The sequence below is a fragment of the Oxyura jamaicensis genome, chromosome 1 (assembly GCF_011077185.1).
Source record: "Oxyura jamaicensis isolate SHBP4307 breed ruddy duck chromosome 1, BPBGC_Ojam_1.0, whole genome shotgun sequence".
In the NCBI taxonomy this organism is placed as follows: domain Eukaryota; kingdom Metazoa; phylum Chordata; class Aves; order Anseriformes; family Anatidae; genus Oxyura; species Oxyura jamaicensis.
In genome coordinates, this window is record NC_048893.1 from 33,231,614 (window position 1) to 33,303,702 (window position 72,089).

General features: G+C 38.6%; 1 protein-coding gene across 1 annotated transcript; it reads right to left on the reverse strand.

Moving 5' to 3' along the window:
* Positions 1-11,774: 11,774 nt before the first annotated feature.
* Positions 11,775-56,209, reverse strand: LRIG3 (leucine rich repeats and immunoglobulin like domains 3). The gene is made up of 19 exons (XM_035344338.1): positions 55,381-56,209; positions 47,916-47,987; positions 47,612-47,686; positions 32,222-32,356; positions 31,440-31,583; positions 28,984-29,127; positions 28,531-28,674; positions 27,966-28,109; positions 26,519-26,599; positions 25,772-25,843; positions 25,329-25,400; positions 22,874-23,037; positions 19,236-19,556; positions 18,390-18,671; positions 17,324-17,776; positions 16,944-17,102; positions 15,739-15,882; positions 15,386-15,661; positions 11,775-12,509 (listed from the first exon to the last, which is right to left on the reverse strand). The coding sequence occupies exons 1-19, from the start codon at positions 55,581-55,583 to the stop codon at positions 12,265-12,267; spliced, it is 3,330 nt and encodes a 1,109-aa protein (XP_035200229.1). The 5' UTR covers positions 55,584-56,209; the 3' UTR covers positions 11,775-12,264.
* Positions 56,210-72,089: the final 15,880 nt, after the last annotated feature.

The window sequence follows — 72,089 nt, forward strand, 5'->3', positions numbered from 1 at the left end:
CAAATTTCCAGTCTCCTTCCCACCACCCCAACTTCAACCTACAGGGACAGCTGCAGGGAGGAGCCAGCCAGATTCCTCTTGTTGTTTTGCTTGGACTTTCTTGGGATTTTTTGGTAGCTGATCATCCTCATTCCTCCCAGCCCATGAACAATTATACTGCCCAGTTTTTTTATTCCTCCCACACACAGTCCTCCCTGGATATTTTCTTTCTCTTTTCATATATTTCCTCTTGACAGTTATTGAGTCTTCCCACCATAACCTCCGCACAAAAATGAGCCATCACACAGGACCACTCCCATATTTTAGTCCTTGCCATCTCTGTGCAAGCTGGAGGTCTGCTCAAGGAGGAACCTTGCCAAGTGGGAGCTAGCCTGGTGTGGCTTCTTGGCACTGACCAGGAACAGCAACAGTAACAAGCAGCTACTGCTTAAGGGGAAAATCTACTCTTTTGGGTCACCTTTTGGACCAGTTCTTTTTCAGTTGTGCAGGACATACATTTAGGTATGCTATTTTGCAAAATGCAGGGTAATTACAATTTTTGCGCATAGACTGATTTTGAAGTGTGCTGAGAATAAAATCATGAATAATCCCTTCAATCAAACATTTTGCTGGCTGAGAGGACTTTAGGTTTAAGTATGCTGTGTTTGGGAAATTCTGGTATAAATACTGATAACTGTAGAAGAGTAGATAACCAAAAAAAAAAACCTTACCGTTCAGTTTTCCAACTAAGTTAGTTGATTTATTCTGAAAACTTTAAGGTTTAATAATCCTTCTCAGTTCACAATCCTATTACACATTAGTAGGTAGATTATATCTGAAATAAATTTAAGAATTTAAGTAGTGAAAATACAGTATTCATACATCACCATATCTAAGAAATTGCGTGTTTCCAGGCAGCTGAAGACAGAAAGCACATGAAGATATTGAAAAGGTTAAATACTCTTGTTTAACTTTAGTAATACCATCTGATTTTAAAGTCTACAAATTTGAAAACAAAAACAAAACATTCTTTTAACACCAGTTTTGCATGCAAAGATCTGTTAGTCACGGTATCTGTGGACTGTAGATGTCATTGTGTACTGTAACTTGGTGTTTTGTTCTAAATCATGTTTCTCTAGTGATGATTGAAATAATAGCTAAGAAAGAGGTTCTTAGGCTGAGCTTATTATTTGATTGTTAAGCAATAATATTTTCTAGCAGCGATTGTAAGAGAGGTGATATTCATAAAATCAATGTTCTTAAAGCACAGCAGAAACAGCTCATCAAATTCTAAGATATCTCAATGTTTCACCCTCAGCTATTGTGTAACAACTCTGGAGTAGTCCTGCACTCGTGAATTCAAATGGAACAGCCAGAAACTACTTATTTGGGGCAGAAGGATGGTCTGACTCCTTGACAGGCTCAGCACATGTTCAAGCCATGGCCAGTTCCTGCAGGGAAGGCAAAAGAAAGGGTATGCTCAGGGAGCCCTGATGGGGCCACCTCCTCAGCACAGGCCACTCAAGCAGATGAGCCATATTCCTAAATACAACCATACCTTGAAGTGGCCTAAAAAGATGTGGGATTAGAAGCTGATTAACTTGGACAAGGAGGAAACTACCAAACATCTTGCTTCTGGGACTTGATCCTGCAAGGAAACAGGAAAGAAAAAGCTCTTTGGATAAGTCATATCCCAACCCTTGTGGGGCACTGCAGACCATCGGCACAGAGCTCCAGCTCACCGCTGGTTGCTCTTGAAGATAATCAGGGGTGGCTTGGCTCAGCCCTTGGAGAAGTAGCTGCTCTCAGTGTGTTACTGGAAAGGCTCTTTTGTCGCTACTTGAATCAATGCCATGAAGCCTGGCATGGCTCACCAGGGCTGGCTCCTACCATGGCTGCAGCAGCCTGCTTGCTTCAATTTGCACATAATTCTCACTGAAACTTAGTTAGCAAGATTTTGATTTTAATGAAGGGATTTCTGTTCTAATTTGGTTCAAGTAGCTGAATTAAATCATGGATGTGGTGAAACACCCAGAGAACTCTTTAGGAAGAATGAGTATGTGAGAACCTCCACTGTCCACCCTCCCCACATACATGTGTGTACACACACACACACACACTTTATTTATGACTTTGTTTCCACCTGCGCTGACACGGCTGGGAATTTACAACAACATTGAAAATGTTACAAGCAGTAACCTCATGAATTCCACATTTTACTGAGCTGCATTATTATGGAACATTTGACACCCAGCCAAATGCTATGTCAGCCCCATAATTGATTCACAGCAACATCTGTAAGAACATTTGAAGAAGAGGAGGCAACTAATGTGCACACTTGAATTCAGTCTTTCAATGAAACTAATGATGGTAGGAGATTCACAAACAAACAGAAAACACTAGAAATAAACATGTTTAAAAATGTATATGCAAAACATTATAAGAAATAAAAAAAAAAAAAATGCATTATTTTTCGGACAGTAGAATAACCACAGCTGTTCTAGGCATGTGTTAACTTAGCTATATAAAACACCTGGCCCTAAAAGTGCAGATTTTTTTTTTTTTTTTACCCTGAGGAAAATTTGAAGTTTAAACAGGAAGCCCACATTGGCTCAAAACTCCTTTGTGACAGACCTTATTAAAAGAAAATATAAAAAATAAAAATAAAAAATCCACCAAATTTATATAATAGTTACTTTGTAATTGCTATGAACTATATGAACAAATCTCTGCTTTTCCATTTAAGAATGTTTTGTGAAGAGGAAAGAGGTCCAACACTACTGGAGGGATGGAAAGGTTGGGTTGGAGGGAGGAGTGCCTTTCCCAGATCACTCTTCCCAGCCTCTGTGCCTAAAATAATTTTTCTGTTTGCTTATCAAACATTTGTTCTGTGAGATAGTAAAAAAAAAAAAAAAAAAAAAAAAAAAAAAAACAGGGAAGACAACTGATGATATTTAGGAAAGCTGGATATGATTTCCATCATCCTGCAATACAATGATACTTAAGTTAAGAAAAAAAAATGTTGATCAAAAGTCATAGACTTTAGAAAGCTTCCTCAGAATCGTTGTAGGAGTGAGACCTGTGTGATGCAGACTCTTGTTTGCACTTCACTTTAATGGGAGTGCTGATGTGGGCAGTGCTCATGCAGCTCCTGAATGCTGCTAAATGCTGCTTGGGGTTTGCTGCAGCAAGACATGCCCAGAGCAGGGGTGATGATGTGTCCCGAAAGGCCACTTGGTGCTCAGAGTAAAACCATGCTGGGTTACACAGGAAGATCAGGGACTACCTTTCTGCAATTCTCCAGACATGTGGAGACTGAAAAAAAATTCTGATCGCACAGAAAAATATTAAGCCTGACTCTACGGCCATAAAAACTTGTTGAGTCAGAACTGCTAGGAAGAAATCAGGACAAGAAACATGCTCTGGCAGCAGAGAATCAATCTGCAGGGACCTGCTGAAGACAGATCGAATGGATTTGGAAAGAAGGACATGTAGTGGGGAGAAAACAAGTGACAGCTCTGCCCACAGGAGCACTGCACCTGCGCTGTGCTGTGCCGATAACCTGCAGGGTTCTGTGTTCTGTATTCTAGTTCTGCATGGAAAGGTGAGAGCTTCTTAGGAATTTAAAAATAAAAAATATTTCGCAACAGCAAGTAATTTCAAAATGAAAAGTTAAAGCATTTCCATTTTCCATAACTTTTTTCATACTCTGATGTAAGCAATTTAGCAAAAACAGTTCTGTGGCTCAGTGTCACAGTTTCTCTTTTCAATTTCATCCCTTTTTTTAAATAAAAAAGAAAACACTTTTTTTTTGAGTGAAAATGTTATTTCTTATGAAATTGCTAAAGTGTGCTGGTAGGTGAGAGAAGCAGAGTTGTTACAAGCTACAGAGCAATAAACAAACAGTTTTAAAATGAGGCACTTCAGAACCTTCATTCACATTAAGGCATGATTTTATTCATTAAGTTAATACAGCTTTCTGATTAGTCATACTTTCCATCATTGCCATCATTTTACTACTCTACCTACTGTGTGGTCACAGTTATGTGAAATTTAATTCATCCTAAGTACTATTTTACACATAGGTTTTGTCCTTGTGCCAAAATCCACGAGCAGATTAACTTTTCCCTGCTTACAGCAAATACCTGCAAAGCCGCTGTGAGTGCCCCTGACACTTTCCATTCTTCAGCTTACACAGAGGGCTGTGTGAGCTAATTATGATGAGGGCCATGTTTCCCCTTTCCTGAGGGAAGGTTAATAGCAGAAAGAAGTTTACGCTAATAAAGAATACGATCAGTGCATGGCAGAAGCCAGGCTCTGGGCAGTTGGCTGCCATAGCACTGATGCTCTCTAAATGCTGCTGGCATACAAAACCACAGCAGGTAGCAGTACAAGTACAGCTTGTTTTAAGCCAGCAGAGGAACTAGCTTCAGTTAGGTGGCTTGTTTATATTTCTTCTACCACTTACTCAAGCAGTAGCTTCTTCACAGATGCACTAGTGACTCCCAGCTGTACAATGCTACTGAACAAAAGCTCCTTGGGAGATGTGTTACAATTATTATGCGGTACCATTGGACCAAGTTCTTTTTTGTGCTAGCTGTCTGGTTTTCAGTTTTGTCAGTCAATAGTCCACAATATCTTTCTGCTTGTAGTCAGGTAAGCCATGAGCAGAGCGAGGGAACTCTTGATACAAAATTAAGGAATAAGTCTTCCCAGTTATTTGTGAGAGTGTGAAATCAAAATGACTTTGAAAAGCAGTATCAAAAACTCCTAACCTGTCTGGAAAAAGTGTGCATCTCTCTTCAGATGCAGTTCTCCCAGCCATCTGGAGGGCTCTTTGTCACCAGCAATTCTGCCGTATGTGGACTGAGCATCGGAAAATTTTCTCACCAAGTATCTCCGGCTCAAACATATTTGGTGTCCTGCAGAAAATGATATAGTTGCCCTGTTCAATAGCTGAAAGAGCAGCTCTAACTTCTCAATAAACATATTGAACTCTGTTACAAGGGAGTTAATGGTAAAATCAGCACAAATTATTCCCTTGGAATAAAAGGATTATTCAAAACCACTTCATGATACAACAGGAACATCAGTCTTCCTCTCCTACATTCACTTTAGGGTATCTCTGTAGATCTGTGTAGATCTCTGTAGGGTATCTCTGTAGCACTGTGGCATGCCAACACATTGGCAGCAGGGCAGAATTAGATACTACTGTCACATGTGAGCACTTCTACAAAAATGAGAATGAAATCCCGCCACTGTTGATGAACAGAGGATGGGACCCCGAATTCTCCATGTTACAGTAATGCAAACTGGAAGACAGACGCTAAACCTGAACATCAATGTCCATTCTTCCATTAGTCTTTTTCAGTAGTGTCTAAAATAAGCAGACTGGACACCAGGATTGGAGCCAAAGGTAGTTTCTTTAACTATATAGGAACTTATGTTTTTGTATGCTTTTGCTTCAAATGAAGCCAAAGCTTCACTGTTTGAGGAGACGTTCAGTTGGACTCAATGATGTTTCTAGGTCCCTTCCAAATGAAACCATTCTTTCTATTCTATATTGCTTCAAATGGATGTATAATCAACACTTAAATTTTGATTATCCAGCAGTGGACCCAGAACATAAATCATGCATATCAACAAAGGAAGAGCTGACAATATTTAAGGTGGATTATACATTGTTATGGCAAACAAGGAGGGCCAGGCGTCATGGAAAGAATACAGGGATGCTGTTCGTGTTTGTAGGGAGAAAGTTCGAGTGGCCAAAGCACAGCTAGAGTTGAAGCTGGCTGTGTCTGTGAGAGAAAATAAAAAGGGTTTTTTTAGATATGTAAATGGAAAAAGGAGAACTAAAGAAAACATAGGGCCGCTCCTTGATAGGGAAGGTCTTCTCACAGACGATGACGTAGGCAAAGCAGAGACGCTTAACGCCTTCTTTGCCTCTGTCTTCAATGCCGATGATGGGCTTTGGGACCCAGGGTGCCCTGAGCTGGAGGACCGGGACGGTGGGGATGACAAACTCCCAACCGACCCTGAACGTGTGCGGGATTTGCTACTCCACCTGGATCCCTACAAGTCCATGGGTCCGGATGAGATTCATCCCCGGGTGCTGAAAGAGCTGGCGGATGTCATCGCGGAACCTCTATCAATTATTTTTCAACGATCCTGGGAATTTGGAGAGGTCCCAGTAGACTGGAAGCTGGCAAATGTTGTGCCAATTTTCAAGAAGGGTCAGAAAGAAGACCCTAGCAATTACAGGCCTGTCAGTCTCACGTCAGTGCCTGGTAAAATCATGGAGAAGTTGGTTCTCGGACTTATTGAGGCGCACCTGGGGGACAAAGCAGTCATTGGTCCCAGCCAGCATGGGTTTGTGAAGGGTAGGTCCTGCCTAACTAACCTGATTTCCTTTTATGATAAGATCACCCGTATGGTGGACCAAGGGAAACCAGCTGATGTGATTTTTTTGGACTTCAGCAAGGCTTTTGACACGGTTTCCCATAGGATCCTACTGGACAAAATGTCCACCATACAGCTAAATAAAAACATCATACGATGGGTGAGCAATTGGCTAACGGGCAGGGCCCAAAGGGTTATGGTAAATGGAGCTGCGTCAGGCTGGCGGGCGGTCACCAGTGGGGTCCCTCAAGGCTCCATTTTAGGGCCGGTACTTTTCAATATTTTTATAAATGATCTGGATGTAGGAATAGAGGGTATTTTGAGCAAGTTTGCTGATGACACCAAACTTGGAGGAGTTGTGGACTCAAATGAGGGCGTAAAGGCCTTGCAGAGGGATCTGGACAGGTTGGAGAGCTGGGCGATCACCAACCGCATGAAGTTCAATAAGAGCAAGTGCCGGGTCCTGCACCTGGGACGGGGAAACCCTGGCTGCATGTACAGACTGGGCGATGAGACGCTGGAGAGCAGCCTAGAAGAGAGGGATCTGGGGGTCGTGGTAGACAGCAAGTTGAATATGAGCCAGCAGTGTGCCCTGGCAGCCAGGAGGGCCAATCGTATCCTGGGGTGCATCAAGAACGGCATCGCTAGTAGGTCAAGGGAGGTGATTGTCCCGCTCTACTCTGCGCTGGTGCGGCCTCACCTCGAGTACTGTGTGCAGTTCTGGGCACCACAGTATAAAAAGGACATGAAACTGTTGGAGAGTGTCCAGAGGAGGGCTACGAAGATGGTGAAAGGCCTGGAGGGGAAGACGTACGAGGAACGGCTGAGGTCACTGGGCCTGTTCAGCCTGGAGAAGAGGAGGCTGAGGGGAGACCTCATCGCAGTCTACAACTTCCTCGTAAGGGGTTGTCAAGAGGCAGGAGACCTTTTCTCCATTAACACTAGTGACAGGACCCGCGGGAACGGGGTTAAGCTGAGGCAGGGGAAATTTAGGCTGGACGTCAGGAGGGGGTTCTTCACAGAGAGGGTGGTTGCACACTGGAACAGGCTCCCCAGGGAAGTGGTCACTGCACCGAGCCTGTCTGAATTTAAGAAGAGATTGGACTGTGCACTTAGTCACATGGTCTGAACTTTTGGGTAGACCTGTGCGGTGTCAAGAGTTGGACTTGATGATCCTTAAGGGTCCCTTCCAACTCAGGATATTCTATGATTCTATGATTCTATGATTCTAACAAGGGGCTCTTCAGACCATGCTGCATACAAGAAAGGGCATTATAGCCTACGTAATCTCAAAGCCTGATTTATATTCAGGTGATCTGATTACCTTGGTCAAGCAAAATCCTAATTTCCAGTGTAAAAATTTCACATTTGAAATTTGCAGGGCTTAAAGTTATTCACCATCCATTTCAGAACACAGTTTATACCGGTGTTCAGACCGCAAACTCCTGCATTGGATTTGTTGGTGAAGAGCCCACAGTTAACAATCAAGCTGAAAGGATAAAACAAGCAAGGACTTCGAAGTGACTGTACCATTGTCTGAGGAAAACTGAAGTACCATAACTGAAGTCCATAACCTAGAATAATTTGTGTTTCTGTTTTCTGTTGTGTGGGAAATAAAATCCTGGAGTCGAGTCACAATGCCTAAATTTGTTTTACAAGCAGTGAAGTTAAATTACTACCAATTTTACTTTCAGGTCCTGTTATCCCATGACATTCTTTAGTCACATTGACCATCAGTCAGTGGACCCCATGGAGCACATGACTCTGGGAAACTATGCATTGCACCAGCAATATTTAGTCTTGAACACACACACACACACACACAGAGGGAATAACAAATGGATCGTGTTTCTTGCAGACCAGAAAAGGAGAATTTAGATGCAGTAAGACATAACTCTCCAGATGACACGCCCTTTGGTACATAGCTGCCTTTGGCATTTTAGAGCATAGAGAATGAGTAGAACTAAATACACAAAAAGTAGTGTAAAGAATAAGGAAATGCATGCATTATATTATAAATATTTTATATTCTGTCTCTTCAATTATGCATTTACTGCATATTCAGACAAAAAGCTTTCTAAAGCTGTGACTAGCCTGCCTCCCCATGCTTCCTCTCCTCTCTTCAGCACTGCTGACTTCTTGCCTTGAACTACACTGTGCTCTGCAAACCAAATACATTTGTCCTAGCTTGCAACCACAGTGACAGGGCAAGACAAGAAAATGGAAAGAGAGTAGTGTGGGTTATCAAAAAGGATCCCTAAAGGACAAGGGAGCAGTACTGAACTGCAGAAGAAAAGGCAGCCTGGGAAATTGGAGACATCCTATATCTTTCAGTAAGGTAGGATAGGGCCATATCCTGTGTCAGTAGAACAACCGAGTCCTAATCCTGAGGCACAACCACCCTCAAAAGCACTTTTTTCCACACATAACTGCACAAAGACACTGTATGGCTTTAGTTCCCAGGTGTAACACTTCCACAAAATATAATAAAGGAAGGTATCTGGTAAGCTCCTCTCCTAAGTAAAACTGTATGAACAAGAAGTGTACCTCGTAATACACTGATTTCCTCTCTTCACTAAAGAGACTGAGGCTCTCCCCACCACTTTTCTGATAAAGAATAGTCATACAGCTACTAAAGAAAAATACTAAATTAGTCAGACACACTCTCTGCAATGAGAGTCTGTATAGCTTCTGAACCAAAGGCTGGATGCTACACTTTTGAACACACAAAATCTTTAAGAAACCCTACAGTAATTCAGGACACAATGCCCTGGCTTGGATTTTTTTTTTTTTTTTTTTTTTTTTTTTTTTGTAGCCAACTCTAAATGCATCATGACAGTGCCACAATGAAAATTAGTTAGGCCCCAACTTTCTGCTGAACAATATGGCTGCTTTTCTAATTGTGGACTCGTTAGACTTGTTTAGTTAGTAAATGCTTGCTCCAGAGAGGTTCCAGCAAACAGATATTCCAGTTCTCTCTTTAAGGCGATTATTCAGAGCTTGCAGAAATCTATACCTCATCAATTCTTTGTATGAGTTTATTGGGTAGAACAATTTGTTGTGTAATGAATTAAGAGCATACTACCTCTAAAGAGCATTTTACAAGTATTATGTGTGCCTACGACAAAATTTCAATTGCTGCTGGTCAAAAGGCTGCAAAATGTCTGTTCTGTCATTCAGCAACACTTGTTTCTCATTCTAAGGCTCCTCTAAGATTCAGTATAAGCTTTATTCAGTGTTGGCTGCAATTTATTTTCCCATCACATCAGCTTATGATTTAGCTTTCAGCTGTGTAAACAAACATCAATCTACCAGCTCCCTAACCTCTGGATCTTCAGAGGAAAGAGAATGAAGGTAACACTTGCAAGCTTTTAAAAACAGATGTTTGGTTATATGAACAGGTTTTAAAAGAACTAGTAAGTCATCAGAGCTATCTTGCAGTTTACAATTACCATTGTATTTAAGCACAATAAACATGAAAACTCAAACTAGCAAAAGGACTTATGAGCATTAATTCCTGAGTATTTAAGGCATCAAATAAAATTGCAGTCATTTGTATTTTTAGGCTGCTAAAAGAAACCTGATGGGAAGGGTCTAAAATTCAGGCATTGACCCTGAACCTTTACTTAAGTACAGGGATCCATGTCCCTGGAAGATTAGGATCTTTATACTCTCCAACAGTAAGTCCAAAAATAAAACATTTAAGGGGGAAGACGAAAGAGGGATAAATAACTGACACTGTCTCCGTTCCCAACCTTACCCTGGCTACAGAAAACAAACTTAAAGCTTGTTTTTCATGATGGGCCTTTAACATGGAGTCATAAGTATAAATATTAATTCTGGAATGAAAGATGTACTTACTTTTTAAAACTTTTTTTCTTTTTTTAGATATGTCAAAAAGCAAAGCAACCATGCACCCCTCCATCTCTCCCCCCCTTAAAGAAAAAAAAAAAAAAAAAAAAGCTGGGATCAGTGGTGGAAAGAAATGATCTTGAGTTACTGACTGAATCAAATTTAAGATTTCTTGCCTTATTGACTTATAGCTTTGTGCTTAACTCAGGAAAAATTAATCTCTTTCAAAATGCACTTAATTATAATCAAATACCCATATCAACGTCTGTCACCACATCAGCACATCTGGCAGCAATGAAGACAAATTAACAATAAGAGTCAGAAAATCTGGCAATATGATAAACTAAGGCACGCAAAATCCATTCTCTCCACTTAGACCACCAGTGACTAAGGATGGATTAACTTCCTGTCTCTAATACTGGCGCCTAAATTAAAGGAAAATTGCATTGCAATCTGGGTACCAGGTTTCTGGCTGCAAACAACAAAAAGCCCTTAGCTCAGCTACACTAAGCAGTGAAACCTTTGCTCTAGCTTTAGCCATGTCTGTGATGGCCTCCTCTAACAGCTGCTTTTAATTTAGTTTAAAAGAAGTGATTTGGCAACCATGTAAGTTTGCACCTTCAAAGTAGACAGATTTAAAAAGCCAGTGTCCTGTAATATTAACCATTCTGGAGTCTCGCTGTTTTAATGCAGTGATGACAACAGGATTCACAGCTTTTTTAAAATAGTAGGCATCTGTAAATAGAAATCCAAAATAGAGTGTTTTCACTTAGTTTTAATTACCATCTTAGAGTAAGCAAGCTCTTTCTCTGACTTCATATAGTTAAAGGCATTGGGTTCATTACTGCAAATTTAATCCAGCAACAATTTACAATTGCTCAACTTGACTGAGCAATTGTATGAAGCACAGATCTCATCTATAACCTGAAAAGGGCTGCTGGAAAAGGAACAGAAGCATGAGTTAAACCAAAGAAAACATTATCTTGTACTTGGATTACCTTCTTGTGTAGGGCATAGAAGTGGTTGCAGAAGCAAAAAATAGGGAGAAAAGGTATGGGAAAGCAAAGACTCAGACATGCACGGCATATTTGGCAAACATTTAACGGTATGCCACTTAGAAAATGGTGATGGTACCAAGCAGATTTCCAGTACCTTTTCTTTTTTTTCTTTTTTTTTTCCTACGTCGCTTGATATGGATATCCTTTTGCATATCCTCCACCAGATGCATGCACACTAGTTGCAGGCACAGGCAGTGTTACAGTCTTGTGTGCATGAAAACTGAGAATGTGTGCATACATAGTTGATTGTGGGAATGCAGAAAGTGGAAGATTTGCATATTTATTTTGGCACAAATAGATTGAAGTTATCTTACCAACCACCAGTAGTTGTGGCAGGACCACACCCACTCTTAGAAGCTGAACACATTTAACACAGTAAATCCAGAAACACAAGTTTCAGGCAAATTAAGGTGAAAACATGCAACAGAATGCACCTACAGATGCAATACTCCTTTTCTCTACAAACACAATTCACACTTCTCATTCTTCATACAGTAATGTGGGTCAGAGACCACATGGCAGCATAGTTTATTAAAAGTAATGTGCAAATAAGATGCATGATACCTGCAAACAGCATGGAGTTTCCATTTATAAAAAAGGTACAAGTAACAGTACAAAATTAGAATGTTTACTACTCATTTCAGTAAAATGAAGTCTGGCATAGAAATACATATGCTGTATTATTTACACCATTAATTTACAAGATATTATTTGCATAAAACAAAGCTATAAAATAATTAGAAATATAGTATTTTTATAAAGAATGCTTTCCCTGTATAAAAACTTAGAGCATTTTGGCAATTTTGTTTTATTTGAATAAAAATGCATGTATTTGTTCTGAGTTCATAGCATCATGTGGTTTCTTTCTTCCCTTCTTCCTTTTCTTATTCCCCTTTTAAATAACGTTCCACACTGAGGTAGTAGTATGTCAAAGTATTACTTTGGTTCCAGAAATCAATGGCAGGTCCAAAAGGAGCTATGTATCCAAATCACAGGATTGAAAAGTAGAAGTCCTGAAGTTTTCAAAGGATTGTTTGTAAGTATAAATGCTATTTTCTCCTCTAGAAACTGTCCTTTGCTTTCCATCTTCATCTGCCTCTGAATCAAAGTCCAATGAGGCATGAGGATTATTATGGGAGGTTTTTGGTTGGCAACTTGCTGGCTGTCTATGACTTGAAAGAGAGTCCAGCTGAGGCCTCCATAAAGGCTTTCCAAATGTTCCTGAAAGATAGCAAATATGTAAGTACAGAAATACTGATGCAGACAGATTTGTGTTTCACTGAGGGCTTCACATTAGAATGAAAGCCAAGGACTGACACAAGCAAAAGTTCACAAAGGTGAGATTTTATGTAACTATTATTCTTCCTGTTAAAAGAAAACCTAAGTGTGATCACAGCTATATGGTAAGATTCTGCCACCTGAGACATTATAAACATTTCTAACATAAATGACTTGACAGCCACACACGTGACATAACTTCATTACCTTTGTTTTCATGACTACTTCCATGCGTGTTTTCTTTGGGGAAGGGCAGAGACCAAACAATAAACAAATCACAAGACCTGTTCTAATGCAGAACTGTTCTAAGTCAGAACAGTCGCTCTGTCCTGTTCTTCAGTGAACCAATGACACATGAAATCTGCAATGCAGTTCAGCACAAATTAAAAGAATAATTAGAATATGGTTATACAACACCCACCACCATGCAATCAGAATGCTAAAACAGTATTTCTTCTGGCTAACATTTCCTATTAGTAATGAAGGTCCTGTCAGCCAAACTATGCTTTCATTTCTCTGCCTGCAACTGGCTAGAACAGATATAAACCACAGGAGAATATGGCATTTCAGTTGAATGTCTATTTATAAATATCTGTATTCACTATCCAGAAAATACTGGTAAGGTGCTAGTGTTAACACCTCCACAAGAAGGGCTTTCTCTGATGCCCTGATACAGCTGACACAAAGCATAGTATCTGTGATACTTAAAATATTATGTCACAGGCTCATTTTTGAAGCCATACTTCTGGTTTTGCCTTTTTGCTAAAAGCAAAAGTTTAAAATTGTAATTTGAGATGTTACTAAAAAAGGATTTGGACAAAATCCATACTTGTATCAATGATTTGCAAAGCTGTTTTGCTCCTAACATAATATAAAAGGCTGTGCCTCAGCACCAAAGCTACAAATGAACTGGCTGTCTTAAAAAAAAAAAAAAATCCAAGCTGTGAACTTTCTGCCTCACACATCAGCAGTGATGTTGAAGCCAAGTGCCTTTCCTCATTGTGACTGTAGGGGCAAAAAGGGGGCTGGATTTGAAGACATTGATGATGAAGAAGCAACTCCAAAACTAAAGGCAAGAAAAGTATCAAGACCTCTTCCACACCCATCTCCAAGATCTAACCACAGGCTCTTTTGAGTGAAGAGTTTTAATGATAATGAATGTCCAACACAGCGATAATGCAACTTGGGTTGGTATTAGCTCAGAAAACTGACAAGTAACTCTGCATAGGTTTTTAGGGCAGAAAGGGGAGTATGAACCCTCAAAGCTGTATCCTCACACAGCAGAGCCACTTTCTTTCTGCAAGAGATGTGTTGTAAAGCCCTATCTGCACAGTCCTACCACTGCAATAGTGGCAGGCAGCCAGGAGGCTGTGTGCAGTCCCAGGGCCCCTGCCAGATGTTGTGGCATCTGCAGTGTTTTATGTTCTGAACATCTGGCTTTTGAAGGGGTAACGCTTCAGAACTTCTACCTCCCTCCCTCCCCCTGGAGAACAAAGAGCCCAGTGATACACATTCCCACAGGTTCCCTCGCCTCAGCAGGCAGATCCAGGCCCTGAACAAGTCTGCTGACACACAAGCCAGGAAAGAGTCGACAGTATCTGAGTGCACTTGGCACTCAGATATCACAGGCATGAAAGCAGTACGTGTGTTTATATGCATTTTAAATAAACCAACCAAACCAACCCAAAAAAATAGTGAGCTTCAAAATTAAAGCAACCATTTTCCCCTTCAGGAATTCTTCTGTCATTCACACGAAGAAAAAAGAAGAGACAGGAGGGGTGGACAGAGCATTTTTCTACAGTGCCTTACTTTGAAGAGTAAATTGTTGTGGCTGACAGCGTTACAATATATCCTCATACAGCAGAGTCAGTCTCCTCACCTGCCCCAGCCCTCCTGTGCACCTTTTGCCTGGTAGGCAAAACTTCTGGTATGCCTGAAGTTTGAGAAGATGTACTTAAGAACCCTAGCATTTATGGAAATCTGCCAGCTACGTTGAGATAAAAATCACACTGCTGAAGAGATGTGTAAATGTGAGCTATTAAGATCTTCTGGTAATCTAAAATCTGCTCATTACGCAGTTTTACTGCAATCACTTTTCTCTTCCCAAGCTTCAAACGTTCACTTTGCTGTACCTCACGCTCCTTAGAAGAGGGCTCGCAGTTACAACCAGGGGGCAATCACCTCACTGGGCTAGCACATCTATGGTACAAGTCCATGTATCTGAGGACTTCTTTGATGCAGGTCAATTCTGCTTCTGAATAAGCTCCAAGGGGCCCTCTCTGTAACACAGGAGAGGGCCCCTATCCTGCCTAACTCCCAGTCCGATCCAGAGGGCACACCCAGCTCGGGAACATCCAACTGTCCTGGTGCACTGCCATGGAGATACAGCTTATATGAGATACAGTTCTATATCTCATCGTGTTGGGCATGCCTTAAAAATAGACACTGCCGTATTGTAAATTACTTGGAGAGGAAGGGGGGAGGACACAAGAACATATGCAAAACGTTAAGTACAACTCTCCAACTGCCTTTCCTCAGCTACTTCCCATCTCTCCTCTCCTCCTTTCAATAGTACTTGTATTCCACATGCTGTATTATCTTACTGAATTCGCTGACACCTGCTGAAAGAAACCCACACAACATTGAACAAAACCATTTTTTCACAACACTAGCTATATGAGCAAAGCACTATTAAAGAGTTACTTATTGTAGGAGGGGGAAACAAAAAGCTGAGAAATCAGATTTGCTTAGTGTTGCAAATAGGGAACAGCAGACAATAAGGACGCCAACAGCTTGAGTAAAAACAGCAAGAAACATACCCATGAAAGTGCTGTTACTGATAATAGATGAGGGTTCCAAACTTCTGTTTAAATCAAATTTGTCTGAGTTAAGACTTCTGCTTTTTAGTCCAGTTCCTTCATTTTGAGTATAAATGGAGGTAATTAATTTGCTACTTGTAGCCTGCATTCCAACAATGCCAACACATTGGTCAAAGGGATCTTCCAGTGGAGGTGAGTATTGATAACATTCCTTTTTCTTTAAATATCCAGACTCATATTGGTCCAGGCTTACTGTTCTTTGGTCAGGACTGCAACCTAAAGATGACAAATTATTTTTATATAGATTTATCATAGAGTAAAATTGAATTAGAATTATTTTTTTTCCAACTTACTTGTGCTGCAGGCTTCAAAGGCCTCAGAACCATATGTGTTTCCTTTTAAATACAAAGTCCCTGAAGTCCCCAGATAGTGGCATAGGAATGGATCTGCAACACCCTCCATGTCTGTTTCACTGCTGTTATCTAGGTGGCAAATACCTTAAAAATATAATCAACACGTCAGCGTATAGTCTTTTATTAAGCCTCAATGTATGCTTTTTTGAGTAAATTCTGCTAAAAGCCTCATCTTTTCAATTAAATTTCACAGTATATTTAGAGCTTGCTTAAGCTTAACCTAACCTTTTGATGAAAAGGTTAATTCTAGAAAGCATTCAATTAATTAGCTTGACTGGGAACGTGTCACACTTTGCTTCATTATATGATCAGAACCAAGGACTTGCTTCCTCTAAAGCACTGGAAGCCAGGCTCATTTTCTGTTGTATATAACAGAGCGCACTGCTCCTTTTGGAGCAGAGAGAGGTAATGAGAAATTTATGGGTGGAAGAGTCAGAGGGAGTCACTGGCTGCTCGAACAGGTCTTCTTTCAGCTCAGTAGCACCTGAAAGCTATGGACTTGCTCCATGGTCCTAGCTTTGCAAAGAGGCAGCTCCTCTCACTACCTCACAACTGCAGGACTTTCTCACCACTGGTCCATTGACATCAGCCCCAGCTGCTGACAGCATCTCCATTCCTAACTCCTTCCCAGTAAGATGTATTTTCCTCCCAAACTGAGGTATGTTTTGGATTCTTAGGGGCCAAATATGTAAAAATACTGCAGCTTTAAACAATTTAAGGTGAGTGCAGATTTATTGACTTTGAACCTAACAACTTTTCTAACAGGAAACTTTTTAAGTTATATTATACTAAAGTTATGCCGCTACTAGCACCCATCTCTACATTGCATTGCAAGCATCCTTTTCAAGATACAACAGAGGAAGACACAATTGTTTTGGGCACTCTTGTTTTGGAAATGTAATCATCAGTTTAAAGTTATCCTTAAGACTAGAGAAAAGGATTTAAGCAAAGCCATAGTGTCATTTGGATGAACAGAACCAAGTTTCTGTTATTAGCTTGTTGATGCAATCACATGCAATACATTTTATGCCCTATCTTCAACTTTAGTGAAGATGTTTCACTAGTGCTATTTCAATAAGTTAGACAACAGCCAAACTGTAGCTACTCAAGTGAACTGGAAAATCTGCTTAACATTTCATACCTACCATTACTGTCCCTCTGCTGTAAGAAATACCCTCCCACAGAAGATGTGAGAAATTGATGGTGACTGCCATTTTCAGATGAACCATATCCATCTTGCCTTTCAGCCAGCGTGCCCTGGGATGACAGGTAACTTGGAATGTCAGCAGGCAAATTTGTTTCATCTGTGGTGAAGCAAAACATGCACAAAAGCCATAAGCAAACTTCAGGGTTTGTAGAGCATTTTTAAATTTGTCAGCACAGTGCTGAAAGTAACAAGCTATTCACTCTTCTGAACAAGTAAAAGCACATAAGTGTTCCTACAAAAAAAGTCACTGGAAAGTAACCACAAACTTTTTTTTTTTTTTTTTTTTTTCCTACCAAGGCTAACCTTCAGTTTACACACCTGTATTTGTGATGCTGCAATCTTCATTTCTCCTTCTGGTGTGGTAGATGATGACCACCCACACCAAGGAAGTGCCCACCACGCAGCAAACCACAGCTATGATCACAATGCCAACTGTGGCCCATCCATCATCATCAAGTGATGGAGCAATGTTTTGAGGAGAATCACAGGTGGGAGTAGGAATTACATTAAGACGAATGTTGCCTCGTTCTGTTCCAAGTGTATTAGACATTTCACAAGTATACTTCCCAGCATCTTCTACATCTGTATCTACAATAATCAGTAACTGATTGCTTGCAGCAAAGAAATGTCTCTCTGTTACCACGAGAGGGCTGTCATCCTTAGTCCAGTTCAGTCGGGGTGGAGGGCTACCACCAGCAATACACTGCAAGACTGCAGTTTCACCTTTTGTTACAGTTCGATCCAGCAAAGGCCGCAAAAATGATGGTGTTTCTGAAAAGAAAGAATAGGCTTTATATGACCTTGAAAGAATGGGAATATGCCCCTTTCCTTCACAGCTCAAGAGGAAAAGCTAAATTAAATGCATCAGTAAGGCCTAATGAAGCTTACTGTTGTTCTCAGAGAAAACACTTTCAAGGAATTTGAACTAAGAGCCTGTGGTTTGCTTGTTAGTTGATCAGATTTAGATGCTTGCTTTCCTTATAAAGATAAAAGGCTGAATCACACACACTTAAGAGTGTAAAGAAATAGGTTAAAGATGGTTAACAAAACATCAGGAAATTAAAAGTTAAAAAAAATCTCCTATCTCTAAAACAAGACATCAGCCCATTTTTCTTTTCTATATATTAGAAGTTGTTTCATTTACACCTGAGAAATGAAGCATAACTATTCTTTATTACTGTGCATTATAATAGTGATTGTTTACTGGAATACACATTTCTAATCTATAATTATGTGTCAATACATAGTATTTCAGAAGATTAAAATTACTATTCAGCACTTTAAAAATAATGTTATTTTTAGTCAGCATATGATTTTAAAACTGCTCAGCAATAGTTCTGATCTTCAAGAAGATTTATGTCATTAAGGATTGCCAATTTTTTACCTAGTACTGTTAACGTTGCATTAGCTGAAATGCTTCCAGCAGTGTTTTGAGCTGTACAGCTATAAACACCTGTATCCTCGATTTTCACATCAACAATAAAGAATACGTCATCTTCAGGCATGACATGCATACGCCTCTTGCGTGCTGCAGGAAAATCTGTTCCACCATCTTTCTGCCAAGCAATCTGGGGGACAGGATGCCCAACTGCAGCACATTCCAAACGTGCCATTGCCCCAGCACGAATGGTTAAGTCCATGGGAATCTTCGTAAACGAAGGCAGCACTAAAGGAAAATTAGTGATACCAAAATGAATAATAAATCGTATATGAAAGACAGATTTATTTTTTAGCACAGCGTATTCATTATTTTAACACTCTTCTTAGGCTTAAAAATGCACTAAACCCATACAACCTGAATTTATCAATAGACGGCTAACAGAAAAGGAGGGAGATGTGAAGTCTGCAAGACTACCAAGATCAAAATCTAATTTCTGCTAACAGCTTCCTTCATGATCTTGACACAGAATCTGTCTTTAAACAGTATAGACTTACTCCCTGTGAAGAAAAGATTAGTATTTAGATTAGTGTTTTCCCATTGTGTTGCACAGACTTTGTCACATTTACTAAAAATTCGGTTTATTTGTTTTTTCGCTGTACTAGTTCAGCACAGTGGGGCCAGATGTAAAACTGGATTGTGATCTTGGAACCAGATATTTCAAGAAGAAATCTCAGCTTATTAAGGGATCTTCTAAAAGAAGCAGATGATGAGAATGGAAAGAAATATGTTTACGTATCTTGATTAAAATGATTATACTTCAAATCCACAAGTAAAAAGTAACATACTTACTGTTTACTGTAAGTTTGGCTTTAACAGAGTAGGATGAACCAAAGTGATTTGAAATAACACACTGGTATTTCCCTTCATTGCTGAATTCAACGTTGCGTAGCCGAAGGATGGTAGTATACTCCATCACTTCACCACCCTGTGCCCGGAGGTGTGCATAATTCTCCATTTCAGCATCATGTAGTAATTCATTGTCTTTCTTCCATGCAAAAGTCATTGGGGAATCACTGCTGCTGGCTGCCGAACATACAAAACTCAAATTGGAGCCTTTAATTGCTGACTGGGTTTCTGGCTGGACAGTTATCTGTGGCTTAGGAAAATCATCTGCAGAGAGGGGAGAAGGGAGAAAAACAAAAAGTAATACTGAGAAAGAGAAAAATATATGTGGGCCCTGAGGACTCTTTTTAGAAAGAGTTTGTAAGACTTGTTTTTATATGTTTGAGAGAAGAGTCAAATAAGCATTTATAAAATGGATACACAATGCTTTCATTTTAAGTTTTGTCAGCCTTAGGGCATTTAAAGATGCCATATTTATGATTTTTTTTGTGCCAAGTCATCTCTTATTGAAGAGAAAGCACATTTAAAAGCAGACTGCATGTACAGTTTTTTCAACAGAAGCACTGAAAAGAACTACCCCTTGACATCCGTAAGAACTATTCCAAATGTCAGTCATGAAGCCTACCCTTCATCTTTACAACACCTGAAGTTGCTATGATTTTTTCTTTATTGAAAGCATAGTTCTGCTATCAGAAACAGAAAGTTAAAGTCCAGGGTTTTCCCAAAACCCATACACAAAAAAAAAATCATGTACAAATCAATTTTTCAAATTATTTGCAGCTGTTTGGTACACCTTGCAAATGCAGCAATGCCGAATCCCTTAAGAAGACACCACACAAAAATATCACGTGGTTATTTTCTGGAGGTCCTTTCACTCTAAGTTACCCTAACAAGACTGTTACTTCACATGGTTAGTTGCCGTCTGAACTAGTTATTTTGTCAAATGCATGTAGACTGCGTGTACAAAAGGCATAGGCAATTAAATGCTTGGTCTCCCAGAAGCAGAAGGCTTAGAGTATTCCCAGCTCTCATGATGTCTCCTACCTACCGACAAAGGCTCAAGCCCAAACTTTGCATGTACTGAAGGAAAAGCCTTCCTGAATCCAAACTCAGGCCGCTTAGTTTTACCTCCTTCGTATCTGTGTATTAAGTCCTCCAAGACTGATTATAGCGTTTGCAAAAACAGTTGACACTTGCATTGACTTTGCTCAAAGATAACTAAGAAAACATAGTATATATCTATATATATCTATATATATATATAGATATATATATATATCTATAGATATATATATATATCTAATATATATCATAGTATATATCTAAATGAGCCACGTGAAACAACAGCAGGACATATTTCACTCTGTTTCAGTTGTATTATCAACGTAGTAACAACATTTTTTAATGTGGCAATCATTTGGAGGAAGTGGTGGGAAAGTCACTCAAATAAGCAGATGTTACAGAATACAAAAGAACATCTCAGGATAAAACCAGCAAACCTGTCTTTTTCAGGATAGTGTTTATTTGAGTACATGTATCACACAAACACATAGAGACACAGATGTATCCCAAACATACATACGCACACATACACACACACTCTTTCACTTTTGAGGAATATATTTCTTACTTTATAGAAGCCACTTTATTCCTCACCTAGGTTATACTCTTTTAGCAACATTATGTTAAACTGAAGTAATTAATTCAAGTCACTAAAGCATCTCTTCTGCTTTCCTTCCACAGGTATCTCTGGTACAGAAATGTTTCATGATTTGTTTCAGCTTGAAATAAATGCTTTTAGAAAACATACGTTATATGGACTTCTTAATTTTTAGCTTCACAGAATCTTGTCTAACATGTGCCTTCCTTTAACAAATACATGATGACTCCCTCCTGTCTCCTGTTTTCAAAAGTGTAACTTTTGATTTGAAGGATTTATACACTTACACAAATAATATGTAATAGATTATTTATTTTAGTTTCAGATAAGGCAAAATCTATTCCTCCTGAAAATTCTATAAAAGCAAAGGTGGTCATTTTAAACTTATAAGTCAATATATGCATGTACATTCAAAGGTCTAATGATAGCACATTTTTAAAGATTTAATAAAATAAGCAGTGAAACACCACTGATTTCATGAAGAGATTCTAGTTACTTCTGCATCACAGTTACTTTGTGTGTTAAATGTATATACTTACTCTTAATACATCCCTTTTTGTCAACACATTTTAAATGTTTTAAAATTAATTTATTACAAATGGCATTCAGCAGCTAAAATTAAGATCGCTGTCCCCTGTGGTTTAACAAATAAGAGATATATATTTAAATCCCCCAACTGAATATATTGCCTGAGTTTCTCATAAATAATGATATATTATTCATATATATTTCATTAGCTATCGAACAATCAGTAATTTCCTGCACTATGTCAACTTCTACTTTTCAGCACTAGCTAAATTATGCACCATCTACTCATTATTTAACATTAATATATTAAAACATTTGACTGCTAACATGAAGGGATAATTTTTTTATGTATTATTTTATATTCTGTGCCTGCTTTGCCACTGAAAACAGGATATGATTAGAAATAGTAAAAATTAAGCAATCCGGTTTGCAACAAAATGAAAGTTATTGAGAAGACAAAAACGATAATTGTTGTCTCCAAAGAATATAAAGTTTGAATTGTTTTATTAAGAGAAAAATCAAATGTGCACAACAACAAAAAAAAATATGACATCCTGTTAGCTTTCAATTTCCCGTGATTTTCCAAGTTCTCACTTAATGTATCAGAGTACTGAAATACACTTGCATCTTTGCTCTGAACTCCTACTGTATGTTCACTATTCTCCTGCACGTACATCAAGGTGATAATGAATGCTACTAAACACATGAAGAGAAATGTTATTTTAAGGCAAATGCTATCACCTCAAATTCTCACGCTGTAAAGTAAGAATATGTTATTAGCATTCACTATCTGGCATACTGAGATACAAAACATTAATAACACAACTGTGGAAATTGGATATTTCAAAATACAGTTGAAATACAAGCAACAACTTGGTGATCCCAAACATTTCTAAAGTAGACTTCAAGCACACACACAAAAAACGTCAGAATATGGCTATTTTAACTTCAAACTTTCTCAGCTTTTAAATAACATAAAATCTGACAAAGTATGAAAGTAATTTACAAATAAACAAAACCACAAACGGCATCTTAAGTTTGCCAAAATATGTCTCACTTAAAAATGATAGTTATTTAAACAATATCAATCTTTTAAATCTAGAAGCATATACGTTTACCACCACAAACTGTTGAGCTTTCGCTTGCACGCTATGCTATGTACTATATAAGCTGTACATGGAACGAAAGTCAGAAAAATGTCAGTTCCCATCTTGTAGAAAGCCACAAACTTTTTTTGTACATCAGAGTTTGGGAACAGAGACGAAAATGTTAAAAAATATTAAACGCTTTCCATTTTACTAGTGAAATAAAAACATATCAGAGAAACCACAACAAAAAAAACAATTCATTCAGCAAAATTTTTTTCTATGAAATGAGGAGTAGAGAATACACTCACCACAGACAAATCCGTCAAGGCTGACAGCAAAAATACTTCTCCCTTTTAGCAGCTGAGGATGGGCACAACTGGCATTTACAAAGCTCTGAAAGTTGTTCTCTGATAACCACTGTGGTAGCCATTTTAACTGGCAGTCACACAAGAGACTCGATGTGTTTAAGTGCCTAAGAAAAAGCAATTACATTCAAAGACAGTTTGCTTTTTTTTCTTTTAAACAGATCCTTATGAACACAAGGCAGTAACAAAGCTAAGCTTCAACCTAAATACATACATTATAAAAGAAAGACACCAATGCTATTTAGTTTAAATCTGATGACAGTATTGTCAGGACTTCTATATTTTACAAAGCTGACATGTTATCCTCAACTCCTTGTTTCTGCTACATACATGATTCCAGGCAATTAGGCATATTTCTAGTGTCTCGGGTACAAAACTACCATCAGCAGTGGAAGACACAGAATGGGCACTTAGGACAACAGTCCAGAAGGCTCTCTGAAAGCTAACATCAAAAAAAAATCTGTGACAATTCCCTCATTTTCCATTTTAGTCAAAATTTACCTTGGGGAAGGATGGTTAAAAAGAAGAGTGGTGTGATGAAGAATAGTCAGTGGTGCAATAACAAGTGTAAGAATCAGCTTACCTAACTTACATGAATAGCTACATTCACACAGGAAAAAATAAAATAAAAGAATAAGCCAAAGGTATATTCTGTGTATATATATAATCAATAGGTGAAGTAGGAAGAGTTTCAGTTTTGGCTGAAAACTTGAATCACCTTTTAAAAAATTAATTAAAGAACAGTCAGTAACGAAACTCTTATCAAAGTTTGTAATATTACCTACCCTTGGAGAAAAAGGAAAAGTAATTTATGGATACAATGAGAAAAACAGCTTTAAAGGTAAATGGAGACATACTAATTAGCATAAAAAATATTGAATTTTTATTGAAAAGGAAGAAGCCCTGTGCTATCTTTTCACCCTAACAATGCAGAGATAAAAATCCAGGGATGCCAGCTGACCATTTCACATCTAAACAGGTCATCTTTCATTGAAGTTCTAAGGACATTCTTGTTATTCTTAGGGGGCAGCAAAAGCACAGCAGTTTTAGCTACCCTGATGCACAGGATACGTGTCATATTGTTTTCAGATTCACACTCCAGGGGCCTTAGAATAAAACAACTAGATGGGAATTTTTATTAAATAATTTTACTTCTGGGAAAGCAAACAGACACCTGTAGACATCATGTAGACACCTGTCTACATCTTGTTCAACATAATGGAGGTGTACTACGTATTTCAGGAGAAATAGAGAAAAAACAGCAACTTCTGAGTAGTTACTTCACTGAGGTGTTCACGGACCGTTATCTTGTAGCATCTTACATCTCCTGAAGCAGTGTTTTAGCCTGTCATTCCATCACAGCTGATCACTCTTCAAATCATCTCTATCAAAACCTGTCAGTCCTGGGCTCCCATAGCTTCTTTTTTGCCAGATCTAGCAATTGCCCTGCATCTGGCTGGCTGAGTTCAGCAAACTAATCAAGTAATACAACCAGATCCAAACCTTGGAAGTGAAAAGGCAGAAAATGGCTGGCTATGGGTAGGAACATGGCTGCTGCTTTCTACAGCTATGCCAGAATATGGGTCAAACTGAACTTTAAATGAACCAAATACGTAAGGTTGCTTGATACCCTCTCTACTGCACCCAACACGGTAATACTGGAGAACAGAAGTGAGAAACTCCAAGTACTCATAATAAGAGCTACATCTTTTTGCTATTCTTCAATTTGTTGCTGTACTACACAATAGAGAAACTCAGAAAAACAGATCTGACTACAGAAGACTGATATGAATAGAGGAGAAATAAGGAAGTATTATTAACTGTGCTCAAAACACCAGGAACAATGACTAAATTTTTCTCTTCAGCAAAATGCAGCTATAAAGTCTAATGCCTCAATGAAGAGAAAAAGAGAGGAAAAAAAAAAGCTCACTAAAAAAAAATACATTCTTCCCATTGACCGCTTCACAACTTTTGTGAAGATCTGTCCCTTTGCTACTACAGGATAGAAGGACCCAATTATAAGCACTGACAACCAGGCCTTTACAAAAGAATTACGTTACTTCATTTCACTGGTCCAGTAAGCTTTAGCTCAGCGACAGCATTGCTGATGTTATAGCACATTACATCAAAGTCTCCCTTACCTAATATCTATTAGAGATCAGCCAATTTAAAACCAGGACCCCAGACACCAAATGTAGCAGAAAATGAACATTTCCTACCCTACGCTATCTTACTTAAATACACTCATCACTTAAAGAGTAAGAAAACTTTGACACCTTCAGAGAAGTTAAAATTAGAGTTTATCCCTGCATCAGGCAACAGCTCACAAGGCTTTTATTTATATATTTATATGGATATACACATTTAATAGAGGTGATATTTTTAGACAGAAACTTACAGTTCTTTGAGTTTCTTCATTTGTGAGAATGCATTTCCTTGAACTGACATAATTGCATTGTTACTTAGATCTCTACAAAAAAAAAAAAAATATTAGGGGAGGAAAGAGTAATTTATGAAATTGAATGTATTTAGCATGAAGACTCCAGGAATAGTTTGCTACATTACTGATATACAAATGATTCCCAAGCTCAAAAACCAAAGCAATAATATTGAAGAGTTTTATAGCATGCTTAATACACTTAACACTTTCTGCATTAATACCAAAGCTCATATTCAGCAGATTTCCAAACCAGAAGAACGCTCTTAAGAATACTCCATCATCCAGGGTAAGAGTGTTCCGTTCAAAGTCATGAGTAAAGCTTGTCAGTCCTATTTTTGTTTCAATTAGTATCAAAATTCATTTTTCCAATGTTGGCTTAAATATGAATTTCTACTACTTACAGGTGTTCAAGTGCATCCAAGCCAGAAAATGCTTTCTTTGTAATGGACCTAATCCTGTTTCCTTGCAGTATCCTGAAAAATATTAAGAATATAATGTAAAAAAGATGGGAGCATTTTTGGAGCTAAACAATTGCATTTGTGGCATTTGTCTCTAAACTTGGACTAATAATCACGATTCAATCTTCCCCAATGCAGGTAAATGTCTCACCTTTAAAACATACCCATTTATTATACTTGAGTCAACATCTCAATCTTACAATGATTTTAAAAGATGTAAGAAGTATAGAATTCAGTGATGTGGATTACTTAGGTGTATACACATAAGCATCTTTTTTTTTTTATTATTTGTATATGTGCATTTGCAAATAGTATCTTTTCTGCATAGAAGCCTTTTCCATTGGATGCTGCATTACTTTATCAAAGACTATTCCTGTCACTATGACTCTATAATATTTGATAATACACTTATTACTTCCTATATTATAAGAAGCCCTCATTCTTTCTAAAAGGTTTCTCTATATTTAACATTTAAATCTGAATGTATATTTCAGATTAATTTGACTTGAAAAGTCTGAAAGTTCTGTTTATAGAAAGGAACATTTTATAGCAAACAAAGTGGTAAGGGAGAAAAATCATCTCAGCTATGGGAAATATGTTGGACTGGCCCCTTGAAACAGGCATAATATAAGCTAATATAAGCTAATATTTTTTTTAAGGAATCAGACAAAATATTGTAGCAGTACTCACAGTTTCGTAAGTTTATCCAGACCAGAGAAGGCACCATTCATATCTTCAATAGTCCATGATATTTCATTGTTTTTCAGATCCCTATTTAAAGGGAAAGGGTGTAGGGAGAGAAAACAAACCATAAGAGCCATTAGGAAGAACAAGGTATGCTCTGAAGTGTATTATTTAAAACTGTTTCTAAAAAAAGCTGTCTGGTAGCGCACCCCCCCCCCATTAGCTACTTCATAACTACTTCATTTTATTTTTTATTTTTTTTCCACTGGGAGACTTTGAGAACTATCAGTTATGACTTTTTCCACTGAGAATTAGAAAGATCACAAAACCAAAGTTTTGAGAACTGTCAGAAAACAAACCCACATTCCCCTGCAAGGTTTTTCAGGTACAGGACTATCACAGAAGGAACATCAGAGGGAGGGATCAACTGTTGCCTCTTTGAATGAAAACACGTTTGTCGCCTTTATAAATTCTTAACATTAACACACAGAGAACACATATAGATTTATTAATAAGTCAATTTTTACATCCTGTAATGTCCACAGTAGTAGTTAAATTATCTATGAAGCACGAAGATTAGAGAGATCTGTGAAAAGATGGTGTCTGAACAAAGAATCAACAGGGTAGGGCTAGAGGAGAACAAGTCTAGGAGAAGTCTACTACCTAATTCCTACCATGTCAGGCAACTGACACGGTAGGCAACTGACAGATCTCTGGACTTACTCTTTTTATGACCTTTATCTCTCCACATACTTTAAAAACAAACAAACAAACAAAAAAAAAAAACATAGTGTACACCAAATGTCTAAGGAATTAATATACCTTTGAATGTTAACAACTATTTCAAAGCCTAGAGGGAAAGGTAACTATTTTATTCATCTAGGTAACAGATGATTTGGTGATACAGAATTGGAAGAACCTAATGAAACAGAATATTTTTAGATTAATTTACTTATTTATTCTCCTTCCTTAAAAAATGCTATTTCAAAAAGAAAAAAAAAAGATCACATGCTTAAAACAATTGCTTGATCAGTATAAGCACCAACATAAGCAGTGTTGTGTCATCCTAATTCTACCACGATGGAAAACTTTGATCCAATTAAGACACAACTGTGACCCAGATCCCAAACACTGTGGGTAGCAGTGCTGCCTGCTGCCTTTGAATTTGCCTTTACCCTAATAATGCCACAGGAAGTTTGTCTTATAATTACCAGCATCCATTGTGCACAACCTTAAAGAAAGAAGTCTTCCCTTTCACAACTATTCTGAAAAGAGTAACTTACTGAAAGAAAAATATATGCTTATCTAGGAAAATTAAGAAAAAGTTTGTGCATATTTTCATTAAAACACACACACACACACAAAAAACTTCTGTGCAGTGGGTTTTTTGTTTGTTTCCTTTTCATTTTTTTTTTTGTTTGTTTTACATCAAAAATCAAGTCTGTCAACTTACAAAGTCTGTAGACTGGAAAGTCCCCGGAAGGCACAATCAGCAATGTAGTTTACTTTGTTGTTTCCAATATATAGTCCAACCAGCACGCTTAAGCCAGCAAAGCTTGAATCATCTAACCTTGCTAAGTGATTGAACGTCAAATCTCTGGAAGTTCAAGGAAAAATGGACTTTAATGTTTATATTGCAGTACTTATTACTCAGTTCAACCCAGGTGATTTTTTCAGGCAGGGAAAACGTTCTTTCCCTTACAACTATCACAAAATCCACTACACTATTTTTGACCATACAGCTTATGTAGCATTTCTGATTATTCACAAATTACTGCAGGATGAATTTCTTTTATTTGAAAATGACTATGTTACAGCTTTTATACAACTACCACGGTGAAATGAAGCAGTCATGGTTGGCTTCAATTTCTTCCAACAAAATGTAACTGTCTTACACACAAAAAAGTTGCTGTCACCTTGGAAACTTTGTTACGAAAAATTCACAGATCAGTGGTAAGAAGCTCATGCTTTGGCATGCACCCAGGTTTCAAAACTGGAATAGAATAAAAGCTACTCACAGCTCACTGAGTTTTTGGCAAAATTCCCAGGCATCAGGACTGATCCTGCTGATGGCATTTTGGCTGAGATGGAGCTGCTGCAGCATCAGCAAGCCATAAAGCCAGCCTTTGGTTACCTCTGTTAAGTTGTTATGGTCCAGCTGCCTGTACACACAAAAACAGACAAAAGTCCTAAGATTCAGAAACTCAGTGCTGTGCGTGCTTTGCTGTGGGTCCCGATCTGACTTCATGACACCAGCTAGATAGCTGCAGCCTCTGTTTACATTTAGAGTTGTATGCATGCATTCAGAATATGTTATTTTACATGTGTAATGATTAATAGTAGCTGCTTTTCAAACCACACCAGAACATTTTATTTCAAAAACATCTTTAAATCTTAGCAAACAATTCTGTTCTTTATGTGTTATTCTGCTTAGTATGTTATCAGCACAGTCTATGAAAGCTGGTACTTACAAGACTTCCATGTTGGTTAATCCCCAGAAAGCACCATCCATGAGCCTAGTAACACCATTTCTCTGTAGTTTTAATGACTTCAAAGCTGGAAGTCCTTGGAAAGTGAGTCCATCTATTTTTTTAATTTTGTTGCGATTCAGCTCCCTGCATCAATAAATTTTACAGTTACAGCAGAGTAAGTTTACCTGCATACCAACAACCTTTCCTACCTCCCTGGAAACAAACCTTATTTAAATACAAGTCTTGCACATAAAACAACAGAAACGAGATGCAATAAAAATCGAACATGTTACATTACACGTTACATACATTATGTTTAACTATTTTAATACTGTTCTACCTTTCTGATACCGAGGACAAGTAGTTGATAGGTCCTTGATGTTCAGCTATAAAGAATACTTGTAGATGTAGAATGTCATGATTAATCCTGTTCTCAAAAGTGAAAATAAGTTCCTGGTGTCTATCCAGAAGTAGAGTTGTAAATTTGGGCTTGTAATTGCAATCAATAATCCAACCTAGTCAGAATTAAATACGCTGCACAATTTTTCTCTCTTAATCTGGAGTCAAGTGTTCTTCCCTCACTCTCCACAACTAGTTATGGATAGTTTCTTCCCTCTTTCTCAGTGGTTTTGGCACTCACCCTCCCACCACTATACACATACCACTTTTAAATCAGAGACTGGGACATAAATGTACCCAAGTTAGTTATAAGTCATAACTAGCTGGAGAACTAGCTGCAGAGAGGGTAGCACTCTGTATTTTCCATTTTCCTGCTCTTCACAACATTTTCTTGGTTTTGGTCCTTTTCAACCACAATACCTGCACCAACCCCAAGAAGATATATCTGAGCTACGTGAAAAAAGGAAATCTACCCCTGTGCAATCACAGAGGACAACATTAACTACTTTTATAATGGTGAATTTTAAACTAGCTACTCTTTGCCAAATTAACAGTTTTTTTGTGATTCTTTTTTTCTTAGCAGCAATTGATATATGAAGAGCCAGGACTGTACAATACTAAGAAAAGGCCCTCATATAGCCGTGAGTGATGATTTGCCTCTTTAAGATAGTCTTTGATCCATCAACCTGCATCCCATCAAACCAAGAAGAATCCTCTTCTTCCCTCCAGGACATAAAGACCTCAATAATTCTCTCTATATACTTATTTTACAATTACTATACAGTTATTTTATTATACAACTACGTTATTACACAGCTATTTTGCAGTCTTGGTCTTGGAATAATTCAAGTTTCTTCTCATTTATATACAAGCTCTATCTGATAACAAATCCCCAGTATAAAACCCTACTCCTCTGTCTGACTGTCCATAAGCTGTAAAGAACATTCAGTAAGAATAGCCTCCAGTTCTTCCCCACACCTCCTCCGAATACCTTTCAAGTGATAATATACTTTTTCTGCCTTCATTGCAAATTAGCTACCTGACATAATTAGATCTGCTTACTATCTGAATTGTGAATGAGTAGAACTTTTGTAAATAAGAACATTACCAACTTCCAAAATTTCAGTTGAATCTGAAGATCAAAAAATCTCCTGAGATCATTAACAAATCATGAGCTTTTTAGGACTATTTTCACACACTTCTGCAGAAGCTTAAGTAAAACAAAAGTTTAACTTTAAAAAAAAGTTTGACTGTGTCTTTCCTGGGAGCAAATGCAGTCACAGTTCCCAGTTTTGCCAAGCGTCCTAACACTTCACTGTTCTCATGAACTTTTACTTTCAAACTTATTATAAATTATAAACTAACAGAGTTTATAATTTTCAACTCTTGACTATCTTATATGGAAAATAATTATTCACAATGTAACAAAGCACAGTTCTAGCCCATCCTCTTGTCAATTTACTACACTGAGGTTTTCCAAAACATGGAAAAAGATGTTTCCCAAGCCTCCTTCATATTCAATAGCATTATCTGTTATTTATAGACAGCGTTGTATCAATGAAATTGATGGAGATCTATTTGCTCAAGCATACTGCTTATTGTCCTACCTTCTGAAAGCAAATTAATTCCCTCCATTTCACCATAATGGTTGGACTTGATGATCTTAAAGGTCTTTTCCAACCTAAATGATCCTACAATTTTAAATGTTTCTATAAAAATACAAACAGACTGATGTAGTGAATGAAGTAAGTTTATTTAATTTACTATTTTTCCAATGTTTTCTTACAAAAATACTGCTATTACCCTTTCTCCATTTTGTCTCGCCTTTTTTTTTTTTTTTAATAGGCAAAAACAATTTTAACACAAAGACTATTCACATCTCACCAATATATAAGACTAGTTTTGTTCAGTACAAAGCTGTGGTTAGCAAGGGTTGTAGTAATATGTTTTCTGTGTCTGTCTCACTCTGCATCTGGTTAAATTAAAGGCTAAAGTTCAAGCACTGCCAGTGCTTTGGAAAATCTGAAAACAATTAGCCAATTGTAGGTTGCACTTACAGGTGCTGCAGATGGGAGAGTTTAAACATCTTTTGAGGGATTGCTGAAATTTTGTTCCTGTTCAGTTTCAATACTTGAAGTGTGGTAGACAAATTGTCAAAGGTACCAGGCTCCATGGAGGTTATTCGGTTACTGTTAATGTACCTGTTGAAACAATGTCTAGAAGGTTAAATTTACAGGTATTTAATAATTTTTTAATACCTAGTAGTGAAACACAAAGTTCTTACACTGCCTATTCCACGATAAATGAAATTTCATTAATCAGAGCTCTTGACAACTTAATCCACAGCCAAATAGTATTTCACCACCAATATTTTTGATCCACTCTACAAGAGTGTATTATCGGAAGAAGATAGCATGTTGCCGAAATATATTATGTTGCAACCCCATTACTTTATTCTCAGCATAGCTTTGGCTTTGCTGCATAGAAAGGATTAACATAAATTCAAAGAAGTCCATACATAAGACCCCATGTAACTCAAGACTTGACCAACCCCCACAACTTAAGTTCACTTTGCTACATAATTATTCCTCTCTCTCCAGACACATCTATTTGTTTCATCTTAAGATAATAACCTTCACTATGGACTAAAAAACTTCATTGCACCAACTGATGTATTCAAATTTGCAACCGATAATAAGATCGGTGTGTGAAAATAGGAATATTTAGTGGGTATCTCATTAAAAATATTTAGCACCTCAAAATACAGCCAAAAAAATTCCATCAAGTTTTTTTTGAAAGTAACCTGAAAAGAAAAAATGCAATGCTAGGTTTTACTTACAGAAACTTGAGCTGTAAAGAAGGAAATGAAGATATCTTTAGCTCTGATATATTGTTGTTGCTCAAATCCAAAGTTTCTAGACTCTGAAATGGCTTCAGATGTTCAGACAAAATGTTGGCAATCTTGTTACCGGTCCTGAAATTTAAGGACAGTAGTTGAAAGTCTCTTGTCATTTCCAGAGTAAAACTTGTTAACTATGCACCATTTACAAAAGTTAGTATTTAATTTCCCTGGTTGTTCTCTAAGCAGACCATTCATTTCTAGTCATCCCAAATCCCAAACCAGAATGCTATAAATAAATGTGTTCATCAATAGTTCTTAAAATATATTCCCAGGAAACTGGATGTAAAAAAGTACTTTAATCCAATTACTGCATTTCACAACTTTTAAAACAAGACATGAAACTTTATGATCATTTATTTCTGAACTATGCAGAAATATCTGGTATTTGCACTGAACAATATATCACAATATTGCAATGAAATCAGATTACTTTTTTTTTTTTTAACCAAACTAACATCATAGTAGCCATATACTCTCCTTCTTTGTTCTGAAAATTCCTACAGCATGAAAATCTGTCTGAACTTACATAAAAATAGAGCTAGATGAGATGAATGACAGTGTGCCCCCCACCCCCCACCCAAAAAAAAGACCTTCTATAATTTTGCAAATAGACCTAGTATTTCATCCTGCAAATTTTTCTAGTGTGTTAGCAAATAATAAAATTTGTGCTTCTCACTGTTCTTCACAGAGGGTCTGGACTTCACGTCTGGTCAGGCTTCAACAAAGCATCATACCCAATTCTACAACAAAAACTGCAACTAAACACATGCGTATCCTGGTCTACTATAAGGAACATGCCTACTTTTACTTCCAATAAAACACACTTTTTCCAGCAATCCTATTTTGTGTTCATACACAGGAACTACCAGGCTTTTCATTCCAGTTGCATAATGTGCAGAATTGTATGCATACATCAGCAACGTGAACACGGTTATTCACTTGGGGTTAATGGTACATAGAGGAAAAGTGATCATGATTAATTAAGTGAATGTAACCCAAAATGATCCTTGCTACCTTGTAAGTTCAAGTCAGTTCTGGCTGCAGTACACTCTGTACCTAGTATAATGAATGACCAAAATTTAGGCACTCTCCCCAGCTCCCGAGAGATCGCAGGCAAATGCAATTTCAGGTTAAATTATCAACAAAAACATTGATTCTGGAAAGTGTTTGCCTTTATTGGAAATAATTGCTCTGGATCAAATAGTAAGCCACACATTTAGGATAGCATGGACAATCCTCATATATGCAAGGGAGGGATTACTACTTAAGACAAAAAATCCTGACTCAAAAATTAAACCATAAGTTAGATTAATGTGCCTTCTGACCACATGTGGGAATGGGTAAGTGATCTTGCAGCCCCTCCAATGCTGCCCTTGTATCATGTTTCATTCCTCAGGCTGTCTGGTAGAGCTACCCTTTTTTTTTTTTTTTTTTTTTTAACTCTTAACTCAAAGTATTTATAATAAATGGAAACAAATTACTTTAATAAAAAACAACAACAAACACCACCACCACGTGTCAGTTCTACTGGCCAAATGAGACTGTGAGGTAGATAACAGGTCATAGAGTTGCCTTTATGCATTAGTTTGTTTATAAGGTAATTACTAACAAGGTATTAAAACTGCCAATTACTTGAGTGACGAATAAAATTTTCCTTGCAGTAAAAGTGTGCTCCAGCAGAAGCCAGCAATTTCCTGAACTGCACGCCTCCTAAATTGCAGTGTGAAAGTGTTCAGTTATAGACATGGCTTACACAGTGCTGTCTTTGTGTCAGCATTGCTTCATAAAACAGAAATTCCTTACAGCTGGCAGGATAATAGCTGCTGTATTACAAAGTTTAGTTGGACCTAATGGAACTGAATAAAACTCTTATACAGCCTTCAGATTAGCACTTAAACTAACTGGCAAATTACCTGACACAGGCCAGATTACAACAAAAACAAACAAAACAAAACAAAAAATACAGTTTATTTGTTTCAGGGAATGTTCTTTCTCAGTGATGACAAGGTCATATCACAAGGAAAAAGTAACTTCTTTTGTTCACTGAAACAGAGCTGCACATCAAAGTTCTCATCCATCTCACAGTGAAAATCCAGTGAGCCCCCACTGTACCCCCCTGCCTCGTACAAGATACAAAAACGCAAAATATCCAAGTGCTTTGCATCTTATTGCCCCAGCCTGTTTTCTCTTGAAAAAAAAATCAAACACCCTAATTCACACTTAGGAGATTATCCAGCACTGAACACATGCCAAGCAGTTCTACCTTAACGTCCAACTTTAGTTAAAATAAGAATTTAATTCTAATTTGATTCTTCTTCACAACATCATTTAAGTAAATCAAATAAAATTTGTATCAGCTTCCTCATCAGTGCCAAATAAATGTCAAAATTAGTTAAGAAGGACATATTTGAAAATGCAAGCATGCTTAATTGTCACAACACAATCAAACAGCATCCTCCTGTCTTGTCATGATGATGTACGTTTGCTCACCCTACAAAAAATTTTCAGTGAAATTTCCAGTTGCTGTAACTACTGTGCTCAGACAAAAGGAGCTGCACATACTGCACTGGTTTCATTTTTCACATCCTCAAGGGAAGATGAGAGCAGACAGAAATCCCCCTCCAACAAGCGAACCAGTGCACCAAGTTCTCACGGAAGCATGCCTGTGGCAGTCAGATCAGTTTCTTCATGTGCACAAGGAACAACAGCATGCTGCAACTTCCTTACAACTTTTCCTGATTCAGACAAAGAGGCAGGAGCACTGAGGAATACAGACAAAACCACCAACATACCTGCATGAATTTGGATATATGTCTCTTGCCATTTGAGTGTCTACACTCCAACTTTCAGGAGAAAAAAAAATAAATGCATGCAGACTGATTTAATTATTTTCACACAAGTCCGTGTGAATAGCATCTTAAGACAGAATATCAGTTTTTCATTAGGGATATGAGAAACCCTAGCTTTTCCTCTCTGCATTCATGACTTTAGTCATACCACTAGGCCAAAACATTTGTAACAGCCCTATCAATCATGATCTCAAGATTCATTCAATATAAACAACAGCTACAACACATTTGACATATTGACTTGTACTTTCCTTGCCTCTAGGGAAATAAAAAGTGGGACAGCAACTGCTGTATCCATTTTTGCTAAGGATCTAGTTAACACTACTTCAACACAGTTCTTATGTGCTGAAAACAACATGTTTTAAGGTCTGAGATAGTATGACTAAGTATCTTTCGATAAAGGTTGTCAAAATGCAACGTTTTCTATTTCAGTTGCTCTGATTCTATAACATGAAAGCTATTAACTCTGAAATACATTAAGACATGAAGCCCTATCTTTTCTTTCTAAACAAAACCTCAGCACAAATATACATATATATATATTCCTGCACTCCTTTCTCAACCATACCTTTCTTCAAGGTAGATCTTGATCTGCTGTGTTTTGAGAATCTCTTCGTCTTCTTATCCTACACCATGATCCTGACAAGGAGCATGTGTATGAGTCTGAAGGTGGAGCAAACTGGTAAAACTGCAATTGTCTAGAAAGACAATTTTGCAGAGCTGTGTCTGTGCAGACTGTTTTCCAAAGTTGTTAGGTGTAAAACAACTCTGTTTTAACAACTTTGTAATTATGGACAGGACTAACTCCTGTCCTGTCCCCCAACTAATCCCTGGCTGAAAGGATCTATTAAATTTGCCTTAGGAACATGAAAATGCAATCATGCTGGAGTCTCTTGTTAAAGACTAAGAGTATATATAAGGACAAAAAAAAAAATGTTCTGCTAGGGCTAGATATATCTTTCTGACCACTGCTGAAGCCAAGACACTGGGGTTCATAGATGTTTAGTTTGACGATCTCATGTTTATACAGCGTCCAAATTAGAGCTGGCTTGGAGGCAGCCATGTCAGCACAGGCAAAGCAGACATGACTGTCCACATCCAAGCACATACAGGGTGGTCTCCATTACATTACAGCACAAAGTCTCCTTTTTCACATTTCTTTAAATCTTTGTGGTTGCTCCAACCTGTCTTCCTTCCATTCACCCACTGGTGTCATACAACTGCTGTTACATCTATTGCTTCTTGCACTTTTTTACCCCCGCCCCAAACTCCTCCAGACTTTTGGAGCTCTCACAAGAAACAATGATGTGAAGACAATGAGTGGAAGAACCACTCATAACCAAAATATAAAAAATAATATTCTATTACTTCATCTTGTAAAGATGAAAGATAAAGATTGTAATAAACTTCCTTAGAAAGTGCTGAAGATTCATGTTTTGTGGCTTTTAGAATGAGGTTGGAAAACTTTAAGGAACGCATACCACAAAAAAAGTCTCAGTAACTCTCCTACAAGAAGAGAGAAAAAAGATTAAATTTCTCTTCTGATTTCTACACAGTTGACTAATAAAATTAGCCAGAACTTAATGAACAATAGCATTACTTAAAATATCATAATTATAATTTCAAGCTTAACACTCCTTAACACTTTAAGTGATTGTTCCCCTGTACTCGGCTCTGGTGAGGCTGCACCTCGAGTACTGCATTCAGTTTTGGGCCCCTCACTACAAGAAGGACATGGAGGTGCCTGAGCGAGTCCAGAGAAGGGCTACGAAGCTGGTGAAGGGCCTGGAGAACAAGTCTTACGAGGAGCGGCTGAGGGAGCTGGGACTGTTTAGCCTGGAGGAGGCTCAGGGGTGACCTTATTGCACTCTACGGGTACCTGAAGGGAGGCTGTAGCGAGGTGGCGGTTGGTCTATTCTCCCACGTGCCTGGTGACAGGACAAGGGGGAATGGGCTAAAGTTGTGCCAGTTTAGGTTGGATATTAGGAGGAACTTCTTTACTGAATGGGTTGTTAGTCACTGGAATAGGCTGCCCAGGGAAGTGGTTGAGTCACCATCCCTGGAGGTCTTTAAAAGATGTTTAGATGTAGAGCTTAGGGATATGGTTTAGTGGAGGACTTGTTAGCGTTGGGTCGGAGGTTGGACTCGGTGATCTTGGAGGTTTCTTCCAACCTAGACTATTCTGTGAATTCTGTGAATTCCCCTTACAAAAAATCCCTGATGTGAGTGAATGGGACTACAAACCTCTCATCATCAGATATCCAGTTAATTGTATTGAATTAAGACCCTTCAGTTTTTAAAATCTTTGCAACAGTTAGAAATGGTGAAAAAAAGGTTTCACGTGAAATATTTCTGAGATGATGATGCCAGAAATAGAGCCAGGAGCTGGCTCACTTCCAGTCCTACTTTTAAGTCTACAAGTCTGCTGCCCAGTTGACACACAGGCTCCACATGTTCCTTGAAGCAAGCAGTTCTTCCTTCTGAAGTCCTCCTTCGTTCCACTTTCTTGTTCATCATTGTTCTTTCAGGTCAAATGTCAGCAAGTCTCTGGTCTTATTTTTTGTGCTTTTTCTGGTACATAGTCATAGCTTTATAGCATAAAACCAAAACTCAGAAGCCTTTTGCTTCCCTGTGCCAAACTTCCTACCAAAGGTTTACTAATTCCCAAACCAAACTGAGAAAAGGGGTGGAGAAAGATGCAGAATGAAACTACTCTGGGATTCAGAGATGATTTCATCATCAAAAAGAAAACAGAGGCAAATACAAACTTTCAAACACTTGATACTTCACAGCAATTCTCTCCTGATTCTAGTCGTAATATTAGTACATAATGGAAGTTTCCTTCCAAACTCTTCTCTTGATACACTGAACACTTCCCATTCTACTTCTTGGCCTTTCCAAAATAACCATGTTACTTAGCATGTGATAGCCAAATAAATGCATAAGCTCATGACTTTATTTTAATGAAGGTAAACAAAAGCAATGAAAACAAAGCTATTTCCGCAGGAGCTGACAACAGAAATAATAACCCATTGCAGACTCGCTGCACTCCATGATTGTTAATTAACGCTAAAATCTTACACAACTCTAAGTATGACCTAGATTAAACCCAGCGTAACACCCTCCAATGTTATAAATCACATTCTTGATCTGATTTATGGACTCATTAAGTAAAAACATCTATCCTTTATTTTCAGAGACTATTCTCCCTTTCATAGAGTGCAGACTGAAGCCTAGGCACTTCAGACTGGGAGCCCTTCTAGGTCTACTCCAAATCTCAACTGTTGAGGGATCTTCTTGACCACTTCTATTTCACTCAAGGCACTGAGTCACCACATACCACTCTTCCTTGCAATAACTATCTACCACATCTCTATGCTATAAACCCAGTACTTAACGTTTGGCATCTCAGTTCATTCCTACTTTTCATGGTAAAATTTCCTGCCATTCTTCCATTTTGTCACATAAGAATAGCGCTCTCTGTTTTTCTGATCCATTATTCTTTTTAATTCATCTTTTTCTTTAATGCTGTTTATCAGAAAATCATACCAGTTTTTTCCACTGAAAATAGCTCATAAAATTTGCATTCTTTTCCATTCTCATTGCAAAAGCATTCGTCTAGGTTCTCACTACTTTATATTTCTGCTACAACAAACTCCGGTTTTCTAGATACTTCTTCCCTCTCACATCATTCAATCTAATTGCTGTCATAAAAATCTAGTTTCCATGTCTGCAGGTCTGACTAAGGCAGGTTCCTTTTCAAATTCTTTCATTTACTTCCTCTAAGTCTCCACACCAAATGTCAAAGACTGCAAAAACTAATTCCAGTAAGTTTCTTTACTCTAGCTTTTTGCTCACAACTTCAGCCCAAGTCACACATGGTTTACCACCACTCTCATTTTTGGGACTTCCTCCAAGTTGCCTTATGCCTGAAGCCCAGTCTGGCATTCCTTTATCCTTTTTTTCAATCCTTCTTCAAAACAAACTCTTCCAGGCAGCATCCAAATCTTAATCCTTCCCATAATAAAGTGGTAACTGAAGAGATGACAAGGATGTAAAATATTTGACCAAAATTTTCTTAATATTGGGAGCCAGACTTCAGTTCAGTATGCTAGATTTATTAACACACAATACCAAATTCTCTGGCAAGCATAGAAGGGAAAGGCATCCACTTCTACTGAATGCAAGCTTTCATTTTCAAGACTTGCATCTAAACTTCTTTCTTGTGACTGCAGCTTTCTAAATATGAACTGAGATAGTGTTCTTCTGGATTCCATATACAGCTGCCTTTCCCAGCCTACTGCAAGATGACAGTCAGATCTGTCATTCCTACTCTTATTCCAAATAATCCTGCAAACAAGGACTATAAAAAAATATGTCTTTACTGAAGGCACTTCGCAAAAGCTTTCCTCATTGAGATACTGCCAAACAGTGAAAATTATCACTCTTATTTCCACATTACCAGTTGAGCAGATGTATGAACTATTTTACATGTTTGCTTCAACTAATTGAATTCTACTTCTCAAGATGACTGTTTGAAGCATGATCTGGAATGCCAATATTTAGATATAAATTTCCCTATTTTAAACAGAAAAGGACACACAATATTGCCCAGGGTAATGGTAGAGTCACCATCCTTGGGGGTGTTCAAGGGAAGATTAGATGTGGTGCTTAGGGACATGGATCAGTGGGTGACATTGGTAGAAGGGTGATGGTTGGACCAGATGATCTTGAAGGTCTTTTCCACCTCTAATTATTCTATGATTAAAATAAGATCACTTCTAAATAGTACAAAGGATTAATCACCACTTTTTTTTCAGTAACTACATTTGTGCATAAAGTTAGATTGTTATTTTTTGTTGTATGTTGATTAATCAAACTAGGATGAAATAGCATATATATTAATTAACAATGAAAAACAGTGATCAGTACATGCTCTGTTGCTGCCCTCCAAAAAAGTGGGTGCCACACCTTCTTATTTTCCTGGTAAAAAGAATGGAAGAAAACAGGAAGATGCCAAAAATACAGATGAATTTACAAACCTTTCGTCATTAGTTCAGCATCTTATTTAGCAAAGATCTGTGAGAAGCCACTTTCAACTTAAGAGTTAGTTTAGTTACTTTTAAGAGGTAAAAGGAAAACTTTTTTCAGACTACATATCTAAGTAGTACAGAACACTCCCATTTTTATTACTTATTTACTCTAAGATCCTGTCATTGCAATACCATAAGCCACACAAAATAAAGGTTTGTAACACAACGGAGTTAGCTCTGCCTCCACTGCCTGAAAGCATAAGGCTTTACCAATCTCAGGGAACAACCATGTTGTAACTGGAGCAAAGTGTGCTGCCCATGGAAGAAATTTTACTGATGACTGAAATCATGATTAACGAGCAACTAAGCAAGATAAAGGGAAGAAGCTAATATAGTAAGACACAAAGATAAAGCTAGGGTATTCAGATAATATAGCTTTAAAACTTCAGAGCTTGTTTATGCAACCTAGTATATTAAACTTGCAGATCTTCTCCAAAAGTTTCACGACAGCCTCTGCACGGATTAGATGAACAACAAGCAGAACCAGCCTTTCAGAGCAAACACTAGTCGGCAGCTGAAAAAAATTTTTAGGCATTCCCTGTTGCCTTTTTTAACTTGTTTTTGTTGTTGTGTTTTGCTTTTTTTTTTTTAGCAACCAAAAAAATCTTTTCTTTTTTTTTTTTTTTTCCAAATCTTTGTTCTTGACTTAGATAACTTTGCTGATTTATTTTCCCTTTAAAGATGATGACCTGGCACTTTTTCAATATAACAAGTGACTTTTAGCTTTGTTTTTCAGAAGTACTCCTTGAACACCAAAGGCCTGAAATTAAAAATTGAATAACAGTCATTTTAGAGTGGCTGATCAGAAAACTACATTTAAGGTTGGAACAACTTTGCTTGCTATGAGAACTCGTAACCCCTACAGTTAACTGACTGTCTACTTCCTAGTTCTTTGGGCCCATTTTATCTCCTGACCAATATTTTTGTTGTTTTTTGTTGTTGTTCATTTACTTTTTAAGCATCCAGGATATAGAACTTCATGTGTCTTCAGAGCATTTAAACTCAGCATATACCAACAAAAAAGTATTACAAACTGAATGCTGTAGAAAGTCTACTGAAAACCAACCCATGGATTCAGTTTAGCACCTAACAAACAAGTGCACACGTTTCAACGGCCCTAAAGACTTCCCGGGCAGATTGGTTTGAAGAATCCTCCCAGGTAGCAGGAAAAAAAAAAAAAAAAAAAAAAAAAAAAAAAAAACATCTACAGCATTGCATATTTTATATGTCTCTTATTAAGTATTAATGTAAAACTTGAAAAATACTGTTGAATCATTGTTCCGATTGTTTTGCATCATGAACTTCGTATTTTCTACTCTGGCTTACTAAAACTGACTATTTGCGTTCTAGATTAACACGATCAGTTTTTAACAACATAAACTACAAGAATACTTCTATCTAAATCACCTGTTCCACATATATCAGTGCTTTTAAATCAAAAAAAAAAATCTATTCATCACTATGGAAAATCTCTTGATTATTGAACATTTCATTTTATTTCATATTATTGAACATTTCATTTAATGCCAGCCTGATGTTAGAATTTCCCTATACATGTGTTGTGGCTTAACCCAGCCAACAACTAAGCACGACACTGCCACGGACAACAAGATAGAGACTTTGGCATGTATGTCTTTTCAAGTTCCTATTGCTGAGATGATTATCACACAGCATAACCTGGGTGTAGGTAATAAGAAACATGCTTTTATAAAATATTTATTCTAGTTCTTATATTTTGATAAGAACAATAAAATGTGGGGAGGCAGAATACTCTAATATTTGAAGTTGGTCCATCTCTCTGAAGTCACTGACTGCTGTCTTCCATTTTCCAAATCACTCGAAATACAGTACATTGACGATGCTGGATGATGTTCACAATTATTATTTTTGTTTATTATTATTTTTAAGTTCCACATGGGAAGGAGCATGAGTTTACTATTGAAACTGTATATCCTTAAACAAAATCTTAAACAATGTTGTAGAATTTGCAAACCAGTAGGTCTTCTTTCTTCTTCACAAAGCATAAATCCCATAAACTAAAAATCTTCAGAAGGTATTAACTGGACTCTGTAGACAAATGATAGTTGGCAGTTAAATGCCATACAGGAATTTCATATAAAGACAGTGTACTTATATTATTCAGTTTCAATCAATTTCTTCAGCTTTAGTTGCACTGCTTTGCGCCCTTAGGTAAAATCACAGCCCAAAGCATTTTTAAATGCCCTTCATCACTGACTGTTGGGAGGTTCCCAATTATTCTGAATATAACCCAATTTAATTCCAAGTAATCTGTTATTAATCCAAATCATTTCTTGAGCTCTTAACACACCACGACAACATATGCTAGACCCACAGGCCTTTTTTGTATCACATACATTATGCTTATGCATGCATACACAAAGATGACAACACTGAACAAAGCCTCAGCCTTGCATGAAATCATACCATGATTCTGGTATGTAGTAACAGCATTACATGTTTCAAATTTATCAAAGTTGAAGGATAAAAGTCACACTCAAACAACATTTGTTTTACTTATGTGGGTTAAATATCTCTTCCCAAAAATGGAACCAAGACTTCTTCAGTACTTTGAGAAGGCACCAAGTCTACTGCAATAAGCTCAGATCCTGTGTGCTAGCATGGGCTTTTTTGTTTGTTTTTTCTCTCCAGGGAATCATGAAAGAGCTTATCTGTACTACTGAGACACTATGAAAAGGTTCTGGAAAGGCTTTTGAACATCAATAGCTTGCAACCAAAGCAGTTGTGCTGAAACATACTTGATTTTAGTATATACTGCCTTTATACCAGTACATATAATGGACATCTGAAGTAAAAAAAAAAATAAAAAAAAAATCACTTCCACTCTTCAGAATGTGAATGTAAGGAATCTAGATTCAAACTAGGTTCAAAACCTTACAGCAATGACAAACCTAAGAGGTAAGGTTTTCTTCCCACGTATCAATATCATGGATTCTAGCAGGTTTTCATGATCAAGAGGACAGGACTAACATATCTTGGTTAAGGAATACCATTAGAATGGGAAACAACTTGAGAATTTTGCTTGTTTTCCTAGAATTAGGAAATCTGTGTCTGGTAGAGAAATGGGCACTAAAGTGATCCACCTATCCAGAAATAATGGAGAATAACTCGTTTATTCTCCTGTAAGTACAGGATTTTCTAATCTGACTCCCTGCCCATGGCAGGGTGGTTGGAACTAGATCATCTTTAAGGTCCCTTCTAACCTAATCCATTCTGTGATTCAAAACAATTTCTACATCAATTTAACCAATTTTAAAAGCTCTGCAGGAATGCAAATTAGGAAACATCTAACATATTTCAGGTTCTATGGGAAGTATGACTACATTAATACAGCTACGTTACTGTGGATGCCATCCATACTCTATGTATTTGTGGTAATCAGTTAGCAAATCTAGCATCCTCTCCAAAACCTGGTGTTGACCAGCACTTGGAGTGACCTGGCTGCCTGCTACAGCAATTGTTCTGACTGGGGAGCGGGAAGTCCCTGGAAGCAAATGGCTCAACTTCTCTCTTTCTGCTTCAATAAACTACTCTCTTTCTGCCTTCTCTCCCAGAAGATAGTGGAAGGCCGGGTGTCCAGGCAAAAAGAAAGCCTGACATTTCAGTTTCAAATAACTGACTTAAATGGTCAATCATGCCGAAAGATGTTATCAGACTTTTACAAGTAACCATCACTGTAAAACAGGCAATGCCCAAGTACATTTGCTAGACATTTCAAAAGGAACCTAACTTCAGACACCTAAAAAGTTGTTTGAAGTAGATACCTGGATGGGGTTTAGTGGACAAGTCATCTGAACTATCTTAGAAAAGACTTCAGGAAGAGCCATTTTCTCCATTCATTCTGAAGAGGATCTACAGTTCCCAACTCATCCTTAACCTTGTTGAACTCTCAGGAATTTAGGATAGGGAAGATAAGTCCTACTCTTTGCTCTGCCCAGCAGGTATTACATCCATTAATGTCAGGGAAACCATGACAGCTTCACAGCCAAAGGCCTTCAGAATAGATTTAGCTCAAAGTACCACCCATTTAGTTCATAGGAGTTTTCAGATTCCCAGAAGGCTCAGCAGCTCTCCTATGTAGTCTGATATGATACATATTCATCACATTTTATCTATGCAATGAGTATGTTAGATGCATCTCCAGACATAATGAGCCTACTTGCATGTATATTTGCTTGTATATTCCTTCACACAGACATATGGTCTTTCCAGGGAAGTAGTGGGGGTGTGCCTGCCCAATACCTTTCTCTCCCATGGTGTTCAACTCTCAGTTGGCATCCATACAAAACGAGATGTTGGCATCAATGTTTAATATTACCAACAGACTTTGACCATGAGACTGGGAACATCTATTGCTCCAGGTATGTTTAGCCTGCATAATTCAGCAGTATGAAAATATCTAAGCTAGATAAATATCAATTAGATAGCTAGAAATGAGGTAGCTCCAGAAATAGAAACTACACTAACATGATAATCCACCCATGCGTGTTTATACTGCTGTAAGAATTCAGACATTCAGCGCTGTATGGAGATACCTGCAGTATCATTCACTGTAGACAGACCATGAGTGAAATTCCTTCTGCAAGGCAAAAAAATTCTCGCAGAACAGGTAAAATTAAGTCTCCACTGTTGAGTTGACAAGTACTTGGAATAATTTTATCCACTTCATAGAATAAAGTTTCTTGACTTGTAAAGATTTTGGCCAGAACGGAAGGCACCACTTTCACAGCATTCCTTGAGGACTCCTTGGAAGAAACAGCTGGCTTTTCACTGACAGTTATGAATGGACTTACATGTATCTTATAAGAAACATGATCAAATCAAGTTTCAGAAGACTAACCGCCTCTTTTCCACTGCCAGGTGAAGTGGGAACAAAGACTCAACAAAGAAACAGTGGTTTGTTTTGGAAGGATTCCACAAGCTCCTTTCATTTTTAAAGTTGAAAATTGCAGAAAGTCATCAGAAGTATATTTCAAGCAGTTATTCTTTGAAGAGCATAAAAATTATATTCTACTTGTTCCGTATGCGTTTCCTTCACTTGACTTAGGTATCATATTAACTCAGTTTGATACAACGCCTCCAATAACTCAATACAGTTTTTTTTACCTCTAAAAAAAGTATCATTAGATAGAAACATTTGCAAGTTTATGAAACTGGTTTATTACAAATATTTTTATGCCAGACAACTGTTGCATACTTATTCTTCTTTACTTATATCCTTTTTAGTAAAATGAGACTTAACATCTTTCTACAGAAATAATTTTTAACCTGTAAGAAGTTTGAAAAAGAAACTTTTGCTAAATGAACACAACGCTTTATTTCTGGAACAACACAATACCACTCTAATGCCATATGCAAATGTACGTAGAAAGAACAAGCAATTGTTTTTAACTATTACATACTGACAGTTGTTAGTCAATGTAAAACTTTAATGTGGTTGAAATAGTTCTTTAAGTACTTAATCTCAATGTCTCTTTACAGGGGTCATACGACTGGTATTAAATCTCAGCTTGGGCATACCTATATTTAGTAATCTCCCAAAACCATACAGATATAATAGAAATTAGAATAAGAACAAGCTATCACCCAACCAGACCAACTTTAATTGCACTGGTTGTATGAAAACAACTTTTAGAATCTTCCCCTCCCCCCTTGTATGTGTCATAGTACAGAAAACAGATCTAATAAAGTGTTTTTTTTTTTTTTTTCCATGTTTTACCACCTGGGCAAAAGAACCAAGCTAGTAACCTATGGATATGGAACAACCAATCCAGCAGCGACTGTTTTTCATTCTCTCAGAGGCAAACAAAAATCTTTGCACAGCTGCAGAAGAATTATTTTAGGTTCATCTACAATAGTTAAGTTTCCATGAAAAGGACTAGAGGTGATGTTAAGATAAATTCTCAAGTTTGTATTCATCACAAGTAAGGCAAGACAGTATAAAACTTTATTAAGTTAATATTTCCAACCTTGTGGCAAAAAGAACCTTAACGAAGTAAAAAAATAAACAAAAATACATTCTTTAGATCAGTGAAATGCTTAAACTACAGAATGCTATGCCAGTGTAAAAATAACGTCAACACTAATGCAAAATTGAAATAGATGATATGCTTAAATTCAATAGTTATTTGTCAGACACCATCTGCTTTTTCTTTCTTTCTTTTCTGATTCTGATCTGTAAGAAACCACATCAGTATCAAATGTCACTTAGTTCTTATTCAAACAGAGCAGTCCAGACACAGCGGCTGCACCAGCTGACTTAGCTGACCTGGGCCTAAAGTAAAAACAAACCCCTATAAATCACCAGATGTAAGCAATTGAATAGTGATCAATTTAATTAGCTGAACAGCTTTCTGAAGTTTACTGTATTGTTTTAACCCTTCAGGCTTCTTCAAAAAAGGTAACTTGCAATTTGTATTCATGAGTGGGATCTGGCCAGAGGGCTACATATTACTAGGATTAAACACTTTAGATTGCCATTGATAAACTCAAACCCCACACATGAAAACATGCTGGCTTTTTTTCCTCCACTTAACAGTAGGATACAAAGTTTTTTTTTTTTTTTTTAAGCATTACCCTCAACATTTTGGAGAAATTAGAACACGGGGAAAAGAAATTGAACTTATTTCAGGTGAAATGCTCAGGAATAAGATTTCCTCTAAAATCAGGAAATTTGGTTTGAGGTCCTATACACCTTTTACAATTTTATGCCTGTATTATAGATACCACATCAGGTAACCTATTATTTTTTTTCAAACAAAGCAATGAACGTGTACATAATTATGTCACAACCGTATGTATTAACCACAACTGGAAAAATTTTATGCCACACATAAAAATGATCGCAGAAGGACATTTCAAAGATATTGACACAACATCATCTAACCTAGATATTTGTTCTAACGCTGTGTGTCAAGGGGATTTCCCCACACTGCCCACTGAAATTAATGGATTTCTGCCATGATTTAACACAACTGGGATTTCAGCCAAGATGTGTAATAATAGAGTGTAACTCTTGTTTTAAAGTCTGCATTGTGTGAGTTTACGTAACATTTACTAATGTTTGTTCAGTGCCTAGCACAACAGGGCTGAGGCTTCTGGGCACTACCACAACATAAATTTATTCTAATGCAGTCTTTGTATCTGAGGGAAGCATAAAAACTACAAGGATTAAGCTCAATTATACACATTTTAAACAACCTGCTAAATAATATGACATAATCAACTTCCTAACCACAAGCCGCTCTATTTCCAATTATTTTACTTTAATCTCTGCAATGCACATATTTCCACTAACCCTACAGAGTTAGTTCCACTAAGTAGGGACAAGAGCGAGATCTACTTACAAAGACAGAAGAGTTATATTTGCAGATACTGGCCCCAGATTTGGAATCATCTCCAGTTCATTGTTGTTCAACTTCCTATTAATATTAAAAAAAAAGAGAGTTAGCTTTAACATAAATCGGAAGTATATACATTGGATTTATTAAATTGCTGGTGTCAACCCAAAATTTGAAATTAATTCCAGTTTCACTTAATGTAAAATATCAGAACATAATTGTCAACCTATTATCCCAAGTTATTGATATCCCAGTGATACAATTAACATATACAAACCATTTTTTTTTTAACTGAGACAAATTGACTTACACTTCCCGAAGACTACGGAGGTGATCCAAGAAACTGGTCTTGATTGAAGATAATTTGTTGTGACTTAAGTCCCTATGAGGTTACAAAAATAAACAACCTGTCAGTTTTGCCATAAAATATTGCATAAAGCAATAAAATTACAATCAAAAATATGTTATCATTCATTTCCAAGTACATAAAAAGTTGTTTTATGTTAGTAGAACCAGAATAGAAACACATTTAAATTTACAAGGTATATAAGTGCTAACAGCTTGATCACTGCCGACAGTGTCAAAGAATTCCCTGAACCATTTAAAAGAATTGTTCATTTTGTGTTCTGTGTGTGCCTGTATGTCTACGTATTGAAGACACATAATAAACCACCTCAAAACGTTGACTTATACACATCAAAAAAACTATCTTCCCAGCAAAATATCTGGCTAAAGCAACCTGTTGGCTACAAGGAAAATTCATAAAGACTCATTGCCATTTCAGCCTTGAGTCAATTATTATACTTGCACCATCTACTCTTCTCACTTGCTTCTGCAAAGCAACTCACAAATCTTCAGTACCTTAAACAAGAAAATATATACAGGAAGGCCTAACTTTATATTTAATTTCAAGGTGTCTGTGCACTATTCATATTATCATTGCCTTACTTGCCCTTAAAGTAGCTTGAGCTCTCAGCTTGTGCCACTCCGCACTGAAGATCCCAAAGTACAAACTGATGCAGTTTACGAGAGCCCACGTTAGAGCCTTTGCAAACAACAGTGTTTGCAGTGAAACAGGCTAGGGTACTAAGCACACCTTCTTGACCATTGTCAGGAAATTATCTTCCCTACAGACACTGTGCATCTTCACCATATGGCCTCTTGACCATTTGAAAGCCATCATAAAACAGTCCTAAGAAACATTTGCTATGGTCTCAGAAGTACTGGAAACATCACAGAAATAAAAGAATGGTTATACAGTAAAAGACAGAGAAGTTAACTACAGAAATTAAAACTTGCAAGTCTATAGAGATCCGCAGAAGCAGTACAGACTTACATCTGGCCACTTTACCACAGCTAGCCCTGCTTGAAGACCTCCCTCTTTTTAGTCACCCATTCCCACAACCTGCAAGTTCCTGCTCCCATACTACAGCCTGTCACTACCTTATCTGCACTGATACAGCTGTCTGCAAAGTGCTTGCTGTACATCGTAACACTCCGTTTTTAACACAAGCCAGGAAACAAAAGTTTCACTATTCTGAAGGAGTTCTTAACCTCGCTTCAGTGAGACCCACGAAGAATTGCATCAGCACATTTTTTCCCTGTGCTAATTGAGCACTGTATCTGGAGCACTCAGCAACACACCTGGTTGTGATAAAAGCTGGAAGGGTCTTGGAAATGAGGGTGCCGAGCATCACTAGAAAGGTCTGGAAGTGAATACCTAGGCCAACACCAAGCCACATCCTCATCAGGCCGTTCAGAAGTGAAGCGTATTTCAATTTGAATGTTAGGGAAACTCCCATAGTCCATAATTTTTCTGGAGAATATAATCCAGTACACCGTCACCTACACTGAGCGTGCCAAGCACAGGTCTGTGACTGTCACAAACGTGTCTATTCTCCATCTAGTCTTGGAAGTGATGATACCTGATAACCAACATATCCTGCCACACATTGGTTTAAACCAAGCCAGCTTTGCAGCCTGTGTCATTATCTGCTATACGGCTAAGCCCTGAGCAACTGTGGATCTACAGAACGAGCTTCTCTTCACCCACCACTACAGGTCTTTGGACACACATGTAATGCTGAGACACAGCCAGGCATTTGCACTTCTTGAACAGCGCAGGGTAACAGCACAACTGTGCTTTAGCCTCCCCTGTTTGGTTCTTTACACAGTACTTTTCCAGTGTTGCCAGGACTAGGTATCTGCTTTACAAGACTCTTAAGCAGCATCTTCCCTGCTGTGCCCAGGATGCAGGCAGCCAGCCACCCACCCCAGTCCTCACCTGCAGCACTGGCACGGCCTCAGCAGGAGGCTCAGCGACTGCCCACCAAAGCCCCCACATGAGGGAGGACTCAGGTCACCAAGCAAAAGAAAGACAATGCCACCCAACCCCCTCACCCCCTTTTTAAACCAGACTAAGTTAAAAAAAAAATTACATGGAACAACCACCACCACTACAAACCATCCCAGCCACATGCACACATTACCAAGGGTACCCCAGCACTCAGCTACTCAGTGCAGCAACGGATCAGGCCCAGGGAGCTGGGGTGCAGCCGCCCAGCCTGGCTCTACTGGGCACAAGGAGGAGATAAACGTCATCTTTCCCCAGTTGGTGCACTTCAAGAATGCACATAGGGCAGAGCTGCAGGTGTGTAAGGCATTTTTCAGCACAAACGAAGTGGGGCAGGTGCTGGGGGGAGCCACCTAGAGAGGAGGCACACCCTTCACCGCATTCAGGTGGCCACGGAAGGGCGTATTCTGAGATGCAGCTCTGGACTCGCACATCTAAAATACACCTGTGTCTTCTTCCAGGTGTCTAAATCCCTCAAGATTTTCCTCTTTAAAAAATGGAAAACCAATATAGTGTTAACGTTTTCAAAAAAGCCACAAATGTTAGTTTCATCACTACGATTTTGAGTTCTCCTGTAAATGAGGTTAACCACACTTGAGTTAGAGGACTGCATCTTTCACTGCTTAGAAGTCTAGTGCAAACATTTGTCTGGCCATAGACTTGAGAAAAATCCATTTGTTTAACATTTGAAGACATCAGCTGTACAGGTTTGATATTCTCATACTGCCTTCCTGAAATGTAAATACTGAAAAAATACGCTGTTACAAAAGATCTAGGTTGCAACAATGATGGGAATCTAACTCGTTCCTTTAAAGCAGACAGAGCAGAGACAATTTTTACCCTTAAACTTAACTCGGTATTTGGCTTTAGTCTGTAGGGATTATAAGAACTATGCAAATAAACAGCCAAAATTTAGTGAAGCCATGGCTGTTAGTGCCTAATTTGTTACTGCTCTTCATACTTCAGACAAGACTTCAGAATCAGTAATTATTTCAACAAAGAGCTTTCAACGTTAGTGCTAAAAACCTGCATTTCTTCATTTCATCTAAAAACCCTGCAAAAGGTTTATTTAAAACATGTTTGCCTAAAGGACCCACCAGACAGTAACAGACGTGAGTAGATTTGTTCTGCTGGAGTTATAACATGTTTAAAAAAAAAGAAAAAAATCTGGCAGAGTCCTTAAACTATAAAAATCCTGCAATTACAACCACTGCTGTGCATGATCACCACACTGGAGCCAGACACTTTCACTCATAGCTCAAGCTCACATCCATCTGGAGTCTATCAAAGCAACCGTGAGCGTAACAACTTGCACTAGGTTTCAAACTATTCTTTCGTGCTTGTCTTTTAACACTAAAGATTTTAACACTCTCAGATTTTCCATATAACACCTACTTTAAAAAACACATCCATACAAATTCCTTATTCCTGGTTTACTGACAACAGGTTGTCAAACACAAACTGCACAAAAAAAAAAGCCAAGGCAAAACTGTAACAACAAACTCCAAACAATACTGAACTGTGTGTTTCACATAGGTGTACACATGTTTGTCTACCAATTGTTGGATAAAGGATGAATTGATTTATTTTTGTACATATTATTTTAGTACTGCTGACATTAGAAGCTTCGGGGAGAGAAAAAAAAAAAAAAAAAAAAAGCCTTGCAAGTTACATTTGTAAGTTAAATCAGAAAGGCTGACAGTGAACCAAGAGTTAGAACATCAGTAAAAGACACATATTGTAAGTGAAGCTCAAGCCTAGAGAAGTTTTTGAGACTTATAAGCAATGGATCTGAGATATTTTAAGATATAAAACTCTAGCATCCCTGTCCAAAGCTGCAAGTGCATTTCAATTCAATGCATTTCTCCATGTGCCTTAAAACACATACAAGGAAAAGATTTGAAAATGAATCATTATTTTTCCCTCGCTTAGAAATGAACACTGACAAAGTACTAAGATTATTACCACGCATTTTCCATTTCTGAATTTTCCTTGTCTGTTGAAACCACATTATAAGTGTGGAGAAAATCTCCTCTGTGATTTCTTCTACTTCTGGAATTTCAGAAGTCATTACAGATGTAATAGTGAATACTCTCAGAAACTATATTTTTATTAAGAAATTCTTTAAAACAATAAAAAATATATATGCCTGTTCTTCACCTCAGATTCTAATGAAAGCGATCAAGCTTTTAAGGGATTGTACCTACTTTAAAAAGAATGCCATAGTTTGAGGCCCTTTAAGAACCTGTTTTATGAAAGAAAATATTTTCTATACCCCATTCCTTTCATATGAACACCTTCCATAACTCAGCTTCTGCATTCAAAAACTAAAACATAACTCTGAACATCAATCTTTATATGATAAAAAACTGAAAGGAAGGCCTAATCCATAAAGGGAGAGGGTGAGTGTTTCTTCACATGTTTTATAAATATAACTTTTAGACTCTAACTTAATTTACAACACTTAGTTACAATTATCATCTTCTTCCTTAGAGAACTCCGAAACCTGAGCCCCAAGTCAAATTTTAAAATGCAAATCCAGCAACAGCTTCTTAATCAGTCCCACTGGGGCCTATAGAGCTGCTAATTCAGCAGAAATCAGGAGAGCTGAAAAACAAAAAGCCAGGCTGTAGCTGTTTTAAGACACTGATCCAATGTGACTCATAAATCAGCTTGCTATGTTCAAGTTTTAGTCTGGAAAATATTGAAAAACAGCTGTGAAAACCATACGGCCCTTTTTTCTGGCAATTCTGGTAAAGAACGAGAGGATTTATAAAATGTAAATACTAAAGATGTAATACAAACACAAGTGAAAGCCATCTTTCAGATTTTCCCTTCTGTCTTGCTGACAGTTTTTAGCATTCCTAGGTGAACCTGGCAAGGCATACTCAACAATGCCTCTGAGAATTTGCAAACAGTGAGGACACTGGCCAGTGTTCAAACTCTCTTCCTCCCTCCACTTCTGGCTATGAAACAGCAGCACGTTCTCTCCATCTCGGGACACACATACTAGAAGTAAATTGAAATCTGATTTTAAAACCATTTGTACACAAAGTCACTACAAATATTTATCTGTGGATTGTTATCATCTGTGAAGGCCGCATTACAAAAGATGGTATTAAAGTCACAGCAAAGCTGGCAATTATACCCTGTTTACACCCCATTTCGTACAAAGCAGTAGCCTCACATTTGCTACAAAAAGGGGGAACATAACTCAGTATTCAGGTTCATCTCCTTATTTCCCCCATCGCCTACTAGAATGTCACACAGCATTTTCCACATCATAAACTCTTGGTTTATTTCACCGGAGGTTATGAATACAAAAGGAAGGGGAGACTGAAAGAGAGCTTCAAAAGCTGACTTCATCAGATGCACTTTCTGTCTGGATGTGTGGACAGATGGTCAGAGGAAGGTGTTAAGTCCAACATGGGCCTACGCCTTCTCAAGCACAAGAGCTTTTCACTACCCTGCCTGGGAGACCTTGTCTTCCTGAGTTGCGAACATGGTGTAAGAGTTGTTTTCTGAGGAGTATTGGAAATAATGCATTAAACTACTAGCCTTTGGCTATAACTGCTATGGGCTTCCATGAAAAATACAGTCACCATATACCAATAAAATTCATAAACAGTCTTTTACAATTTGTACGTGCATAGTTTGTTGCAACAATAATCCAGGCTATTCAAACCTTTTTTGCGTATGTAAAGCTGAAGAGCGTTATAATTGCACGCATTGTGCAAAGCTGCAAGCAGCTGAGTAGCTGGAGGTAACAGACTACGCCACACTCCTCCTCGTCCTCTTGTTCAGAAGAGGGGAAGGAAAAAGAGCAGGGTACTTCTAAGGCATTTGACACAAACAAAAGAAATATTTACACAAAAGCAGCCAGACCACATGGCTTGGTGACACCTACAAAGATGTACTCCTGTGAGTTTAAGACCAAGTGACACAGCTGTCCAATGAGTAATCACAGCGGGGTTTCTTACAACAGACCAAAGCTTATTTATACAAGTGGAACTTATTTTCTCACACTTTTAAAGGAATGTGAACTTACATAAGAACAATTTACACTACCAAGGGAATTCTAATTAGAAAAACCTCCCTTGTGCTAACAAAAAAGCCCTGCAATGTGTTTTATTGTCTCTCGGTAAAGTAAGTGAAATAGACAAATTTAATTACTGCTAATGCAAAATACTTTTTAAAACAGCTCTACAAATGAAAGTTCTGTGATTTTTCCAATTGCTTTTTGTTTAATGACCTTCACATCTGAATTTTATCTTAGCAGCACTAAACTAGGCTGAGCTATGAAATTAAGCTGTGAAGCTTATCTTAGTATCAAAAATACCTTAAGTTTTGTCAGAAAACTTCAGTTTTCGGTTTAACTTCAGTTACATTAGGTAACTGAAATAGTTCAAAAGAACAGGAGGGATGAAATTTAATAAGAAGCAAAACCAGTTGTTGAATGTAAAGCAGATCCGGTATTTGATTCATATGCTTCAATCACATAAGCCAAAAGAAAAAAAAAAAAAAAAAACAAGAAAAAAAAAGTTTCTTTCCCCTCACACTTTCCTACACTGCTCATGGAAATATTCACCTCCTGGAGTCATTCGTATGTTCAGCTCCATATGGTGTCAATACAGCCATCCACATTTCACGAGTAAAGCAGCATGACCTCCAGACGAGGCAATTGAACAGAATTAGCCACAGCTAATTGAAAGTCTTCCTGTTTACTTTTAAGTCCTTATCTCGATCTGCTTTGGAAATGTAATAGAAAATTAATACGACTAATATAGAAGATACCAGAGTGACAAGAAATTAAAAACAAATGTGCGAAGTCCCTCAGCACTTTTCAAGCTTTTGGAAAGCTTTCATGATTTATGCTTTGTCCATAAAAGTTGTCGCTGCAGGTAAGTCTTTCACACATGGCATTTCACTACGTGCTAGTAAGTTTCATAAACCCGTGTCACCGAACCAAACTTGGCGAGGTCCAGCCCTAGTAAAGTTGCTTAAACGAAAACCATCAGTGAACGAAGCCCAAGAGCTGCACAAATAAAACCCAGGCCAATATGAAAGTTTGTTTTTTATTTCCTGACTCAGAAATCGATTTAACTTGGCGATTTTTGCACGTTCCCCGAGAAAGTCATTAGAACAACTTTGCTCCCCCCCCCCCCCGTCCTCCCTTCACGGGGCCAGGGCGAGCCCCGTCGGCCAGGCGGTGAGGGCTCGGGCTGCTCGGACCTCGCTGACAGCCGGCCCCCTCCTTGCCCCCCCTCCATCCCCACGCTCGCCCCGCTCAGCCGTAAACCCGACATTTCTCTCCCCGACCCCCTGCCCTCCTTGGCCGCAGACCGGGGCACCCCGAGGGGCAGAAGATGGCGGACGAGCACCCCCTCCCCCCCGCCCTCAGCGCTGAGCCCCCCATACTCACAGCTGCACCGCCCCCCGCGGCAGCCGCTCGGGCACTCTGCTCAGCTCCAGGCGGCTGCAGGCGACGAGGTGCCCGGCGCAGCGGCAGGGCACGGGGCAGCGGGCGGCGGGGCTGCCCCCCAGCACCAGCGGCAGGAGGAGGACGAGGAAGAGGAGGAGGAGGAGGAGGAGGGCGGCGGGCGCGGCGCGGTGCCGGCGGGGCATGGCGGGCTCGGAGCCGCTGCCCGCGCTGCTCCCGTCCGTCGAGCAGCCCGGCTGACACAGAGCCTCTCAGCGCGGGTGCATGCCCCGGAGCCGCCGCCGAGGGAGGGAAGGCGGTGAGAGTAGAGAGGAGGAAAAAAAAAAAAAAAAAAAAAAGTGAAGGGAAGAAGGGGGGAGTGGGGGGCACGCAGCGCCGCCAACCACTCGGCAAACTTTGCAGCGCCTCAGCCCGCCTCCGCCCGGCCGGGGGAGCCCCGAGCACGGCGCGGCCCGCCCCGCCCAAAGCCCCCTCCCCCTGCCGTGTGACAGCAACAGCCCCCGGCCGTCCCCCGGCCTCGCCCCAGCTCGGGGCGCCGGGGGCAGACGGGTCCCGCCGGGGGTGCGCGGGCCCCGCTTCCAGCCCCGGGAGGCGGCTGAGGGCCGGGCCTGGCAGCGCGGCGGGCCCCGGGGCCTGAGGGGGAGCGCGGCGAGGCCGTGCTGCGCCCGGGATTCCCAGCGAGCCCGCTTAGCGCCGGTCGGAGCGGTCCCGGAGCTGCTCCGGAGGCCCCGGCAGGTTCCCAGCCAAGGCTGGGGTCACTGGCATGTAAAAGGTGAGGTGAGGTTAACTCCTGCCTTCCGGGTCCTGCGCGGCTAGTCCAGACACAGTAATTAAGCCCATTATGTTCCCCACAGGATCCCAGCACTAGAGGTTCAGGGAAGTAGGCAGGGCGTACAGATTCCACATCTCTGAGGTAATCTATGTAATTTAAGTAAATACGTATTGTTCAAGTTCCATATGGAAGCCCGGACCCTGTAGTGGATACAGTTATTGGAGACGTCGCACGCCCCTGCTCAGCAGCAAAGCATCAAACTGCGTGGACCCAGCACTTTGTGTCCCACCTTTACATACGTACATTTCACCTGAGATGGGAGATGGTCTAGGCACTAGCATCCTGCAGCCCTGAGAGCCCCATACCTCTGTTACTGAGATACATAAGGCTGAAACTTTTTTATTGTTCCCATATGTACCCCAGGAAACAGGTTACATTACAGAAACGAAACTACATTTTATTTTAAGTCAGAAATCCCAAATTTGCAAACCAAGCAGGCGTGCCATAACTAAGAACACTCATGTGCCTCTGTCAATGCAACTATTTCAGGTGCATACGGTATACAGAGCGATGTGGTATTTTCTCAGCCTCTGATCAGTTGACCACTGGTGGGCCTTAAGGAAATCACTGCAGAAAAGCAAACAAGCACTGCAGAAATAAACATTTTTCTACACGTAAAAGCAAACAAGCAAGCAAATGAAACACAGGATAAAAACTAGTGTATATTTGCAAGTTACTCTCATTTATTTCTTGGAAGTGAAAACTATCTTGGGAGCATTGGCATGCCATAATTATTCATTCTTTTGCAGCCTTTTTCTTCCCTTCAAAGCCATTAGGTTGACATTAGATTAACAAAGCCTGTGAAACAGTGAGTTGTTCCATATCTGGTAGAAAAAAGTGGATGGTGTCAAATTCAGATTTTCAAAACTATACATCATTAGCAATCTTCTGTTTCAAAAGTGCTAGTGTTTGTTCTAGCTGTGCAGTTGTCTCACACCATTATACAGGAGACACTTGAACATGTTGCATTTATTGCTTAGGCAAAATAGGATGTATTTGCTAGTTCTGCAAAGTAATCAAAATTCAATATGATGATCCTTATGTCACACCAGAGAATTATTGCACACCTTAATGAAGTTAAAATTGATTTAAAGTAACCAAGCTCTGTACTACAGTTCCCGGAGTACACAGCAAAGTGCCTCTTACTTGGGAAAAGCGAGTTTGTCTTATCTTGAGTGTTGGCAAGGGCAGTGATTCACTGGTAAGTGGCAATAGAGTCATTAAACTGTCAGTTTTAACATACAAGGGTAAGAAAAAATACTAGCAAAGCATTCTGTACTTAGTTTATGATAGCAGTGAATAATATATCTGGTATATATATGAAGTATGGAACAAGAAAAAATCTGAGAAAAAGCAGGGGAAAAGTGAAAATATTGAAAAGGGCAAGAACTGTTTTGTTATTTTGAAAACCATTCATGCATTCATGGAATACTGTGCCCTTATAACACACAACCTAATGCATATTTAGTGCTAGTAATATATGAAGCTGTTTTAAATTAAGAAAGGTAAATCAATTCAGAAAATTAACCCATTTGTCTTTGCAGCTTCTTTTCTCTGTATACTCAGAAAAGCATTTTAAAACTGATTATATTATGAATTCTGAAATGCCTGTATGCCTTCAGAGCCCATGAGAGGAAGTCTTTCTTTCCACAGGGAGATTTGTTCTCTCCAGAAATCTCAGGGACCAATTCTGCAACTGATGTGAACGCTGCCAGGGCTAGCAGTCCCCAAACCCAGGGATCTCTTCATCATTAGTTTTAGGTTGAGAGTGCACCATGATTGTACGTAAGCAAATACTAATGGGAAACTTCCCATAGGTCTTCTTTATGGGTTTGGCTGGATTATATCTGCCCTAAGTAAGCTTCTAACAAAATGAAAGGTCTCACATTCCCCCACCCTCTTATCTCTACATGTAACAAGGCTTCCTAGCGACCCTTGTTTGTCATTGGCACTAGCGTAACTGTGAAGTCAACATGATGAAGAGAATGATTTGACTACAAACCCATCAAAAACAAAAACAATCTCCCACCACCACCACCTTTCGTTCTGAGCTGGAATAATTCCATATTCCAGTTTTCCATGTAACTGTACCCGGAAGCTTATCAGTGGTGATGGTTGTTTAGGCAAAGACAGGGCCCTCTCACTGGCAGCCAGAATATAGGTCAGCCTGAGGGGACAATGCTGAAAAAGGGGAAGCATGGCTGCAGAGAAAAAATCTTGTAAAACTAGACCCTCAAGCTCTCTGGCTAATGAGATTTGTTTTCTCCACAAGACTACCAGTGTGGTAGCCTGAGTGAGTTGGGAGTGGAGGAAAGGAAGTTACACAGTGAACTGTAGACCGTTCATTGGGATGTTATGGGTGTTACGGGATGAGACTAATGGTGTCTTTTTCTTTCCTTGATTATTTTAAATCAGATAAACGAGCGTTTACAGATTCAAGTCCAAACATGCGTTGTTTAAAAGATGCATTAACTTCAGGCAAAAGACACACCCATAAGCTAAGTCTGATTTTTTTTTACATATCATTAACACATTGAAAATAAGCACTGCTTTCAAGTAACCTACCTCTGGAAGAAGTCTGCCTCAAATCAGGCTGGTTTAGCAGATGACTGAAAGTAAAACCAAACTAAGATCCTATACATTTTCTGTTATGTCTTAAAGTTAGAATGGCTTTTACTAGTACTAGGAACTTTAACAATTTGATTAATCTAAATTCAATTTGTTTAGTCAGTTTTTGAAGGAGTCAAGCCACTTCTAGAGACAATTACATATAGTTCTATTTAGTTATGTGCAGTTAAATTTGCAGAATTTATGTCAGAAGGTCAAAAGGAGTGAATGGTAACATCCACTAAATGATTGTGTCCATTAAGGACATCATAGTCTCTTTGTGTACTCCTTGATTACCAGGTAATCCAAAACTGTGTCTACTATTTGTTTCAGATTTTCTACTTTTCATGGGTAAATAAAGTATGTTAGGTAGCGTTCAGCAACAAGAAGCAGAAGCAAAACAGAACAACATTACTTATGCTTTGACACATCTCAGTTCAAATAAAGTGAGATAGAAATCAGTGGCCCATCTATCCACCTTCCTATCATAAATACCCCTGCAGGAGTACTGGCAGAATTAATGTCCTGTCTATTCATTCCTAAATCTTCCTTGTGACATTTTATTTCTAGCTGAAGAAGTTTATGACTGACTATTTGGGAGAAGGAAGTAAGAATTCATCCTCAGACAATCACCACTCTCTATCGCAGGTTCCCCCTACTTAACCCATTAAAAAAAAATAAATCGTAAGGCTAGTAAGACTTTCTAAGGCCACAGCAGGAGGGAGAGATTGACTGTTGAGATCGTACTGCTTTGAAAAAAAAAAAAAAAAAAAGTAGAGCAGAACGCAGAGCTTTTATTATTATTATTATTATTGTGTGTGTGTGAAGACTGCTTGCGTACATGAAATAGCTTGCAATAGGCAATAGAAAGTTTTGCCTCAGGCACCTGTCTGGAAGTTGCTAGAGAGTCCCACGAGGAGTCCCTCCCCTGCTGGAGCAGAAGACCTTTTTCACTTTTTCCCTTTGTGTATATAAACAAGAATCTCACCCCACATTATGTGATATTTTTCATGGAAATGTTTCTAAATACAGAGGTTTCCCAACCTCCTTTTCGTCTGCCAATTTGGTATAGGAATTGATATTACTTTTAGTTAATAATAGCATTAAAACTTTATGACCATTTATTTCAATTCCTGTGATTAACCATTGCAATTTCACTTGCATTTGTGGAAAAGCAATACACTCTTCTTAAATAATTTACTAGCAATTGTGAATCTCCTACTAGTGCATCATAAGTCCACAGTGAATATCCCAAGGTGCATAAAGGAATTTATTTTTGGTAGTAATTAAACTTGACTTTATGTGATCCAACACTGAAACCATGAAAATCAAATTATGCATAATTTGAATGTACTGATTACAACCAGAAAAACCGTATGAACTCTTTCTGAAAACTTTGCCTAAGGCAGAAAATGTTCAACATTTATAGAATTCATCCAAACACTGTTTGCCTCCATTACAAATAAACTTAAACATCCTAAGGCAATCCACATTAGTGACGATTGTTAATGTCTTCAAGTCATGTCCTGCATGGGGCTAAGTGGGAAGTTAAGTGCATGATTGGAAGGACAATTAAACAATCAACATCTACAATGATGTGACTTCAAAGAGGAAAAAAGAAGAGTTAGTTTTATGTCATTAAGGAGCACTCAAGTTGAAATGTTGTCAATTTGAATAAAAATAAGTAGAAGTAATTTCAGGATAGTGCTACTGTAGTAAAATACCTGCAAGGTCTGTTCTACTAGTTGTTTTAGTACGTTGGGTTTCTTTAATAATATTTTAAAATAAATAAACGTTTTGTGGTAAGAAAGATCAAGAAGTGGCCAAAAGGGGAATCTGAAAGACATGCTCAGTCAAATGTAGCTGTGGCTCTCCAAGATACAACTACCTCCAGTTCTTCCCTCCTCCCCTCCTTGCAGTGGGTGGGTTACTGAAGCTGAAGTACTAACAAGTTCCCTTCTGCAATGGATATGGAAACATCTGCCAGAGGAGAAGCGTGGATGTTTGAAGGCAGTATTTACTTAAATCTTCGTGGGCAGATTTGGTACGATTTTTGTCAGTGTCCTGAGGCTTCCAAAATTAAGTATGCACTGTGTTTAGGTGTGTGACTCTCACTGAAGTCAGTGGCTATAAGAATTTCACAGTGTGAAATCAGTGGGACTTAAGGCCTAAATCTTTGAAGAATTTAGGTTTAATTGACTGTTCCAGAGGGAATGAGCTGCAGCTGGGATTCATCTTGTGTAATTTTAGCAATTTAGAAGTTTGGTATCTATTTGAAAGCAGTTGTCTTGGCTCCTTCTGTAGTCAGCGGATAGACGAAGACACCTCCAGAGAGTGATTACTACCTTTCTAAAATGAGCAATCAAGGCATTTTGAATGAATCAGCCTCTGGAGGTTTCTCTCCCTCTCCACTGAGTGGAAAGAGCCTTATGACTAGCTGAGATTAGATCCTGTATTTTTAGACGATTCCCACTGTATGCATTTACACATAAAAATTAAATAGCTAAATAGACTAATATGTATATATATTTCCTAAACCTTTTAAATTGTAGGTATCTTAAGTGTCATTTTAATAGTAACAAGCAAAATTTCTCACAAATATGAATTGGTGTAGTTTTCAATTTTTTTATACCCATATAATAGTTTGCTTGTTGTCTACTGATGTAACAGGTTCTAGTAAGGATTTATTAACATTAAATCAAATGAGATTTTGTAAAACAAAGGGGCAGTGCAGTGCTATGCTTAAGAGAAGTATCCAAATACAAAATGGGGACCCTATGGAAAAGGATCTAGTAGCGTATCACAAACTAAACAAGTATGTGTCAACAATGAAACATCACAGAAGGCATTTAGGATATATCAGTTGGAGTTTTCTATGTGAAGGAAATAAATAATGACAGTTGAGCTGGTAAGGGCTGAGGTGAAGTATCATACCCCATTTGGGGTCAGATATAAGGGGAGGGGAGGAAAGGAGTGGAGTGGAGAGGGCTACAGAAAGCTGATAACAGGCTCAGGAGGACATGGTTTGTAGCGCTCAAAAAATGAATACCCAGTGTTGCAGCACAGCAAGTAGCACTTGAGATTTTGCACAGTTATCCCATTGCTATCATTGGGAAGCTGGTGAGTTATAGCAGACTGTGTGTCATCTGGCCTTGCTCCCCCCTTTCAGCTGCCTGATGCCTGTTGCTTTCCAGTTATTATATAAAGCAAAATAAGCAAGCACTGACCTGGTAAGAAGTAGGCCAAGCAGACATTGCACCATTTACTTAGATGCTCAAGCAGTTACTTGCAATAGCCATGTTTACCAATAAAGTCTGGCTTTGTGAGCCAGAGCATCAAAGAGCAGGCTGGATCAGACAGCAGCAAATACTGCGTGCTGATCTGCATGGGCCAGGCGCCAGCTAGAGCCCAGCAGGAGCTGCAGAAAACACCAGCACTGTGCAGCAGCTGGCCAGATTGGTGAACAACCATCTGCAAAACTCTCTTTGTATTGATCTTCTTAGTATTAAACGGGGAGAAATTGCAAAGGATACCATTTTCATCACTCTGACACCTTTTATGAATCGTACACAAGGAAAACTTTCTATGACCTCTTTGACATCTCTGACTTTAGGACAACATGGTTTGAGAATCTTCTGAAATGCAGCCGATAACTTCCAAATAGTCTTGCTAGCTGTCAGCTTTCCAGTCCTAGGTGCACCGGGCAGTGTGACTAATGGCCAAGGCACTTCTCTTGGCTTGAGCCCTCTGTGACTTTCTCAGGTGGGTTTTCTTCCAGGGCAAGCAAAGAGAACGATTAGCAAACATTTACATAAATGTTTTCTGTTGTGAATTCTTCCTTTGTTGTTTTCCATCCCAGGTCTGCAGCCTAGACAGCTCCTCTCACTCACTGTTCCCTTTCCTAGGCCTCTTTGTACTCTCTGATGTATCAAAGGAAATATTTAGGAGTGCAGAGAGTTGCACATGTTGAATCTCAAAGTCTTTTTTCTGGTTATTTGCTGTCATTGCCAGACAAGAAACTTCTGGTTCAGGGACTGTCAGTGCAGTTTGGTCCTCTGTGGTTGTTGCTGCCTGTGAAGAAGAACTACATAGCCTAAAAGGGTGCAATGCTTTAGCAGTGTTACAAGCCAAATAAGTTAGTGTCTTACTGAACTGTTCTTTTTGGACTGAACAGTAGAAAAAGCAACCTTCTAGAGAAAAAAACAACAGCATCCTACCACATTCTAGGTGGATAAGAAGACACGATACAGGCTTTTAGCTGCCTTTGCCAACATGTGCCATGTCAAAATCAAAGCGTTACTAACATCTGATCAGGCTGGGTATAAATCTGGCAACAGTGGTTAAGAAACCATGGCTTTGGCTTTCATTGAAGTGCAGATACTCTATAATTGAGTTATCCTTTCAATGATTTATAAATAAAAAATGTCTTCTTAAGCTTGGCTAAGTTAATTCTACAGTACAATTTTCCCATTTTTGTGAAACAAAAGCTAGAAACTAAAGTAAACAGGAAGAGGCTTGGTGATCATTTTAAATGTAGGGAAAATTACATCTTATTTTAATCATAATGAAAAAAATCAACTGCACTATTATTTTTCATTCTGATTTTTGTTGTTGTTAGAAAACGACTGCTAATGATAAACACAAAATTACTTTCCTAGAATTTTGATAATTTCATACACACACTCCCTGAATACCACATGTGAGTAATATTTCAGTTATCCAACTGATGTCACTGAGATGGAATTAGAAGTGCTGAAATTTTCAGTGATGGATATTTCACTGCAGCTGCAAGCAATGTGTTCCTCGGAGACTAATTCACCTGAGGCAATGTTAAACCCTTGGACTTGCATATTATTAGTAAAATAATGCAAATTTAAAATTTCTCTCTCAAAAGAGATCTAGCCAAGAAACTTAGCCTTGTATATATTTCAGTTCGTATATAAATTAATCTCTTAAATTATAAATGTGTGCTTTTTACCCATATCTATGGCTATGTGTCATAAAAAAAATAAACCGTAAATTATGTTAAAATTAAGTCAACAAAAAAGGGTATTCAGAGTTAAGACTAAACCCATAATCTCTTGCATGGCTTTTGAATGTATGTTGTTATTTTAAAAAATAGCATCAGTTAAAGATTAAGTGGTAGGATTTATTTATATATATTTTTTAATTTTTAAGTATAGCTGACTTTTTTTTTTTTTTTGCATTTTATGTCCCTTAAGCTTACTGTAATGCTTTCCAAATATTTCATTCTCTAATTTATTTTCTTAAACAGATATTTTTTAAAAATGAATTATGTGCATCTACTTAATTTTAAAATGTTAGAGACATTGAATAATTCTACCAAAGAGACCATTACTGACTAGTTTGCAAACAAACAAACAAACAAACAAAAAGAACTTTTTTGCTGTCGTTATTTAATGGCACACACTGATCTCCAGAGCTGTCTGAGTTCCAGACTATTGTAAAAAGCCCTGATTCAGAAAAGCATTTGAGCATGTATTTAAGAATGAGTCTTGGATACAAAACTGAAAGCCTGTTGGGATGGATGGCGAGCATTCATCCTTACCAGGACTCTTTCACGAACTAGGATCTAAGCATGCAGATTTCTGGTAGAATAGACCTGACTACAGTTGACAGGAAAATGATCATAGCTGCAGCTGTTCAGTAAGCATGGGAAGTCCGAAGCTGTCTCCAGCACCTCTTCTTTAGCAAATTGCACATCTGATACACCAGAGGACTTCTCTATATCCATGGACAACTTTTTCAAGTTGGGAGGATGGGGGAATGCTGTGCAGAGTATCCCTGTGAGCAGTTCCTCATAACCATTTTCTCGAGCGGTTGTGGCTGCAGATTTTCCCATTCAGTACCACTGCCTGCTCAGACCTGCCCCTGCCACCCTTTTCACGGTGTGAGCACAGCTACATGTGGTGCCTTGCAGGAATCCAGATATTGCTTTTTTTTTTTTTTTTTCCTGAAGTTATTTTTAACCTGGCTCTGTTCATTCATGTAGCTTGTCATGTGGCGCCACGAAAAGTGCCAGGCACTGTGATATGGAATAGGGAGCCAGTGGCAAGTGGGTCTGGGTGTACCTTAGGCTTTTGTTACTGCTGAAAACAGCATATCAAATCAACTGTGGCCTGCAGAATCTGATTTATTATGGTGGTAAATCCAGGTTTTGGGCACCAAGTCTGAGATTAGAAACAGCATAGTCCTTTTAACCTACAAACCTCACTCTGCTTTTTCAAATGCATTCAATTTCTTTCCACGAGTATCATTGCCCTTGAAAAGGTGCTGGCTCAGATATTGTCCCCCTCCGTTGGTTTAACTTTGTGCTGGATCACATCTGATCTATCCATAGCTCACACAAATCTAGCATAAAATCCTAAAGATAGCATTAAACAGTATATTGTCCAGTTTTGCAGAACACAATTACATGGTCACACTTCATCTGGCTTCATTGTGCACTTCCATTTACTCCAGAAATACAGAGGTCGGGGATTACTGATCATGGAACCAGAATTACAAGAAAAACAAGCTCATTTTCATAAGCCTGATAGACATTCATATTGCCAGCAAAAAATGTATAGGGGCTTAAAAATTGCAAAATAGTTGAAAAGAGTCCAGACAACGTACATCAGTGCTTGTACTGTAAGTTCTTTTTCCATTTCTAGTGTTGCAGAAGCTTGTCTAAGCCACAAAGTTTGCATGTATGCTACAGTTCTCTAACGCACATTTTTAATCTTACTTTCTTGACTTGAATTATATGCAGTTAAAAGCTCAGACCCCCGTTTGTATGTTATACCTGTAAATTCATATATAACACACATATTTATATACATATACAAATATGTTTTATATGTACTTTAACTTTCTCCTTACCTGATCACACATTTAAATTCATATGCTGTGTGTGTTTTTGTTAGAAGAAGGAGCACAGTCGGTTCCCAGCACAGGTAGTGCAGCCTTCAGCTGAGACTCTATAGCAGCCTCAGGCTCAACAGCCTGGCAGGAAAACCTGCAAATCCTGCTGCATCCCACAGGTTTCTGTGACTGATAGAAACACCATCTCTGCTGGGGCGTTAGAAGTTCCCCAAAGAAGGAACCTTTGCTTCACTCTTTCAGACTCGTTACACAACTGAATGTTCTGTCTTTTTGATGCTAAACTTGAAAATCGTTATTGCCACGCACAGACCAAACGAGCTTCAAATAAGGGGTATAACACTGAAACTAATGGGAGTTTTATTACCTGGCTTTAAAGAGGCTGGCATTTCTCCCCAAGGTTACTAAACTGTTGGCTTTTATAAATTTTAATCTAAAAGAATGTTTATATAAAGTCCAAGTTTGTAGGTAAGTGATCTAGTGAGAATGATGCTGTTGTGTCCCATAGTTAACAGTACAGTGATATCGTATCTAGCAGTGACTTTAAAAACAGTCCTACTGCTGCCACGGATTTGGTGAATTGTTCTGTATTTGGTCCATTCTGGGAACAAAGTAGAACAGTCACTACATATGTGCCATGAAAACTTTTTTTGTTTGTTTGTTTTTGTTTTGTTTTTGTTTTGTAATTGAGCTGTCACAGTAACTGGAAGCTTCAGAAAAGAACAACAAAGGGACTGGAGACACCAGAGAGAAATTTCCTGTAGGATGTCAAGGCTTACATTTATTATTCTCAAAAAATAGACAAAAATGAGAGGACAGCAAATAATAAATGAAGCCTGGAGATATTAGAAACAGACAAGAGGTAATTTCAGACTCTGTTCTGCAAACAGTTATGCACATGCTTAATTTTACAAGTGTGAATGATGCTTTAATTCCAAAAGCAGACATAAGAGCTCTGGGTTTGTTTTCAGAAGAAAATTAATCTAAATAGCCAAATCGATATAAATAGAGAATTGTCCCCTGAAATGTAGATTGCAGTAAAGGAGAATAATTGGAAGGCAGGAAAATTAACACAAAAGTAGGTGTAAAAGTGAAAGATCAAATAAGTATATTTCAGAGCTTACCAGGAAGCACAGTCAAAAGACTCAGTCCTGGTTCACCCAGAACATTTGACATTTTCCTCTTGGTAAATACTTGCAAAGATGTGGGTGGGAGTGGCCTGCTACTTCGAAGTTTAGAGGTCTTTACAAGTGATTATGTTTCCTTGTAAAGAAGCGGTAGAATAATTCCTACATTACATTGAATAATAATTATAACTGGTCTTTTTTTAAAAAAATAATAATTGCTATTTATTTGCTTTTTGAGGTTACCTTTGCCTGGGAGATCGTAAGTAGCTTTCATAAGCCATTTACAATGCATAGCACTAATTAGAGCTCGAAAGAGAAGGCCTATTATCACTTACTTTCTCAAAGTGCCAAGTAATTTGAGATGCTGAATGCCCTCAATAACTAGTTGTTTAGGTCCATTATTGAGCTGGTGGAGCTAAGAGGATCCAAGTACAAAGACAAAGCAGTCCTCACGATGTGTAGAATAACTGTGGATGGAGTCGGAGACGATCAGCTACCTGGCAGGGCTTGAAGTCAGCGGGATGCTTGTTGCCTACTCTCGGGAGAAAAAGAAATCCCCTGAATAAAGCATCAACCAGGCAGTACAGATAAACAGTAAATAGATTACTAAACACTTTTTCCTTTCTGAAAATAATTATATTTGTACACCTAATGCACTTCAGGTATTAATCACTATTGATTTTTCAAATAGCATTATCATATACCGGCAAGTAAAGACATTTCATTTACTTGGAAAGGCTTACTCAAGGGTATTCATTATTTAAAAGCTGATTAATCAGTATATTAAAGGGTTCTAATCCTTATAGAAAGCCCTTTGGTAATTGCTTTTTCAGCCCATTGCTGAGAGCTTTGCTTCACACGAAAAAGCGTTTAGTGTGCTGAAAAGTTTGCACCTTTTGGGCATCAGCTGAAAGAGGCCATAAAGATGTTAAAGATGTTAGCTAAACGAAGGAGAGACTTGTGAAGTCTAAAGCTGTTTATTGTATTAAAAAATGTAATTTAACAATTTAATTGTTTTGCTTTTCTCTTCAGAAGTTAATTCGACTGTAAAATATTTTTTTATAAATATAAACTATGTAACTGTGTAGTTGTAACTATAAATTATTTAAAGCAAATAGAATGAGGAAATTGAACCCTGAAAAATTCCAACAATAATAGAATGAGTTTCTCTGTTAGAATTCACAAAAGTTTTACATTTTTTAAGAAACTTTTTTTTTTTTTTTTTTTTTCTCTCTGTAAGGAATAGAGCAAAATTGAGTGAAAACCACTTACTTGCTGAAGAGAGGGAAGCAAGATTAAAGCAATTGTACTTGAGGACTACAGGGGCTTGACCATGACAAGTTTAAAGGGAACCTCAAGCAAGAATTATTGAGGGAAAAGATTATTGTTACGAAATGCAATCCTATCCCGGGTTGCAATAGTGGGACCGTTGCATTAATCAAATGGTTTACTTTCCTCCATTCTACCTCTAAAAGGGGAGGACCTTGTTTAGGGGGACATCTCATTAAATAATGAGAAAAGTGGGCACTTTTGGTAATAGAATCTATTATTCAAACAAACAAACAAAAAAACTGTTTAAAGGTAACAATGAGTACCAGTAAGGAACTTAAATTTTTTAAATTAAAACTGAAGAGAGTTTATTTCCTTGTCTCATGACCAAATATGCTATTGATCTGACAGAGGATGATGCATGGCAAAAATGGAAAACGGATCATAACCTCCTGAATCTGGAGGATGACTTGTGATTAGGTAGACACCTGTTTGCTTTACTCACTCAGTTTTTGTGAATGTTTAGACTGATCAGACTAGTGGAAGGCTGGAACTCATGGCAGGACTAAAGCCCATGTGCTTTAGAGCCAGCGATTTCATGGGTAACTGGTCAAAGTCGAGCAAAATAGATGTAATTCCTCTATCAAACATACCCTTCACCTTTTTAATGAAATATGCAAGAAAAGTAACTGCTGTTTCTGAGCTGAAATCCACTAACTGAAGCAGTCGGTCAAACGCATTATTCAAACTAAACAAGACCCTTTCCCCATTGCCTACAGAATAAATGTGGTAAACTTCAAGCTTGGGCAAGTCAAAGGTACAAAGCAGCTTAAAATAGGGCTTCATAATGGGTGCAGGCCTAATTACAGAAAGTCTATTGCCTCTCCAAAATAAACACATAATAAAATAATAAGTAATAAATATATAATAATTAGCTCACACCTGTGTATAATAAATCAGGTGTTTCAGTTCAGTGAATGATGGCACTTTCTGGGAATCACATAGCCTGTGGAGGTGTAAGGTTATTTCTGGAATACTTTTGTTAAATTTCAGTAACAACAGAAGGCTGTGCTTTGTTCCTCCCTAAATGTAGGTGGGTATTTTGTGATTTTTGGATTTACAGACATGAGGAAAGCTAGGGTCCAGTTTAGAGCCTGTTCTTTAACGTGCCTAGTGTAGTCCCTGCAGTGTGACCATGCAAGCTGATTGCCACGAGCCAAGGCCCCCAGCTGCTCTCAGCTACAGCCAGGTAGGACAAGAGGGAAGCTATTTGTGCCTCAGGCTTTGAAGCAGGTGCTAACTCTTGCTTGGATCTCCAACGGGAAATAGGGAAATACGTGGGAATAACAGGGGAAGTTCTTGTGGCTAGCAGATGGGCTCCCTCACCTTCTGCTTTCCATCTCTTAAATGTGTTATCCAAATCCAGCAGCTTCTGCAGAGTGAAGAGTCATAAGGTGCTGGAGAGAGTCTAGATATCTGTAGACAGGTCCAGTAGGTCTTAGTTCTCTCCCTTACATAAGCAATGAAGGCTGTGTTAGCCTTGGGCAAAATGTGTGTTAAAAGGTTATCAAACTTCTCTGTAGAAAAAATGAAAATCTGTATTTGCAATTATTTATTTTATTTTTTAAGGAAACTGCCAATGTCATCATCCCTCCTGCCCCCCTCCACCCAAAATAAAATAATTCATGTACATATTTAAACTTGCTTTATCTCAGGAAAAATAAAATAAAATAAAATAAAAATTGATTTTACATGAGCAAGGACACTGCAACACATATATTTTCTTGATTATAAACCTGCTAAGTTCAGCTTCTGTTCAGTCACATAAGAGTAGCCTCAGCACAGAGTTCATGAAATCACAGAATATTCTGAGTTGGAAGGGACCCACAAGGATCATTGAGTCCAACTCCTGGCTCCGCACAGGACCACCCAAAAATCAGACCGTATGTCTGAGAGTGTTGTCCAAATGTTTCTTGAATGCCAGCAGGCTCAGTGCCGTGACCACTGCCCTGGGCAGCCTGTCCCAGTGCCCAACCACCCTCTGTGTGCAGAACCTTTCCCTAACCCCCAGCCTAACCCTCCCCTGTCCCAGCCCCATGCCGTTCCCTCGGGTCCTGTCGCTGTCCCCAGAGAGCAGAGCTCAGCACCTGCCCCTCCTCTCCCCTTATGAGTAAGCTGCAGGCCACCATGAGGCCTCCCTTCAGCCTGCTCTGCTCTGGGATGAACAAACCAAGGGACCTCTGCCCCTCCTCATATGTCTTGCCCTCCAGATTCTTCACCATCTTTGTAGCCTTCCTTTGGACACTCTCTGATAGTTTTATCTTCTTCTTATGCTGTGGTGTCTCAAACTGCACACTATACTTGAGGTGAGGCCTTACCAGCACAGAGCAGAGTGGGACAATGACTTCCCTTGACCAGCTAGCAATGCTGTTCTTGATGCACCCTAAGATATAGTTGGCCCTTTTGGCTGCCAAGGCACACCACTGGCTTGCTGTTAAGCTTGCTGTCAACCAGAACCCCCAGATCCCTTTCTGTGGGGCTGCTCTCCAGCCTTTTGTCCCCCAGACTGTACATATATCTGGAGTTGCCCTTTCCCAGATGCAGAATCCGGCACTTGCTCCTGTTAAAATTCATGTTTTTGGTGATTGCTTGGCCCTGTAATTTATCAAGATCTCTCCTCAATGTTCCTCTAGAGAGTCAAGAGAGTCAACAGCTCCTAACAATTCAGTGTTATCCTCAAGCTTACGTAGTATAGTTTCAGGTCGTGCATCCAAGTCATTTATGGAAACATTAAATTGAACTGGCCCTAAAATGGAACCCTGCAGAACCTCACTAGTGACAGGCTGCCAGCCTGATGTAACTCCATTTACTGTAACACTTTGAGCCCAATCCATTAGCCAATTGTTTACCCATAGTATTAAGCATTGTCTAGCTTTATTTGGGACATTTTGTCCAGAAGCATACTGTGAGAAGCAGTATCAAAATCTTTGCTGAAATCCAAGATATAACATCAACTGGCTTCCGCTGGTCAATCAGGTGGGTGACCTTGTCATAAAAGGAGATTAAGTTTGTTAAACAGGACCTTCCCCTTGTGACCCCCATGTTGGTCATGACCAGCGACTGCATTGTCTTTTAGGTGTTTTTCAATAACTCCCAAAATAATCTTCTCCATATTTTTACCAAGCACTGAAGTGCGACTGACAGGCCTGTTATTACCAGGGTTTTCTTTCTTGCCCTTCTTGAAAATTGTAGCAACGTTTTCTGGCTTCCAGCCCACTTGGGACATCTCCAGATTCCCAGAACTGTTGAAAAATAATTGAGAGAGGTCTTGCGATATCAGCCAGCTCTCTGAGTACCTTGAGATTAATCCTATCAGGCCCCGTAAAACTATATGCATCCAAGTGGAGCAGCAAATCCTGCACAAGTTTGGGGTTGTCTGGGATTTATCATTACTGCAGTAACATTCCTTCAATACAGGGCCCCAGGGATCCCAGAGCTGTCTTCAACGCTGTCTTCATCAGTGTTGAAGACAGAGGCAATGAAGGCATTAAACTCCTCTGCTTTATCTATGTCCCAATTTGTGAGGTGATTATCGTCATCGAGTAATGAACCAATGTCATCTCTGGTCCTCCTTTTGATGTTAATAAGTAAATAAATAAATAAATATTGTCCTCATTTTGATGTTAATAAATAAATAAATAAATAATGTCCCCCACGGTGTTGGCCAGCTTCACCTCTAATTGAGCTTTGGCCACACAAATTTTCAACCTAAAATGGCGAACAGCATCAGAATCCAACGGGACTGATGGACCCTAATGTCCTCAAAGGCAGTTTCCCAGGGGACCTTGCTAACCAGTTCCCTGAGCAGCCTGAATTCTGCTCACCCCTATCCAGTGTTGAAGTTTTGGTGGCAGTTTTCCTCCTATTACCAAAGATTTTAAACTTGTCTATTTCATTGTCACTATGGCCGAGAC

Coding starts and splice junctions, on each gene's coding strand:
- LRIG3 (XM_035344338.1), bottom strand. CDS start 55,583: ATGCCCCGCCGGCACCGCGCCGCGCCCGCCGCCCTCCTCCTCCTCCTC. Junction 28,110..28,530: donor TGCCAAAAACTCAGTGAGCT/GTGAGTAGCTTT, acceptor TTGAACTTCCAG/AGATTTGACGTTCAATCACT. Junction 26,600..27,965: donor CTTTCCAGTCTACAGACTTT/GTAAGTTGACAG, acceptor CCCTTTAAATAG/GGATCTGAAAAACAATGAAA.